Source organism: Anabas testudineus, unplaced genomic scaffold (assembly GCF_900324465.2).
Source record: "Anabas testudineus unplaced genomic scaffold, fAnaTes1.2 Contig99arrow_ctg1, whole genome shotgun sequence".
Lineage (NCBI taxonomy): Eukaryota > Metazoa > Chordata > Actinopteri > Anabantiformes > Anabantidae > Anabas > Anabas testudineus.
In genome coordinates this window covers 1-70,000 of record NW_022872819.1, presented here as the reverse complement: position 1 = coordinate 70,000, position 70,000 = coordinate 1, and the positions used below count along the sequence as shown (strand labels likewise).

Below are 70,000 nucleotides of genomic sequence, written 5' to 3'. Positions count from 1 at the left end.
TATTTATTGTAATTTAATAAATACAAATACATATATTGATAGTGATGTAATAGGGAATTAGGAATTAAAGGGTTAAAAAGTATTTACAGGGTTAAAATCTAATCGGGCTTAATTCATTTCATAGGGATAATTTAAACTCTAAGGTAAAAAGACAAAACAATTCATGTTAGAAGTTAAAGTTAAAAACAGACGATTTTAAGTTACATAATAAATAAGTGGGCATATAAAAAGGGAAACACAGGGAGAAGCTCATTTCTGGTTGGAGCATCGAAGTGAGAACATGTCCCTTTCGATAGCTGTTCTTAGCAAGCCATACTTAGTTTTTCAGTGTGCCTTGACCTGAAGAAGACCGCTTAAGGTCGAAACGTTGTCTTTTTTTTGTTGGCACATCTTCCTTTGTTGTTTATTAATTTCATTTCATTGAATTTCATTTTTTTTAAAAATACAGTATTTTATCCTTTCCTTTTCTTTGGAAAGTGTTTTTTGTTAAAAATAAATATTTTTACAAAGAAAAAAAGAAGACTTACCTTTTTTTTGGGGTCTACGCCATGGAGGACGGCTGGACCGTGGTGCGCTATGGCCGGAGGCGCCAGCGTGACCGTTTTTCTTGGGACGGGTACAGGGGGCCCATGGGAGGGATGGACCGTGCACGTCCCTTCCCCTTTGGGAGAAGGGTTCAGTTCCCTCCTCCTAACCGGCCAGTGCCTCCCCCCAGGGCTACCTGGTACTCTGGTCCCCCATTTCAAGACCCTTTTCGGTCTTATGCAGCAGCAGTTCGACAAGGGTATTCACGTCCGGCCCGGAGAGGGGGTTCTTCGTGGTCTAGGGATTCTGATGTGACACAGCAGGCGGCAAGCCCTGAATTTGGACGGCTCATTCGTCAGTTGCATGGTGTCATCAAGATTGTTCATCATCTTCACAACGTGGCTCTGAAACCTGGCAAGCCGGAGCCCAGGATGATAGTCAAGATGGTGGAGGTTCTTTCCGGCATGATCAAGCCGGCATATCCCCGACAGCATACCATGGAAATGCTTGTGGGGAATGCAAAGAACTGGGGGCAGATGACTCTTCAAATATTGATGGGACATTATGAAGAGAGTCTGGACAGATTTTTGGATGAGTTATGTGGTATGGACACCCGTGATTGGAGGAAGGCCTTTCAGGTAGCAGTCCGTTGGGCCAGACGGAACCTGCGGAGAATAACGCAGGGTGTTATTGATCATGCTGAAGCCCTTGTTATGGGCAGAATTGATGGGGAGCAGGTACAGTCCACGCGGGATTGTACTTCCTCCACTCTGGACCAAAGTACGAATACTGGGGACCGGGAACGTGACTCGGACCAGGCACGGCCCACGGTTGAGGCTCAATCCCAGTGCCAACGGCAGGTGGTTGGGACTTCAGTGGCCACTATGACCGACCAAGTGCTCCAGGAGGAAGATCTGAGATCAAGCCCTAATATGGCCGATTGGGCGGCACCTCCTCTGGCAAGACGGGAGGTCCAGAGAGGGAATAGGAGACCCAATAACGGGATCCATTCTGAGGACCTTAGAGAGGAGTTGTTGGAGGGTCCAGAGGACCTGCAAGTGTTGACAGTTTCGGCTCGGACAGCATCTGAACTGGAGTTGGAGGCCTTATTTGATGAATTACAGGCTGAAGAGGAAAGGGAATTGGCTGAAGCCAGGGCTATACAGGAAGCCAAGAGGGGGGCACAAGAACATCAACAAGTTGTGAGCCAGGAACAACCTTTCCAGGACGGCGCACAGGTGGTCCAGGCCAGCTAGTTGTGGCGGATGCCGATGACGAGGATGTCTTCGAGCAGGATTTGGACAAGTTGGAGACATCCAAGGAGCCCCAATTTCAGGTACATAGACATCAGAACACCTCCAGGAAGATGGTGGACTGGAACTGGGTAGCAAATCGGAAGTGGATCTTCTTGGGAGATTCCAATCTTACGAATTTCCCAGATTTCTGCAATAAGAATCTGCAGATTGAAAGTTTTCCGGGGGCGGACTTCCGCCATGCAGAAGCCCTATTGAAGAAGGCGGTGCTGCCACAGAATTTGGTGGTTGAAAGGTTGGTCTTGTCATTTGGAATCAACAGCAGGATGAACAAACCAAAGGAAACGACCATCAAGGCCCTGCAGGCGGCAGTTAGGGCAGCAAAGAATCGCTTCCCATATGCTGAAATTTGGATTCCCCTCATAAACTTTTCGGAAAATCTTTCAATGGAAGAGAAGGGAAATCTCCAGATCTTGAACGATTACATCATAAAGAACAGGATGCACATTCCTCTTTTGGCGGAGAGCTTGTTTCACACTGGGGTGGATAATATCCATTGGACAGGTGGAACAGGCAAGGCCATGTTCGACCATTGGATGTCCTATTTAAACTAGAACACCCCTTGAGCCTGGAACAGCATGGGGGTGAGGATTCCTTGACCCTTCAAGCTCAGGAAGTAGTGGTCTTGGCAAGAAATTTTACCCTCTCGAAAGCGCAAAGAGACCTCTTGAGTAAAGGCTTATATTTTATTCCAACTTTGGGTATAGGTAAGGGTCAAAAACATGCTCTTGAATTGGACATACAGAATTATCACAGGAAAATCAAATTGGCAACTTATTTTAGGAACCAAGAGAAAAAAGAGAAATTGCCATTTACAGAGCCTACGGGTTGGACGCCACCCTTGCACAACCTTCCACCAGAAGTGGCTCAGTTAATTCATAGGGATTTAGAAAAATTTCATAATTGTTATAAATTAATTAAAGAAAAGTCTAATATTTCATTGGCAGAAGTTAAAGCATTGCGTGAATTACAAAATGCAAAACATATAGTGATAAAACCAGCAGACAAGGGATCGGCGTTAGTTATCTTAAGTCGTGAACAATACGTTTTTGAAGTTCATAGACAATTAAGGGATACTACTTATTATAAGGAATTAGACAAACCAATTTATTTGGAAACAATACCAATGGTGACAGAGATAATTGATTCATTAAAGAAAAAGAGGTTTATCAATTCCAAACAACGACTGTATTTGCTAGGGGATTCCCAGCCTAGAGAGAGGAGGTTTTATATCTTGCCAAAGATACATAAAGATCCTGATAAATGGACTGTCCCGTATGAGGTCCCCCCGGGGAGGCCTATTGTATCAGACTGTTCAAGTGAAACTTATCGTACGGCTGAATTTTTGGATTTTTATTTGAATCCATTATCGGTGAGGCATCCATCATATGTGAAGGACACATATCATTTTATTGATCTTGTGAGGAATTTGAGAATTTCTGATGAATTTTATTTTTTCTCCATGGATGTGGATAGTTTGTACACTAACATTCCTATTGAGGCAGGAATTGCCACGGTCAAAAAGATTTTTCAAAAATTTCCTGATCCTAAAAGGCCCGATCAAGAGTTGTTAAAATTGTTGGAGATTAATCTTACGCGGAATGACTTTATGTTTGATGATAAATTTTATTTGCAAATCAAGGGAACTGCCATGGGCAAGAAATTTGCACCGGCCTACGCGAATATATTTATGGCAAATTGGGAGGAGGAGGTTCTCCCTAAGTGTAAAAAGTTACCAGCTCAATATTTTAGATATTTAGATGATGTTTGGGGCATTTGGACAGGTTCAGAATTGGAATTTGGTGAATTTGTTCAGATCTTGAATTCGCATGATCCGTCAATTCAATTGAAATTTGAACTCAATAAACAATCAATAGACTTTTTAGACACTACAGTATTCAAAGGCCCAGATTTTCATCAAGATCATAAATTGGAGATCAAGGTGTTTTTTAAATCCACGGATACACATGCGTTGTTACATAACCATAGTTTCCACCCAAGACATACATTTCGGGGGATTGTTAAGTCACAGCTTCTTAGGTTTAAGCGCATTTGCAGTCGAGTGGAGGATTTCAGAGAGGCAGTTAAGACCCTGTTCAAAGCATTGCGTAAGAGGGGATATTCTCGGACCTTTTTGAGGAATTGTTTTAAAACTTTCGAAGTAGAAAGAGGGAGAGTTCAGGGGGAGTTAATCCCACTCATTACGACATTTTCATCTAATAGTAGATTTCATAACAGATACCTTAAGAAGAATTTTGATGAGTTTTTGGGCCGGACGGATATTATCCCCAATTCAACTGTAATTTCAGCATATCGGAGGAATAAAAATTTATCTGACTACTTGATACGGGCCAAGCTTCCACGTTTAAATTTGGACAAACCTCAATTGTTGGAATCCCATTTTGTGAGACTCAAATTCATCAGAAATGCTCGCGATAGAACCATTGTTGAAATTAGACAAAGTTTTAGCCCACGTACAAAGAATTGTGTTTATGTTATCTTTTGTTTGAAATGTGGGATTAAGTACGTGGGTGAAACAAGGAATGATCTGTCCACTAGATTGTACCAACATAGGTACAATATTAGAAATATAAAAGAGTTGGATACGCTTTTGGTTTCACATTTTCAGACGCATGGCTTGGATTCACTAAGAGTAGCGGGGCTACAAAAAGGGTTGAATTGGACGGATTCGGAGCGGAAAAAGAGGGAGAGAGTTTGGATATATTTATTGGGGACTAGGGAACCATTTGGACTAAATTTGAAACGGAATTAGACTTTCTCTAAAGCTAACCTAACCCCAACCCCTAAACCAACCCAAGCCCAACCCTAACCCCAACCCCTAAACCCAACCTTAACCCCTAACCCTAATCTAAACCTAATCCAACCAAACCTACCCTACCCCAACCCTAAACCCAACCCTAAACCAACCCTAAACCCACCCCAACCCCTAAACTAACCCTAACCCCAACCCTAAACCTAACCCAACCCTCTAACCTAACCCTAACCTACCCTAACCCACCTACCCACCCTCTAACCCCAACCCTAACCCCAACCCCAAACCTAACCCTAAACCCTAACCCAACCCTAAACCAACCCCAACCCTAACCTAACCAACCCTAACCCCAACCCAACCCAACCCTACCCTAACCCCAACCTAAACCCAACCCTAACCCCAACCCTAACCCAACCCCTAACCCTAACCCCTAACCCTAAACCACCCTAACCCCAACCTAACCCAACCCCTAACCCCAACCCTAAACCTAACCCTAAACCCAACCCCTAACCCTAACCCCAACCCCTAAACCTAACCCTAACCCCAACCCCTAACCTAACCCCAACCCTAACCTAACCCTAAACCCAACCCTAACCTAACCCTAAACCCAACCCCTAACCCCAACCCTAAACCCAACCCTAATCCTAAAGAACATAAAAATATAAAAAATATGAAAAAATTGATAAAGATAATTAATTATAATAATAGTAATTTAATAAATACAAATACATATATTGATAGTGATGTAATAGGGAATTAGGAATTAAAGGGTTAAAAAGTATTTACAGGGTTAAAATCTAATCGGGCTTAATTCATTTCATAGGGATAATTTAAACTCTAAGGTAAAAAGACAAAACAATTCATGTTAGAAGTTAAAGTTAAAAACGGACGATTTTAAGTTACATAATAAATAAGTGGGCATATAAAAAGGGAAACACAGGGAGAAGCTCATTTCTGGTTGGAGCATCGAAGTGAGAACATGTCCCTTTCGATAGCTGTTCTTAGCAAGCCATACTTAGTTTTTCAGTGTGCCTTGACCTGAAGAAGACCGCTTAAGGTCGAAACGTTGTCTTTTTTTTTGTTGGCACATCTTCCTTTGTTGTTTATTAATTTCATTTCATTGAATTTCATTTTTTTAAAAATACAGTATTTTATCCTTTCCTTTTCTTTGGAAAGTGTTTTTTGTTAAAAATAAATATTTTTACAAAGAAAAAAAGAAGACTTACCTTTTTTTGGGGTCTACGCCATGGAGGACGGCTGGACCGTGGTGCGCTATGGCCGGAGGCGCCAGCGTGACCGTTTTTCTTGGGACGGGTACAGGGGGCCCATGGGAGGGATGGACCGTGCACGTCCCTTCCCCTTTGGGAGAAGGGTTCAGTTCCCTCCTCCTAACCGGCCAGTGCCTCCCCCCAGGGCTACCTGGTACTCTGGTCCCCCATTTCAAGACCCTTTTCGGTCTTATGCAGCAGCAGTTCGACAAGGGTATTCACGTCCGGCCCGGAGAGGGGGTTCTTCGTGGTCTAGGGATTCTGATGTGACACAGCAGGCGGCAAGCCCTGAATTTGGACGGCTCATTCGTCAGTTGCATGGTGTCATCAAGATTGTTCATCATCTTCACAACGTGGCTCTGAAACCTGGCAAGCCGGAGCCCAGGATGATAGTCAAGATGGTGGAGGTTCTTTCCGGCATGATCAAGCCGGCATATCCCCGACAGCATACCATGGAAATGCTTGTGGGGAATGCAAAGAACTGGGGGCAGATGACTCTTCAAATATTGATGGGACATTATGAAGAGAGTCTGGACAGATTTTTGGATGAGTTATGTGGTATGGACACCCGTGATTGGAGGAAGGCCTTTCAGGTAGCAGTCCGTTGGGCCAGACGGAACCTGCGGAGAATAACGCAGGGTGTTATTGATCATGCTGAAGCCCTTGTTATGGGCAGAATTGATGGGGAGCAGGTACAGTCCACGCGGGATTGTACTTCCTCCACTCTGGACCAAAGTACGAATACTGGGGACCGGGAACGTGACTCGGACCAGGCACGGCCCACGGTTGAGGCTCAATCCCAGTGCCAACGGCAGGTGGTTGGGACTTCAGTGGCCACTATGACCGACCAAGTGCTCCAGGAGGAAGATCTGAGATCAAGCCCTAATATGGCCGATTGGGCGGCACCTCCTCTGGCAAGACGGGAGGTCCAGAGAGGGAATAGGAGACCCAATAACGGGATCCATTCTGAGGACCTTAGAGAGGAGTTGTTGGAGGGTCCAGAGGACCTGCAAGTGTTGACAGTTTCAGCTCGGACAGCATCTGAACTGGAGTTGGAGGCCTTATTTGATGAATTACAGGCTGAAGAGGAAAGGGAATTGGCTGAAGCCAGGGCTATACAGGAAGCCAAGAGGGGGGCACAAGAACATCAACAAGTTGTGAGCCAGGAACAACCTTTCCAGGACGGCGCACAGGTGGTCCAGGCCCAGCTAGTTGTGGCGGATGCCGATGACGAGGATGTCTTCGAGCAGGATTTGGACAAGTTGGAGACATCCAAGGAGCCCCAATTTCAGGTACATAGACATCAGAACACCTCCAGGAAGATGGTGGACTGGAACTGGGTAGCAAATCGGAAGTGGATCTTCTTGGGAGATTCCAATCTTACGAATTTCCCAGATTTCTGCAATAAGAATCTGCAGATTGAAAGTTTTCCGGGGGCGGACTTCCGCCATGCAGAAGCCCTATTGAAGAAGGCGGTGCTGCCACAGAATTTGGTGGTTGAAAGGTTGGTCTTGTCATTTGGAATCAACAGCAGGATGAACAAACCAAAGGAAACGACCATCAAGGCCCTGCAGGCGGCAGTTAGGGCAGCAAAGAATCGCTTCCCATATGCTGAAATTTGGATTCCCCTCATAAACTTTTCGGAAAATCTTTCAATGGAAGAGAAGGGAAATCTCCAGATCTTGAACGATTACATCATAAAGAACAGGATGCACATTCCTCTTTTGGCGGAGAGCTTGTTTCACACTGGGGTGGATAATATCCATTGGACAGGTGGAACAGGCAAGGCCATGTTCGACCATTGGATGTCCTATTTAAACTAGAACACCCCTTGAGCCTGGAACAGCATGGGGGTGAGGATTCCTTGACCCTTCAAGCTCAGGAAGTAGTGGTCTTGGCAAGAAATTTTACCCTCTCGAAAGCGCAAAGAGACCTCTTGAGTAAAGGCTTATATTTTATTCCAACTTTGGGTATAGGTAAGGGTCAAAAACATGCTCTTGAATTGGACATACAGAATTATCACAGGAAAATCAAATTGGCAACTTATTTTAGGAACCAAGAGAAAAAAGAGAAATTGCCATTTACAGAGCCTACGGGTTGGACGCCACCCTTGCACAACCTTCCACCAGAAGTGGCTCAGTTAATTCATAGGGATTTAGAAAAATTTCATAATTGTTATAAATTAATTAAAGAAAAGTCTAATATTTCATTGGCAGAAGTTAAAGCATTGCGTGAATTACAAAATGCAAAACATATAGTGATAAAACCAGCAGACAAGGGATCGGCGTTAGTTATCTTAAGTCGTGAACAATACGTTTTTGAAGTTCATAGACAATTAAGGGATACTACTTATTATAAGGAATTAGACAAACCAATTTATTTGGAAACAATACCAATGGTGACAGAGATAATTGATTCATTAAAGAAAAAGAGGTTTATCAATTCCAAACAACGACTGTATTTGCTAGGGGATTCCCAGCCTAGAGAGAGGAGGTTTTATATCTTGCCAAAGATACATAAAGATCCTGATAAATGGACTGTCCCGTATGAGGTCCCCCCGGGGAGGCCTATTGTATCAGACTGTTCAAGTGAAACTTATCGTACGGCTGAATTTTTGGATTTTTATTTGAATCCATTATCGGTGAGGCATCCATCATATGTGAAGGACACATATCATTTTATTGATCTTGTGAGGAATTTGAGAATTTCTGATGAATTTTATTTTTTCTCCATGGATGTGGATAGTTTGTACACTAACATTCCTATTGAGGCAGGAATTGCCACGGTCAAAAAGATTTTTCAAAAATTTCCTGATCCTAAAAGGCCCGATCAAGAGTTGTTAAAATTGTTGGAGATTAATCTTACGCGGAATGACTTTATGTTTGATGATAAATTTTATTTGCAAATCAAGGGAACTGCCATGGGCAAGAAATTTGCACCGGCCTACGCGAATATATTTATGGCAAATTGGGAGGAGGAGGTTCTCCCTAAGTGTAAAAAGTTACCAGCTCAATATTTTAGATATTTAGATGATGTTTGGGGCATTTGGACAGGTTCAGAATTGGAATTTGGTGAATTTGTTCAGATCTTGAATTCGCATGATCCGTCAATTCAATTGAAATTTGAACTCAATAAACAATCAATAGACTTTTTAGACACTACAGTATTCAAAGGCCCAGATTTTCATCAAGATCATAAATTGGAGATCAAGGTGTTTTTTAAATCCACGGATACACATGCGTTGTTACATAACCATAGTTTCCACCCAAGACATACATTTCGGGGGATTGTTAAGTCACAGCTTCTTAGGTTTAAGCGCATTTGCAGTCGAGTGGAGGATTTCAGAGAGGCAGTTAAGACCCTGTTCAAAGCATTGCGTAAGAGGGGATATTCTCGGACCTTTTTGAGGAATTGTTTTAAAACTTTCGAAGTAGAAAGAGGGAGAGTTCAGGGGGAGTTAATCCCACTCATTACGACATTTTCATCTAATAGTAGATTTCATAACAGATACCTTAAGAAGAATTTTGATGAGTTTTTGGGCCGGACGGATATTATCCCCAATTCAACTGTAATTTCAGCATATCGGAGGAATAAAAATTTATCTGACTACTTGATACGGGCCAAGCTTCCACGTTTAAATTTGGACAAACCTCAATTGTTGGAATCCCATTTTGTGAGACTCAAATTCATCAGAAATGCTCGCGATAGAACCATTGTTGAAATTAGACAAAGTTTTAGCCCACGTACAAAGAATTGTGTTTATGTTATCTTTTGTTTGAAATGTGGGATTAAGTACGTGGGTGAAACAAGGAATGATCTGTCCACTAGATTGTACCAACATAGGTACAATATTAGAAATATAAAAGAGTTGGATACGCTTTTGGTTTCACATTTTCAGACGCATGGCTTGGATTCACTAAGAGTAGCGGGGCTACAAAAAGGGTTGAATTGGACGGATTCGGAGCGGAAAAAGAGGGAGAGAGTTTGGATATATTTATTGGGGACTAGGGAACCATTTGGACTAAATTTGAAACGGAATTAGACTTTCTCTAAAGCTAACCTTAACCCCAACCCCTAAACCCAACCCAAGCCCTAACCCTAACCCCAACCCCTAAACCCAACCTTTAACCCCTAACCCTAATCCCTAAACCTAATCCTAAACCCAACCCCTAACCCTAACCGAAACCGAACCCGAAACCCAACCCCAACCCCGAAACGAACCCGAACCCCAACCCCGAAACCGAACCCCAACCTCGAATCCGAACCCGAACGGACCCGAACCCCAACCCGAACCCGAACCCGCGAACCCCAACCCGAACCCCAACCGAAACCGAACCCGAAACCCGAACCGCAACCCGAACCCAACCCCAACGCCGAACCCAACCCAACCCCGAACCCCAACCCGAAACCCAACCCCGAACCCAACCCCGAACCCGAACCCAACCCCTAACCCACCCCAACCAACCCCAACCCTAACCCCTAACCCTAAACCCAACCCCTAACCCAACCCTAAACCCAACCCTAACCCCAACCCAACCTAACCCCAAACCCCAACCCCTAAACCTAACCCAAACCCAACCCCAACCCAACCCCTAACCTAACCCAACCCCAACCCCTAACCTAAACCCAACCCCTAACCCCAACCCCTAAACCTAACCCTAACCCAACCCCTAACCTAACCCCAACCCTAACCTAACCCTAAACCCAACCCTAACCTAACCCTAACCAACCCTAACCAACCCTAAACCTAACCTAACCCCTAAACCCAACCCTAATCCTAAAGAACATAAAAATATAAAAAATATGAAAAAATTGATAAAGATAATTAATTATAATAATAGTAATTTAATAAATACAAATACATATATTGATAGTGATGTAATAGGGAATTAGGAATTAAAGGGTTAAAAAGTATTTACAGGGTTAAAATCTAATCGGGCTTAATTCATTTCATAGGGATAATTTAAACTCTAAGGTAAAAAGACAAAACAATTCATGTTAGAAGTTAAAGTTAAAAACAGGACGATTTTAAGTTACATAATAAATAAGTGGGCATATAAAAAGGGAAACACAGGGAGAAGCTCATTTCTGGTTGGAGCATCGAAGTGAGAACATGTCCCTTTCGATAGCTGTTCTTAGCAAGCCATATTTAGTTTTTCAGTGTGCCTTGACCTGAAGAAGACCGCTTAAGGTCGAAACGTTGTCTTTTTTTTTTGTTGGCACATCTTCCTTTGTTGTTTATTAATTTCATTTCATTGAATTTCATTTTTTTAAAAATACAGTATTTTATCCTTTCCTTTTCTTTGGAAAGTGTTTTTTGTTAAAAATAAATATTTTTACAAAGAAAAAAAGAAGACTTACCTTTTTTTGGGGTCTACGCCATGGAGGACGGCTGGACCGTGGTGCGCTATGGCCGGAGGCGCCAGCGTGACCGTTTTTCTTGGGACGGGTACAGGGGGCCCATGGGAGGGATGGACCGTGCACGTCCCTTCCCCTTTGGGAGAAGGGTTCAGTTCCCTCCTCCTAACCGGCCAGTGCCTCCCCCCAGGGCTACCTGGTACTCTGGTCCCCCATTTCAAGACCCTTTTCGGTCTTATGCAGCAGCAGTTCGACAAGGGTATTCACGTCCGGCCCGGAGAGGGGGTTCTTCGTGGTCTAGGGATTCTGATGTGACACAGCAGGCGGCAAGCCCTGAATTTGGACGGCTCATTCGTCAGTTGCATGGTGTCATCAAGATTGTTCATCATCTTCACAACGTGGCTCTGAAACCTGGCAAGCCGGAGCCCAGGATGATAGTCAAGATGGTGGAGGTTCTTTCCGGCATGATCAAGCCGGCATATCCCCGACAGCATACCATGGAAATGCTTGTGGGGAATGCAAAGAACTGGGGGCAGATGACTCTTCAAATATTGATGGGACATTATGAAGAGAGTCTGGACAGATTTTTGGATGAGTTATGTGGTATGGACACCCGTGATTGGAGGAAGGCCTTTCAGGTAGCAGTCCGTTGGGCCAGACGGAACCTGCGGAGAATAACGCAGGGTGTTATTGATCATGCTGAAGCCCTTGTTATGGGCAGAATTGATGGGGAGCAGGTACAGTCCACGCGGGATTGTACTTCCTCCACTCTGGACCAAAGTACGAATACTGGGGACCGGGAACGTGACTCGGACCAGGCACGGCCCACGGTTGAGGCTCAATCCCAGTGCCAACGGCAGGTGGTTGGGACTTCAGTGGCCACTATGACCGACCAAGTGCTCCAGGAGGAAGATCTGAGATCAAGCCCTAATATGGCCGATTGGGCGGCACCTCCTCTGGCAAGACGGGAGGTCCAGAGAGGGAATAGGAGACCCAATAACGGGATCCATTCTGAGGACCTTAGAGAGGAGTTGTTGGAGGGTCCAGAGGACCTGCAAGTGTTGACAGTTTCAGGCTCGGACAGCATCTGAACTGGAGTTGGAGGCCTTATTTGATGAATTACAGGCTGAAGAGGAAAGGGAATTGGCTGAAGCCAGGGCTATACAGGAAGCCAAGAGGGGGGCACAAGAACATCAACAAGTTGTGAGCCAGGAACAACCTTTCCAGGACGGCGCACAGGTGGTCCAGGCCCAGCTAGTTGTGGCGGATGCCGATGACGAGGATGTCTTCGAGCAGGATTTGGACAAGTTGGAGACATCCAAGGAGCCCCAATTTCAGGTACATAGACATCAGAACACCTCCAGGAAGATGGTGGACTGGAACTGGGTAGCAAATCGGAAGTGGATCTTCTTGGGAGATTCCAATCTTACGAATTTCCCAGATTTCTGCAATAAGAATCTGCAGATTGAAAGTTTTCCGGGGGCGGACTTCCGCCATGCAGAAGCCCTATTGAAGAAGGCGGTGCTGCCACAGAATTTGGTGGTTGAAAGGTTGGTCTTGTCATTTGGAATCAACAGCAGGATGAACAAACCAAAGGAAACGACCATCAAGGCCCTGCAGGCGGCAGTTAGGGCAGCAAAGAATCGCTTCCCATATGCTGAAATTTGGATTCCCCTCATAAACTTTTCGGAAAATCTTTCAATGGAAGAGAAGGGAAATCTCCAGATCTTGAACGATTACATCATAAAGAACAGGATGCACATTCCTCTTTTGGCGGAGAGCTTGTTTCACACTGGGGTGGATAATATCCATTGGACAGGTGGAACAGGCAAGGCCATGTTCGACCATTGGATGTCCTATTTAAACTAGAACACCCCTTGAGCCTGGAACAGCATGGGGGTGAGGATTCCTTGACCCTTCAAGCTCAGGAAGTAGTGGTCTTGGCAAGAAATTTTACCCTCTCGAAAGCGCAAAGAGACCTCTTGAGTAAAGGCTTATATTTTATTCCAACTTTGGGAATAGGTAAGGGTCAAAAACATGCTCTTGAATTGGACATACAGAATTATCACAGGAAAATCAAATTGGCAACTTATTTTAGGAACCAAGAGAAAAAAGAGAAATTGCCATTTACAGAGCCTACGGGTTGGACGCCACCCTTGCACAACCTTCCACCAGAAGTGGCTCAGTTAATTCATAGGGATTTAGAAAAATTTCATAATTGTTATAAATTAATTAAAGAAAAGTCTAATATTTCATTGGCAGAAGTTAAAGCATTGCGTGAATTACAAAATGCAAAACATATAGTGATAAAACCAGCAGACAAGGGATCGGCGTTAGTTATCTTAAGTCGTGAACAATACGTTTTTGAAGTTCATAGACAATTAAGGGATACTACTTATTATAAGGAATTAGACAAACCAATTTATTTGGAAACAATACCAATGGTGACAGAGATAATTGATTCATTAAAGAAAAAGAGGTTTATCAATTCCAAACAACGACTGTATTTGCTAGGGGATTCCCAGCCTAGAGAGAGGAGGTTTTATATCTTGCCAAAGATACATAAAGATCCTGATAAATGGACTGTCCCGTATGAGGTCCCCCCGGGGAGGCCTATTGTATCAGACTGTTCAAGTGAAACTTATCGTACGGCTGAATTTTTGGATTTTTATTTGAATCCATTATCGGTGAGGCATCCATCATATGTGAAGGACACATATCATTTTATTGATCTTGTGAGGAATTTGAGAATTTCTGATGAATTTTATTTTTTCTCCATGGATGTGGATAGTTTGTACACTAACATTCCTATTGAGGCAGGAATTGCCACGGTCAAAAAGATTTTTCAAAAATTTCCTGATCCTAAAAGGCCCGATCAAGAGTTGTTAAAATTGTTGGAGATTAATCTTACGCGGAATGACTTTATGTTTGATGATAAATTTTATTTGCAAATCAAGGGAACTGCCATGGGCAAGAAATTTGCACCGGCCTACGCGAATATATTTATGGCAAATTGGGAGGAGGAGGTTCTCCCTAAGTGTAAAAAGTTACCAGCTCAATATTTTAGATATTTAGATGATGTTTGGGGCATTTGGACAGGTTCAGAATTGGAATTTGGTGAATTTGTTCAGATCTTGAATTCGCATGATCCGTCAATTCAATTGAAATTTGAACTCAATAAACAATCAATAGACTTTTTAGACACTACAGTATTCAAAGGCCCAGATTTTCATCAAGATCATAAATTGGAGATCAAGGTGTTTTTTAAATCCACGGATACACATGCGTTGTTACATAACCATAGTTTCCACCCAAGACATACATTTCGGGGGATTGTTAAGTCACAGCTTCTTAGGTTTAAGCGCATTTGCAGTCGAGTGGAGGATTTCAGAGAGGCAGTTAAGACCCTGTTCAAAGCATTGCGTAAGAGGGGATATTCTCGGACCTTTTTGAGGAATTGTTTTAAAACTTTCGAAGTAGAAAGAGGGAGAGTTCAGGGGGAGTTAATCCCACTCATTACGACATTTTCATCTAATAGTAGATTTCATAACAGATACCTTAAGAAGAATTTTGATGAGTTTTTGGGCCGGACGGATATTATCCCCAATTCAACTGTAATTTCAGCATATCGGAGGAATAAAAATTTATCTGACTACTTGATACGGGCCAAGCTTCCACGTTTAAATTTGGACAAACCTCAATTGTTGGAATCCCATTTTGTGAGACTCAAATTCATCAGAAATGCTCGCGATAGAACCATTGTTGAAATTAGACAAAGTTTTAGCCCACGTACAAAGAATTGTGTTTATGTTATCTTTTGTTTGAAATGTGGGATTAAGTACGTGGGTGAAACAAGGAATGATCTGTCCACTAGATTGTACCAACATAGGTACAATATTAGAAATATAAAAGAGTTGGATACGCTTTTGGTTTCACATTTTCAGACGCATGGCTTGGATTCACTAAGAGTAGCGGGGCTACAAAAAGGGTTGAATTGGACGGATTCGGAGCGGAAAAAGAGGGAGAGAGTTTGGATATATTTATTGGGGACTAGGGAACCATTTGGACTAAATTTGAAACGGAATTAGACTTTCTCTAAAGCTAACCTTAACCCCAACCCCTAAACCCAACCCAAGCCCTAACCCTAACCCCAACCCCTAAACCCAACCTTTAACCCCTAACCCTAATCCCTAAACCTAATCCTAAACCCAACCCCTAACCCTACCCCAACCCTAAACCCAACCCCTAAACCTAACCCTAAACCCAACCCCTAAACTTAACCCTAACCCCTAACCCCAACCCACCCCTAAACCTAACCCCAACCCTCTAATCCTAACCCTAACCTAACCCTAACCCCAACCTAACCCTAACCCTCTAACCCCAACCCCTAAACCTAACCCTAACCTAACCCCAACCCTAACCCTAACCTCAACCCTAAACCCAACCCCCAACTCCTAACCCTAAACCCAACCCCTAACCCCAACCCTAAACCCAACCCCTAACCCCAACCCCTAACCCCAACCCCTAAACCTAACCCTAAACCCAACCCCTAACCCTAACCCCAACCCCTAAACCTAACCCTAACCCCAACCCCTAACCTAACCCCAACCCTAACCTAACCCTAAACCCAACCCTAACCTAACCCTAAACCCAACCCCTAACCCCAACCCTAAACCCAACCCTAATCCTAAAGAACATAAAAATATAAAAAATATGAAAAAATTGATAAAGATAATTAATTATAATAATAGTAATTTAATAAATACAAATACATATATTGATAGTGATGTAATAGGGAATTAGGAATTAAAGGGTTAAAAAGTATTTACAGGGTTAAAATCTAATCGGGCTTAATTCATTTCATAGGGATAATTTAAACTCTAAGGTAAAAAGACAAAACAATTCATGTTAGAAGTTAAAGTTAAAAACGGACGATTTTAAGTTACATAATAAATAAGTGGGCATATAAAAAGGGAAACACAGGGAGAAGCTCATTTCTGGTTGGAGCATCGAAGTGAGAACATGTCCCTTTCGATAGCTGTTCTTAGCAAGCCATATTTAGTTTTTCAGTGTGCCTTGACCTGAAGAAGACCGCTTAAGGTCGAAACGTTGTCTTTTTTTTTGTTGGCACATCTTCCTTTGTTGTTTATTAATTTCATTTCATTGAATTTCATTTTTTTAAAAATACAGTATTTTATCCTTTCCTTTTCTTTGGAAAGTGTTTTTTGTTAAAAATAAATATTTTTACAAAGAAAAAAAGAAGACTTACCTTTTTTTGGGGTCTACGCCATGGAGGACGGCTGGACCGTGGTGCGCTATGGCCGGAGGCGCCAGCGTGACCGTTTTTCTTGGGACGGGTACAGGGGGCCCATGGGAGGGATGGACCGTGCACGTCCCTTCCCCTTTGGGAGAAGGGTTCAGTTCCCTCCTCCTAACCGGCCAGTGCCTCCCCCCAGGGCTACCTGGTACTCTGGTCCCCCATTTCAAGACCCTTTTCGGTCTTATGCAGCAGCAGTTCGACAAGGGTATTCACGTCCGGCCCGGAGAGGGGGTTCTTCGTGGTCTAGGGATTCTGATGTGACACAGCAGGCGGCAAGCCCTGAATTTGGACGGCTCATTCGTCAGTTGCATGGTGTCATCAAGATTGTTCATCATCTTCACAACGTGGCTCTGAAACCTGGCAAGCCGGAGCCCAGGATGATAGTCAAGATGGTGGAGGTTCTTTCCGGCATGATCAAGCCGGCATATCCCCGACAGCATACCATGGAAATGCTTGTGGGGAATGCAAAGAACTGGGGGCAGATGACTCTTCAAATATTGATGGGACATTATGAAGAGAGTCTGGACAGATTTTTGGATGAGTTATGTGGTATGGACACCCGTGATTGGAGGAAGGCCTTTCAGGTAGCAGTCCGTTGGGCCAGACGGAACCTGCGGAGAATAACGCAGGGTGTTATTGATCATGCTGAAGCCCTTGTTATGGGCAGAATTGATGGGGAGCAGGTACAGTCCACGCGGGATTGTACTTCCTCCACTCTGGACCAAAGTACGAATACTGGGGACCGGGAACGTGACTCGGACCAGGCACGGCCCACGGTTGAGGCTCAATCCCAGTGCCAACGGCAGGTGGTTGGGACTTCAGTGGCCACTATGACCGACCAAGTGCTCCAGGAGGAAGATCTGAGATCAAGCCCTAATATGGCCGATTGGGCGGCACCTCCTCTGGCAAGACGGGAGGTCCAGAGAGGGAATAGGAGACCCAATAACGGGATCCATTCTGAGGACCTTAGAGAGGAGTTGTTGGAGGGTCCAGAGGACCTGCAAGTGTTGACAGTTTCAGCTCGGACAGCATCTGAACTGGAGTTGGAGGCCTTATTTGATGAATTACAGGCTGAAGAGGAAAGGGAATTGGCTGAAGCCAGGGCTATACAGGAAGCCAAGAGGGGGGCACAAGAACATCAACAAGTTGTGAGCCAGGAACAACCTTTCCAGGACGGCGCACAGGTGGTCCAGGCCCAGCTAGTTGTGGCGGATGCCGATGACGAGGATGTCTTCGAGCAGGATTTGGACAAGTTGGAGACATCCAAGGAGCCCCAATTTCAGGTACATAGACATCAGAACACCTCCAGGAAGATGGTGGACTGGAACTGGGTAGCAAATCGGAAGTGGATCTTCTTGGGAGATTCCAATCTTACGAATTTCCCAGATTTCTGCAATAAGAATCTGCAGATTGAAAGTTTTCCGGGGGCGGACTTCCGCCATGCAGAAGCCCTATTGAAGAAGGCGGTGCTGCCACAGAATTTGGTGGTTGAAAGGTTGGTCTTGTCATTTGGAATCAACAGCAGGATGAACAAACCAAAGGAAACGACCATCAAGGCCCTGCAGGCGGCAGTTAGGGCAGCAAAGAATCGCTTCCCATATGCTGAAATTTGGATTCCCCTCATAAACTTTTCGGAAAATCTTTCAATGGAAGAGAAGGGAAATCTCCAGATCTTGAACGATTACATCATAAAGAACAGGATGCACATTCCTCTTTTGGCGGAGAGCTTGTTTCACACTGGGGTGGATAATATCCATTGGACAGGTGGAACAGGCAAGGCCATGTTCGACCATTGGATGTCCTATTTAAACTAGAACACCCCTTGAGCCTGGAACAGCATGGGGGTGAGGATTCCTTGACCCTTCAAGCTCAGGAAGTAGTGGTCTTGGCAAGAAATTTTACCCTCTCGAAAGCGCAAAGAGACCTCTTGAGTAAAGGCTTATATTTTATTCCAACTTTGGGTATAGGTAAGGGTCAAAAACATGCTCTTGAATTGGACATACAGAATTATCACAGGAAAATCAAATTGGCAACTTATTTTAGGAACCAAGAGAAAAAAGAGAAATTGCCATTTACAGAGCCTACGGGTTGGACGCCACCCTTGCACAACCTTCCACCAGAAGTGGCTCAGTTAATTCATAGGGATTTAGAAAAATTTCATAATTGTTATAAATTAATTAAAGAAAAGTCTAATATTTCATTGGCAGAAGTTAAAGCATTGCGTGAATTACAAAATGCAAAACATATAGTGATAAAACCAGCAGACAAGGGATCGGCGTTAGTTATCTTAAGTCGTGAACAATACGTTTTTGAAGTTCATAGACAATTAAGGGATACTACTTATTATAAGGAATTAGACAAACCAATTTATTTGGAAACAATACCAATGGTGACAGAGATAATTGATTCATTAAAGAAAAAGAGGTTTATCAATTCCAAACAACGACTGTATTTGCTAGGGGATTCCCAGCCTAGAGAGAGGAGGTTTTATATCTTGCCAAAGATACATAAAGATCCTGATAAATGGACTGTCCCGTATGAGGTCCCCCCGGGGAGGCCTATTGTATCAGACTGTTCAAGTGAAACTTATCGTACGGCTGAATTTTTGGATTTTTATTTGAATCCATTATCGGTGAGGCATCCATCATATGTGAAGGACACATATCATTTTATTGATCTTGTGAGGAATTTGAGAATTTCTGATGAATTTTATTTTTTCTCCATGGATGTGGATAGTTTGTACACTAACATTCCTATTGAGGCAGGAATTGCCACGGTCAAAAAGATTTTTCAAAAATTTCCTGATCCTAAAAGGCCCGATCAAGAGTTGTTAAAATTGTTGGAGATTAATCTTACGCGGAATGACTTTATGTTTGATGATAAATTTTATTTGCAAATCAAGGGAACTGCCATGGGCAAGAAATTTGCACCGGCCTACGCGAATATATTTATGGCAAATTGGGAGGAGGAGGTTCTCCCTAAGTGTAAAAAGTTACCAGCTCAATATTTTAGATATTTAGATGATGTTTGGGGCATTTGGACAGGTTCAGAATTGGAATTTGGTGAATTTGTTCAGATCTTGAATTCGCATGATCCGTCAATTCAATTGAAATTTGAACTCAATAAACAATCAATAGACTTTTTAGACACTACAGTATTCAAAGGCCCAGATTTTCATCAAGATCATAAATTGGAGATCAAGGTGTTTTTTAAATCCACGGATACACATGCGTTGTTACATAACCATAGTTTCCACCCAAGACATACATTTCGGGGGATTGTTAAGTCACAGCTTCTTAGGTTTAAGCGCATTTGCAGTCGAGTGGAGGATTTCAGAGAGGCAGTTAAGACCCTGTTCAAAGCATTGCGTAAGAGGGGATATTCTCGGACCTTTTTGAGGAATTGTTTTAAAACTTTCGAAGTAGAAAGAGGGAGAGTTCAGGGGGAGTTAATCCCACTCATTACGACATTTTCATCTAATAGTAGATTTCATAACAGATACCTTAAGAAGAATTTTGATGAGTTTTTGGGCCGGACGGATATTATCCCCAATTCAACTGTAATTTCAGCATATCGGAGGAATAAAAATTTATCTGACTACTTGATACGGGCCAAGCTTCCACGTTTAAATTTGGACAAACCTCAATTGTTGGAATCCCATTTTGTGAGACTCAAATTCATCAGAAATGCTCGCGATAGAACCATTGTTGAAATTAGACAAAGTTTTAGCCCACGTACAAAGAATTGTGTTTATGTTATCTTTTGTTTGAAATGTGGGATTAAGTACGTGGGTGAAACAAGGAATGATCTGTCCACTAGATTGTACCAACATAGGTACAATATTAGAAATATAAAAGAGTTGGATACGCTTTTGGTTTCACATTTTCAGACGCATGGCTTGGATTCACTAAGAGTAGCGGGGCTACAAAAAGGGTTGAATTGGACGGATTCGGAGCGGAAAAAGAGGGAGAGAGTTTGGATATATTTATTGGGGACTAGGGAACCATTTGGACTAAATTTGAAACGGAATTAGACTTTCTCTAAAGCTAACCTTAACCCCAACCCCTAAACCCAACCCAAGCCCTAACCCTAACCCCAACCCCTAAACCCAACCTTTAACCCCTAACCCTAATCCCTAAACCTAATCCTAAACCCAACCCCTAACCCTACCCCAACCCTAAACCCAACCCCTAAACCTAACCCTAAACCCAACCCCTAAACTTAACCCTAACCCCTAACCCCAACCCCAACCCCTAAACCTAACCCCAACCCTCTAATCCTAACCCTAACCTAACCCTAACCCCAACCTAACCCTAACCCTCTAACCCCAACCCCTAAACCTAACCCTAACCTAACCCAACCCCTAACCCTAACCTCAACCCTAAACCCAACCCCCAACTCCTAACCCTAAACCCAACCCCTAACCCCAACCCTAAACCCAACCCCTAACCCCAACCCCTAACCCCAACCCCTAAACCTAACCCTAAACCCAACCCCTAACCCTAACCCCAACCCCTAAACCTAACCCTAACCCCAACCCCTAACCTAACCCCAACCCTAACCTAACCCTAAACCCAACCCTAACCTAACCCTAAACCCAACCCCTAACCCCAACCCTAAACCCAACCCTAATCCTAAAGAACATAAAAATATAAAAAATATGAAAAAATTGATAAAGATAATTAATTATAATAATAGTAATTTAATAAATACAAATACATATATTGATAGTGATGTAATAGGGAATTAGGAATTAAAGGGTTAAAAAGTATTTACAGGGTTAAAATCTAATCGGGCTTAATTCATTTCATAGGGATAATTTAAACTCTAAGGTAAAAAGACAAAACAATTCATGTTAGAAGTTAAAGTTAAAAACGGACGATTTTAAGTTACATAATAAATAAGTGGGCATATAAAAAGGGAAACACAGGGAGAAGCTCATTTCTGGTTGGAGCATCGAAGTGAGAACATGTCCCTTTCGATAGCTGTTCTTAGCAAGCCATATTTAGTTTTTCAGTGTGCCTTGACCTGAAGAAGACCGCTTAAGGTCGAAACGTTGTCTTTTTTTTTTGTTGGCACATCTTCCTTTGTTGTTTATTAATTTCATTTCATTGAATTTCATTTTTTTAAAAATACAGTATTTTATCCTTTCCTTTTCTTTGGAAAGTGTTTTTTGTTAAAAATAAATATTTTTACAAAGAAAAAAAGAAGACTTACCTTTTTTTGGGGTCTACGCCATGGAGGACGGCTGGACCGTGGTGCGCTATGGCCGGAGGCGCCAGCGTGACCGTTTTTCTTGGGACGGGTACAGGGGGCCCATGGGAGGGATGGACCGTGCACGTCCCTTCCCCTTTGGGAGAAGGGTTCAGTTCCCTCCTCCTAACCCTAACCCCTAACCCTAACCCTAACCCTAACCCTAACCCTAACCCTAACCCTAACCCTAACCCTAACCCTAACCCTAACCCTAACCTAACCCTAACCCTAACCCTAACCCTAACCCTAACCCTAACCCTAACCCTAACCCTAACCCCCCTAACCCTAACCCTAACCCTAACCCTAACCCTAACCCCCTAACCCTAACCCTAACCCTAACCCTAACCCTAACCCTCTCACAATCAACTTTATTGGAACTAAAAATCCAACATAAACAAACGACCACGTACCCTTGATAGGTCAAATGATCATAACATCCACTCATAGCCCTAAACCTAACCTAATCATAACCCTAGCCCCAAACATAACCCTAATCATAACCCTAGCCCTAAACATAACCATAAAATCTAACACTTAGCATAACTGAGGGTTATAGAAACATAACCCTAATCATAACCCTAGCCCTAAACATAACCCTAATCATAACCCTAGCCCTAAACATAACCATAAAATCTAACACTTAGCATAACTGAGGGTTATAGAAACATAACCCTAAACATAACCCTAATCATAACCCTAGCCCTAAACATAACCATAAAATCTAACGCTTAACATAACTGAGGGTTATAGAAACATAACCCTAATCATAACCCTAGCCCTAAACATAACCCTAATCATAACCCTAGCCCTAAACATAACCCTAATCATAACCCTAGCCCTAAACATAACCCTAATCATAACCCTAGCCCTAAACATAACCCTAGTCATAACCCTAGGCCTAAACATAACCCTAATCATAACCCTAATCATAACCCTAGGCCTAAACATAACCCTAATCATAACCCTAATCATAACCCTAGGCCTAAACATAACCCTAATCATAACCCTAATCATAACCCTAGGCCTAAACATAACCCTAATCATAACCCTAGGCCTAAACATAACCCTAGAATCTAACGCTTAACATAAACTGAGGTTACTGCGCCTAACAGATAAACCCTTTATATTATATGAACAATCTACTTTAACCAACGTAAACATAACCTTAAGGTTATATAAGACTATAATGCTAAACACTAGACGATCTCCAGGCCTGAATCTATAACCAACCTAAATGGATCCTACAAAAACACAAGATCACAGGATGACCGACGGTACCTTGGAACCAGAGTGACAAGCGCCGGCCCGTGCACTGCCGTTGGCTCTCTATACCAAACCGCACTCGGCGAAAGCTGAGGCGGGGAGAGTCATTTGAGACAATTCATTTCACCTAACCCGCCAGAGCCTTCGGACAACCGGTTCCTCGGACAAGCCTAATCAAGGTCATCCATGCAAATAAAACATCTCCCACCTCCCTCTCCCCCCTCGGGACGGAAGAGGGAGGAGGGAGACAGAGTACGCCTATTCCGGTGGGGTTGCGGTTGATACCCTATTCCGGGTCCTGCTTCCTATCTCTGTTGAACTCCTTTCCTAATCCTGCTCCCATCCGACCAGCCTAAGGTGTCAAAACCGCTCCATGCAGCTGTCTCACGGTCTCCTGGGGGCTGCAATGGAAAAGATTTGATAACCACCGCTGACCCTCACCTTAAAAATCCCATCATAACCAATATTAAACTGAAGAATAATTCAGCTCCCTAATCTCACATCCATTCTAGAAACATATTTTCTCCCTCACTCCTCATTTTCTCTCTCTCTCTCTCTCTCTCTCTCTCCCTCTCTTCGGGACTGACAAGAGAGGAGGAACGCAGAGTACGCCTATCCCGGCGGATAGCAGCTTACTCTAATCCGAGTCCTGCCTCCTATCTCTGTGGAACTCCTTTCAAACTCTGATCCCTGCACATCTCCCTCATTCTCTCCGGGACTGACAAGAGAGGAGGAACGCAGAGCACGCCTATCCCGGCGGGAAGCAACCTACTCTAATCCGAGTCCTGCTTCCTATCTCTGGGGAACTCCTTTCAAACTCTGATCCCTACACACATTTCTCATTCTCTTCGGGACTGACAAGAGAGGAGGAACGCAGAGTACGCCTATCCCGGCGGGTAACAGCTTACTCTAATCCGAGTCCTGCTTCCTATCTCTGGGGAACTCCTTTCAAACTCTGATCCCTGCACATCTCCCTCATTCTCTCCGGGACTGACAAGAGAGGAGGAACGCAGAGCACGCCTATCCCGGCGGGAAGCAACCTACTCTAATCCGAGTCCTGCTTCCTATCTCTGTTGAACTCCTTTCAAACTCTGTTCCCTACATATCTTCCTCATTTTCTTCGGGACGGAAGAGGGAGGAGGAATGCAGAGTACGCCTATTCTGGCGAATAGCAGCCTACTCTAATCCGAGTCCTGCTTCCTATCTCTGTTGAACTCCTCCTAATTCTATTCCCATCCTGAATAAACCCCTTTCCCAACCCGATTCACAAATAACTATATAATTTAAACATACAACAGGGGACTTGTTTGGCGCAGTGTACTCAATATGTAAGCGTACTAATATTGGATTTACCTAACAGCCACCAACCTATTACAGTGTGAAAGAAACAAACATAATCATTGCAATTTTATAAATACAGCACCAGAATAGTCCAATGGAGGACCTGAGGCAACTCTATCAGGTCCTCCTGAGAATTAATTGAAACAAATAATGTTATAAGTAAAATCACCAGAATAACCCAGTTGAGGACCTGAGGCAACTGTATCAGGACCTCCTGGGAATAAAATAAAATTAATTATAAAAACACATAATTCTATAAGTAAAAACACCAGAATAACCCGGTTGAGGACCTGAGGCAACTGTATCAGATCCTCCTGGGTATTAATTTAAACACATAATAATATAAGTAAAATAACCAGAATAGCCCAGTTGAGGACCTGAGGCAACTGTATCAGGACCTTCTGGGAATAAAGTAAATAAAACACATAATAATATAAGTAAAATAACCAGAATAGCCCAGTTGAGGACCTGAGGCAACTGTATCAGGACCTCCTGGGAATAAAGTAATTACAACACATAATTTCATAAGTAAAATAACCAGAATAGCCCAGTTGAGGACCTGAGGCAACTGTATCAGGACCTCCTGGGAATTGATATGAACAGGAATTAATTTAAACATAAACTAAATTTAGATCTATCTATAACCAAGATTTTCTTTCACAGTGAAACCCCAGTCAATGAACTGGGGCTCATGGGACCAAAGGCCCCTTGAACAGAGCAGCAGACTGAGTGTATTACCAGTCACCACCAAAAGGGAAAAACAAGTATCACCCACACAGAAATCTCACCGACCAGCTGATTTCAACCACTACTTGTAACCATGGTTCAACTTGAGAGTAAGAATAATTTACATAACCACACCCACATCTAGAAACGTCATAATATCCCACACCTAAAACTACAACAATATAAGACAAAATACTGAAGGAACTGCCTTACACAGCCATCTCATGGTTCCCCTGTATATTGCCTTAGAGTAAACTTATCTAATTAGCTACCAAGGAGTGGATGTATAGTAAGTTAACCTAAATAAACACCAACACACCACAACATATGATTTCTAAATCCTACACCACCTACTACCCTAAAGACAAATCACAGACCCCTGGAAACAAACAACTCATCCTCCACAATAAATAAACCCTCCTAGAACTTAAAACAAAACACCACTATAAAAAGAATCGCCACCCTACATGTAACCACGCCCATCCTCCCACAATGCACTGGACCGAACACTAGGAACTCCCACAGAACCAACACACAAGGGAAGGCTGCTAAAACCCACCCACCAGCAATGTTGACACTCCAGCATAACTTCAGACCTCCAAGACCTAACACAGACTAGTTTCCAGACTAGCTGGAAGTATGCTCCACCACCAGGAATACTCCCTCGGGTGGTTACTCTAGACAACTTTATTACAATGGGTGATAAAGGAGACATCTGTTTGGACTACAACAGAATGGTGTAATAACCGGCCTGAAGTGTCCATCAATGATCCTATCTCTAGAGTCTAGAACCGGGTTTTACCACCGGCTCAACACCTAGAGAACACCCATAAATAGGATTCACTGCAGAGTGGGGAAGATGAGACCAACAATCTCAGCCTTGTCTGGGCAGATCGTGGTAACCTAACGGTGTCAACGACCGATCTAACCTGAACAAGGGGTAAGTATACGGCCCTCCCGGGTCCACTTGGACAGCACGCGGGATGTGGTGATCTACGGCATCAAGGATCTTAAACGTGGCCAAGTCTTCTATGGAGATTAGCTCCACACACACCACAGCATATGATACACCACACACGTTCTAATCTGATCTTATGAATCCCCTAAAACTGGAATTGAACTTCTTCAAATTCACCCACAACCCCCAAATTCTACATCCTCTAACCCAGCTTAGGTGGTTAGACCGTGGATGCACCGGGACCTAGACTCACTAATCTCCAGCTTCCTATCATCACCCCCCTCGTCTCCATAGCAACCAGACCTACCACAAAGAATCTATCTAAGAAACAAAATCTTACAAAGGCTTCTTTAAAAATTGAACCAGTTTAAACCTTAAAATTGGAAATTTCCACAAAAGAACTCAAACTTTTTTTAAAATGGGAGCGCTCCAAACTTAAAACCAACAAAGAACTTTCAACCCTAAAATGACATTCATGAAAAGACCTGAATCTGACTAGACAAACAATACAAACCTCTACTATAAAATAGGTTAAATAAACATAGGGATTAGTATTAGAAATTTAGCTAGAGGACACACCCTGGGATTTGATCAACCCAGCGGGGCCGCCCTTGGGAGAAGGTGTCTAGTGATAATGGCCGAAACACCTGATGACCTCAAGGTCCACTACTGATGACTGTGTCCTATAAACCCTAGACAGACAATAAAATCAATTCGCCAAAATAAGAGATTAGCTTATTCTCCAATACCACACAATAATACATGGATAAACTCACAATCAACTTTATTGGAACTAAAAATCCAACATAAACAAACGACCACGTACCCTTGATAGGTCAAATGATCATAACATCCACTCATAGCCCTAAACCTAACCTAATCATAACCCTAGCCCCAAACATAACCCTAATCATAACCCTAGCCCTAAACATAACCATAAAATCTAACACTTAGCATAACTGAGGGTTATAGAAACATAACCCTAATCATAACCCTAGCCCTAAACATAACCCTAATCATAACCCTAGCCCTAAACATAACCATAAAATCTAACACTTAGCATAACTGAGGGTTATAGAAACATAACCCTAAACATAACCCTAATCATAACCCTAGCCCTAAACATAACCATAAAATCTAACGCTTAACATAACTGAGGGTTATAGAAACATAACCCTAATCATAACCCTAGCCCTAAACATAACCCTAATCATAACCCTAGCCCTAAACATAACCCTAATCATAACCCTAGCCCTAAACATAACCCTAATCATAACCCTAGCCCTAAACATAACCCTAGTCATAACCCTAGGCCTAAACATAACCCTAATCATAACCCTAATCATAACCCTAGGCCTAAACATAACCCTAATCATAACCCTAATCATAACCCTAGGCCTAAACATAACCCTAATCATAACCCTAATCATAACCCTAGGCCTAAACATAACCCTAATCATAACCCTAGGCCTAAACATAACCCTAGAATCTAACGCTTAACATAAACTGAGGTTACTGCGCCTAACAGATAAACCCTTTATATTATATGAACAATCTACTTTAACCAACGTAAACATAACCTTAAGGTTATATAAGACTATAATGCTAAACACTAGACGATCTCCAGGCCTGAATCTATAACCAACCTAAATGGATCCTACAAAAACACAAGATCACAGGATGACCGACGGTACCTTGGAACCAGAGTGACAAGCGCCGGCCCGTGCACTGCCGTTGGCTCTCTATACCAAACCGCACTCGGCGAAAGCTGAGGCGGGGAGAGTCATTTGAGACAATTCATTTCACCTAACCCGCCAGAGCCTTCGGACAACCGGTTCCTCGGACAAGCCTAATCAAGGTCATCCATGCAAATAAAACATCTCCCACCTCCCTCTCCCCCCTCGGGACGGAAGAGGGAGGAGGGAGACAGAGTACGCCTATTCCGGTGGGGTTGCGGTTGATACCCTATTCCGGGTCCTGCTTCCTATCTCTGTTGAACTCCTTTCCTAATCCTGCTCCCATCCGACCAGCCTAAGGTGTCAAAACCGCTCCATGCAGCTGTCTCACGGTCTCCTGGGGGCTGCAATGGAAAAGATTTGATAACCACCGCTGACCCTCACCTTAAAAATCCCATCATAACCAATATTAAACTGAAGAATAATTCAGCTCCCTAATCTCACATCCATTCTAGAAACATATTTTCTCCCTCACTCCTCATTTTCTCTCTCTCTCTCTCTCTCTCTCTCTCCCTCTCTTCGGGACTGACAAGAGAGGAGGAACGCAGAGTACGCCTATCCCGGCGGATAGCAGCTTACTCTAATCCGAGTCCTGCCTCCTATCTCTGTGGAACTCCTTTCAAACTCTGATCCCTGCACATCTCCCTCATTCTCTCCGGGACTGACAAGAGAGGAGGAACGCAGAGCACGCCTATCCCGGCGGGAAGCAACCTACTCTAATCCGAGTCCTGCTTCCTATCTCTGGGGAACTCCTTTCAAACTCTGATCCCTACACACATTTCTCATTCTCTTCGGGACTGACAAGAGAGGAGGAACGCAGAGTACGCCTATCCCGGCGGGTAACAGCTTACTCTAATCCGAGTCCTGCTTCCTATCTCTGGGGAACTCCTTTCAAACTCTGATCCCTGCACATCTCCCTCATTCTCTCCGGGACTGACAAGAGAGGAGGAACGCAGAGCACGCCTATCCCGGCGGGAAGCAACCTACTCTAATCCGAGTCCTGCTTCCTATCTCTGTTGAACTCCTTTCAAACTCTGTTCCCTACATATCTTCCTCATTTTCTTCGGGACGGAAGAGGGAGGAGGAATGCAGAGTACGCCTATTCTGGCGAATAGCAGCCTACTCTAATCCGAGTCCTGCTTCCTATCTCTGTTGAACTCCTCCTAATTCTATTCCCATCCTGAATAAACCCCTTTCCCAACCCGATTCACAAATAACTATATAATTTAAACATACAACAGGGGACTTGTTTGGCGCAGTGTACTCAATATGTAAGCGTACTAATATTGGATTTACCTAACAGCCACCAACCTATTACAGTGTGAAAGAAACAAACATAATCATTGCAATTTTATAAATACAGCACCAGAATAGTCCAATGGAGGACCTGAGGCAACTCTATCAGGTCCTCCTGAGAATTAATTGAAACAAATAATGTTATAAGTAAAATCACCAGAATAACCCAGTTGAGGACCTGAGGCAACTGTATCAGGACCTCCTGGGAATAAAATAAAATTAATTATAAAAACACATAATTCTATAAGTAAAAACACCAGAATAACCCGGTTGAGGACCTGAGGCAACTGTATCAGATCCTCCTGGGTATTAATTTAAACACATAATAATATAAGTAAAATAACCAGAATAGCCCAGTTGAGGACCTGAGGCAACTGTATCAGGACCTTCTGGGAATAAAGTAAATAAAACACATAATAATATAAGTAAAATAACCAGAATAGCCCAGTTGAGGACCTGAGGCAACTGTATCAGGACCTCCTGGGAATAAAGTAATTACAACACATAATTTCATAAGTAAAATAACCAGAATAGCCCAGTTGAGGACCTGAGGCAACTGTATCAGGACCTCCTGGGAATTGATATGAACAGGAATTAATTTAAACATAAACTAAATTTAGATCTATATATAACCAAGATTTTCTTTCACAGTGAAACCCCAGTCAATGAACTGGGGCTCATGGGACCAAAGGCCCCTTGAACAGAGCAGCAGACTGAGTGTATTACCAGTCACCACCAAAAGGGAAAAACAAGTATCACCCACACAGAAATCTCACCGACCAGCTGATTTCAACCACTACTTGTAACCATGGTTCAACTTGAGAGTAAGAATAATTTACATAACCACACCCACATCTAGAAACGTCATAATATCCCACACCTAAAACTACAACAATATAAGACAAAATACTGAAGGAACTGCCTTACACAGCCATCTCATGGTTCCCCTGTATATTGCCTTAGAGTAAACTTATCTAATTAGCTACCAAGGAGTGGATGTATAGTAAGTTAACCTAAATAAACACCAACACACCACAACATATGATTTCTAAATCCTACACCACCTACTACCCTAAAGACAAATCACAGACCCCTGGAAACAAACAACTCATCCTCCACAATAAATAAACCCTCCTAGAACTTAAAACAAAACACCACTATAAAAAGAATCGCCACCCTACATGTAACCACGCCCATCCTCCCACAATGCACTGGACCGAACACTAGGAACTCCCACAGAACCAACACACAAGGGAAGGCTGCTAAAACCCACCCACCAGCAATGTTGACACTCCAGCATAACTTCAGACCTCCAAGACCTAACACAGACTAGTTTCCAGACTAGCTGGAAGTATGCTCCACCACCAGGAATACTCCCTCGGGTGGTTACTCTAGACAACTTTATTACAATGGGTGATAAAGGAGACATCTGTTTGGACTACAACAGAATGGTGTAATAACCGGCCTGAAGTGTCCATCAATGATCCTATCTCTAGAGTCTAGAACCGGGTTTTACCACCGGCTCAACACCTAGAGAACACCCATAAATAGGATTCACTGCAGAGTGGGGAAGATGAGACCAACAATCTCAGCCTTGTCTGGGCAGATCGTGGTAACCTAACGGTGTCAACGACCGATCTAACCTGAACAAGGGGTAAGTATACGGCCCTCCCGGGTCCACTTGGACAGCACGCGGGATGTGGTGATCTACGGCATCAAGGATCTTAAACGTGGCCAAGTCTTCTATGGAGATTAGCTCCACACACACCACAGCATATGATACACCACACACGTTCTAATCTGATCTTATGAATCCCCTAAAACTGGAATTGAACTTCTTCAAATTCACCCACAACCCCCAAATTCTACATCCTCTAACCCAGCTTAGGTGGTTAGACCGTGGATGCACCGGGACCTAGACTCACTAATCTCCAGCTTCCTATCATCACCCCCCTCGTCTCCATAGCAACCAGACCTACCACAAAGAATCTATCTAAGAAACAAAATCTTACAAAGGCTTCTTTAAAAATTGAACCAGTTTAAACCTTAAAATTGGAAATTTCCACAAAAGAACTCAAACTTTTTTTAAAATGGGAGCGCTCCAAACTTAAAACCAACAAAGAACTTTCAACCCTAAAATGACATTCATGAAAAGACCTGAATCTGACTAGACAAACAATACAAACCTCTACTATAAAATAGGTTAAATAAACATAGGGATTAGTATTAGAAATTTAGCTAGAGGACACACCCTGGGATTTGATCAACCCAGCGGGGCCGCCCTTGGGAGAAGGTGTCTAGTGATAATGGCCGAAACACCTGATGACCTCAAGGTCCACTACTGATGACTGTGTCCTATAAACCCTAGACAGACAATAAAATCAATTCGCCAAAATAAGAGATTAGCTTATTCTCCAATACCACACAATAATACATGGATAAACTCACAATCAACTTTATTGGAACTAAAAATCCAACATAAACAAACGACCACGTACCCTTGATAGGTCAAATGATCATAACATCCACTCATAGCCCTAAACCTAACCTAATCATAACCCTAGCCCCAAACATAACCCTAATCATAACCCTAGCCCTAAACATAACCATAAAATCTAACACTTAGCATAACTGAGGGTTATAGAAACATAACCCTAATCATAACCCTAGCCCTAAACATAACCCTAATCATAACCCTAGCCCTAAACATAACCATAAAATCTAACACTTAGCATAACTGAGGGTTATAGAAACATAACCCTAAACATAACCCTAATCATAACCCTAGCCCTAAACATAACCATAAAATCTAACGCTTAACATAACTGAGGGTTATAGAAACATAACCCTAATCATAACCCTAGCCCTAAACATAACCCTAATCATAACCCTAGCCCTAAACATAACCCTAATCATAACCCTAGCCCTAAACATAACCCTAATCATAACCCTAGCCCTAAACATAACCCTAGTCATAACCCTAGGCCTAAACATAACCCTAATCATAACCCTAATCATAACCCTAGGCCTAAACATAACCCTAATCATAACCCTAATCATAACCCTAGGCCTAAACATAACCCTAATCATAACCCTAATCATAACCCTAGGCCTAAACATAACCCTAATCATAACCCTAGGCCTAAACATAACCCTAGAATCTAACGCTTAACATAAACTGAGGTTACTGCGCCTAACAGATAAACCCTTTATATTATATGAACAATCTACTTTAACCAACGTAAACATAACCTTAAGGTTATATAAGACTATAATGCTAAACACTAGACGATCTCCAGGCCTGAATCTATAACCAACCTAAATGGATCCTACAAAAACACAAGATCACAGGATGACCGACGGTACCTTGGAACCAGAGTGACAAGCGCCGGCCCGTGCACTGCCGTTGGCTCTCTATACCAACCGCACTCGGCGAAAGCTGAGGCGGGGAGAGCATTGAGACAGCAGCACTAACCACAACAACAACCTCACCCGAACCCGAACCTAACCCTAACCCGAACCCGAACCGAACCTAACCCTAACCTAACCCGTAATCCCGGACCCCGGCAACCTTACCGAACCTGAAACCCGAACGCCTCATAACCCTAACCCTAACACCTCGAACCCTAACCCTAACGAACCCGAACCCTAACCCCACTAACCCTAACCACCCTAACCCACCCTAACTAACCCAACCTACCCAAACCCAACCCCTAACCCTACCCGAACCTACCCCGAACCCAACAACCACCCCCAACCCTAACCCTAACCCCAACCCTAACCCCAAACCCCTAACCCGACACACCCTAACCCGCGAACCCTAACCCCTAAACCCTAACCCGAACCCGAACCGAACCCCCTAACCCGAACCCTAACTCCCAACCCGAACCCCGAACCCGAACCCGAACCCGAACCCCCCGAACCCTAACCCTAACCTAACCCTAACCGAACCCGAACCCTAACCCCTAACCCAACCCTAACCCTAACCCTAACCCCCCTAACCCCCCTAACCCTAAACCCTAACCCTAACCCTAACCCTAACCCTAACCCTAACCCTAACCCTAACCCTAACCCTCTAACCCTAACCCTAACCCTAACCCTAACCCTAACCCTAACCCTAACCCTAACCCCTAACCCTAACCCTAACCCTAACCCCTAACCCTAACCCTAACCCTAACCCTAACCCTAACCCCCTAACCCTAACCCTAACCCTAACCCCTAACCCTAACCCTAACCCCTAACCCTAACCCCTAACCCTAACCCTAACCCTAACCCTAATTACGGTTAGGTTAGGGTTAGTTCAGATTTTTAAGCCTCTAAGTGGAAGTCGGAAAATAGGCTGAAAAATTTGAAGGAAAGAAGCAGCCCTTAAAGAAATTAAAAAATTTGACTACTATTTATTTGTGTATTCACATACACTGATTACGTTAACTCTCCTGTCGTGTTTGGGCCAAGTCACACTGATTTACAATTTAAAACACATAAATATTGTGCTTTACTTGTGATTGCCTTAACACCTTATGATATCCTCCACACTATGCACTTGAACATATAAAAGTGATGATCACCTCTTTCGCTGAATTTTGAGTGTTTTAATTTACCTTTTTCTCTGACACCCTGGGTCTAGAAAAAGACTCAGGGTGCTGAGGTCATGGACCAACAGACTCAGAGACAGTTTTTACAGATCTGGTTTAGTTTTTCTAGAAGAATGTAGAATGTATATTCTGTATATACAGCTGGTGTGCATTTATATATTTGTATATATAATTGTGTGTATATCTATCTATCTATCTATCTATCTATCTATCTATCTATCTATCTATATATATACAGTGAGGGAAAAAATTATTTGAACCCCAGCTGATTTTGTACGTTTGCCCACTAACAAAGAAATGATCAGTCTATAATTTCAATGGTAGGTGTATTTGAACAGTGAGACACAACAATGACAAAATAAATCCAGAAAAATGCGTTTCAAAAAGAGTTATAAATTAATTTGCATTTCCACGAAGGAAAGAAGTATTTGATCCCTTCGAAAAACGTGCTTTAGTACTTGGTGGCAAAACCTTTGTTGGCAATCACAGAGGTCAGCCGTTTCTTCTAGTTGGCCACAAGGTTTGCACACATCTCAGGGGGGATTTTGGCCCACTCCTCTTTGCAGATCCTCTCCAATGTTTGGCAACTCGAACCTTCAGCTCCCTCCACAGATTTTCTATGGGATTAAGGTCTGGAGACTGACTAGGCCACTCCATGACCTTAATATGCTTCTTCTTGAGCCAGTGATTTGTTGCCTTAGCCGTGTGTTTTGGATCATTGTCATGCTGGAGTACCCAACCACGACCCTTTTCAATGCCCTGACTGAGGGAAGGAGGTTCTCACCCAACATTTGACGGTACATGGCCCCATCCATCCTCCCTTTGATGCGGTGCAATTGTCCTGTCCCCTTGGCAGAAAAACACCCCCAAAGCATAATGTTTCCACCTCCATATTTGACAGTGGGGATGGTGTTTTTGGAGTCATAGGCAGCCTTCCTCCTCCTCCAAACATAGCGAGTTGAGTTGATGCCAAAGAGCTCGATTTTGGTCTTATCTGACCACAACACTTTCACCCAGTCTTCCTCTGAATCAGTCAGATGTTCAGTGGCAAACTTCAAACGGGCCTGTAGATGGGCTTTCTTGAGCAGGGGGACCTTGCGGGCACAGCAGGATTTCAGTCCTTCACGGCGTAGTGTGTTACCAACTGTTTTTTTGGTGACTATGGTCCCAGCTGCCTTGAGATCATTGACAAGTTCCTCCCGAGTGGTTCTTGGCTGATTCCTCACCGTTCTCATTATCATTGAAACTCCACGAGGTGAGATCTTGCATGGAGCTCCAGACCAAGGGAGATTGGCAGTTAATTTATGTTTCTTCCATTTGCGAATAATTGCACCAACTGTTGTCACCTTCTCACCCAGCTGCTTGGCGATGGTCTTGTAGCCCATTCCAGCCTTGTGTAGGTCCACAATCTTGTCCCTGACATCCTTGGAAAGCTCTTTGGTCTTGGCCATGGTGAAGAGTTTGGAATCTGGATTGATTGATTGCTTCTGTGGACAGGTCTCTTTTATACAGGTAACGAGCTGAGAGGGCTGCCAATGTCAGCTCGTTACCTGTATAAGATCTACCTGGGAGCTAGAGATCTTGCTGACGGATAGGGGATCAAATACTTATTTCCTTCATGGAAATGCAAATTAATTTATAACTCTTTTTGAAACGCATTTTTCTGGATTTTTTTTGTCATTGTTGTGTCTCACTGTTCAAATAAACCTACCATTGAAATTATAGCCTGATCATTTCTTTGTTAGTGGGCAAACTTACAAAATCAGCTGGGGTTCAAATAATTTTTTCCCTCACTGTATATATAGATATATCTATAGATAGATAGATAGATATATTTAAATATATAACAATATTGTGACTACAGTGAGCCCCATTACAGGAGCAAGCAGTGCTGTCACAGGCAGCATGGATTGCCGAATTAAAGTGTGGGATCTCAGTGAGGAGACAGTCGTCACTACCTACAGTGTGCACACACAGCCAGTCAGTTGTGTTGCCTGCAGTCCCTCTTCATCTCCTGTGGTCAAGATGGACTGATTCTGCTGTGGGACAGGAGGAAGCCAACAAACCAGCTTCAAGAATCGATGTTGAGTCTTCCAGCTGCTCACCTACTACTCAAGCTTGGCATCCCCAACACAGAAGCACAATTGCTTTCAGTGATGAGCTGGGTAGAGTCACTGTGAAGGACTTCCTAGGAACAGAGCCGGTTCAGGTGGACACTGTTCACAGCCGCATAGTTAATGGGCTCGCCTTCTCCACACAGAGTGCCTGCTTGCTAGCCTCCATTAATTCAATTCAATTCAATTTTATTTGTAGAGCGCTTTTTACAATTGACATTGTCACAAAGCAGCTTTACACAACCAAAGAACAGTACATGAACAGTGTATGTGTATGAGTCATAATAATGTGATTGTCCCTGATGAGCAAGCCGAGGGCGACAGTGGCAAGGAAAAACTCCCTGAGAAGGCAACAGGAAGAAACCTTGAGAGGAACCAGACTCAACAGGGAACCCATCCTCATATGGGCGATTACATGCTGTGTAGGCAGCAGTCCAGTATAACAGTTAAAGTCTTTTAAGTTAATATGGAGTCCAGTTAGTTATTGCAGGCAGACTAGTTCCATTCCTTGACTATCGAGCGTTGAGTCGAGACCTCCAAGAAACAGCTTCCGACGTCCGCCGAGGCCGGGACCGACATCATAGTAGCTTGTGACCAATCCAGTCTCCAAACGCATCCCAAAGGGCAAACGGTGGATCCAGGCGACGAGATCTCCAGCCAGAAGTTGGGCATCAGGACGAGTCAGACAGGTCCAGAGGGCAAAGGGTGGAATGACGTGTAGCTCGACAGAGAGACAGGAAGAGGGAAAAGAGAGAGGGAGAGGGAAAGAGAGAGAAGAGGAGAGATTGCAGTTAGTTGTATTCACAGTCAGATAAAGTTTGAGGTGAATGTATATTTAGTGTAGTGCAGCAGGGACTCCGGCAGGACTAATTATGACAGCCTAACTAAAAGGGTGGGTTCAGAAGAAAACACAGACATGAGGGCGCACTGGGATGTAGAGCAACCAAACACTTCACCATCAACAAACCCGAGTGATCAGTGAGAGTTGGGAAGACAGCATCTAAACATACCAGTTCACCATAATGCTCTACGTCCATGAGTCCTTCCCAGATCTATTTACTCAAATGCTTGACTAAATAGGTAGGTTTTCAGCCTAGACTTAAACACTGAGACTGTGTCTGAGTCCCGAACGCTATTTGGAAGGCTATTCCATAACTTTGGGGCTTTGTAAGAAAAAGCTCTGCCCCCAGCTGTAGTTTTTAGGATACGAGGTACTGACAGGCAGCCAGCATCCTTTGAGCGAAGTAGGCGTGGTGGATCATAAGACACTAGCAGTTCACTTAGATAATGCGGCGCAAGACCATTTAATGCTTTAAATGTCAAAAGTAGTATTTTAAAATCAATGCGAAATTTCACGGGGAGCCAATGAAGTGTAGATAAGATAGGCGAGATGTGATCGTATCTTCTGGTTCGAGTGAGGACTCTCGCTGCTGCATTCTGTTTAGTGATAAGTCCATTAGTGATAACTGTTTCGTTGTTGTTATGAACTACACATTCACTGTTCATGTAATGTTGCTGCTTTGGGACAATGTCAATTGTAAAAAGCACTCTACAAATAAAATTGAATTGAATTTTATTTGTACAGAGCTTTTTAAAATAAACACTGTCCCAAAGCAGCTTTACACAACCAAAGAACAGTACAAGATCTGTTTTGCAAGTATTCCTATAAGTCCAGCAAGCTTTCACAATATTATAGTGTCAAACTGTAGTTGTACATTTTCAGACAGCAAATTCTACTTGCCTGTCCTGTAATACAGCTCCATTTTTGACATTATTCATCCCAGGAAACTATTTCTGCAGAAGAAATGATCCTGTGTCCGTAACAGGCACTCAGTACACTCATTGCCGCAGGGAAAAAGCAACGGCCCTCCTTACAGTCCTGCACTATCTCGAGGCCTCTGTATTCAGGTGAAAAGAACTCTGGCATGGAGACTCCGACCTGAGACAACAAGCCAAAAATAAAACATAGAAGAAAAGACAACAAGATTCAGTATTAGAATAATTATTTCTGCACTTCAATACATATTGAAAAAGCAGACAATAACTTGGAAGATCATTCTCCATGTCTTTGCAATATCGATCTCTTTTATTCTTTGGTACAGTTCTACAGTGTCTCAGTCTGGTCAAGTGATATTCTTTCATCTGTATGTTCAAAACATGTATAACTTTATAAATATATTGGACGCATACACATTGTCGAAACCTGTTTTATCTTTGTTATTGTGGACAATCTCGTCTTTTATATTTGATTTTAAACAACAAACAGGAAATCTAACCAACTATGTACAAAATCACATCTGCCCTCCACTTTTCAACTTCCAAAGTTCGAGCTATCTTTTACCTTCCAACTTCCAATCCAAGATTTACCTTTAACATCCAACTTCCAATCCAAGATTTAGTCTTATGTACTCCAAATTCCAACAGGATGTCTAACAAATGACTTCCAGTTTCCAAAATGTAAATTATATATTCACGTTCAATGTCCAGCTTTATAAATGTTCCTAAAACAACTGCAAGTATTTGTTGCGGTGTGTATTAGACAGTGGTTATATGCAGCTCAATGACCAGAAATCGTGGTCAATCATAAGTAATGATCATGATAAATGTCAAAGTTGCATTTGAGAATGTGTTGATAATGAAATTACTATATTAAAAGTGAAATTAGTCACATTGGAGCACAGTTATGTGTTACACACAGATTACAAGGATTTGATTAGTAATGTATTCCAGATGGACCTTAACACTCGAGTTCCGTAGCAGAAAACAAAAAAAGCTATGATTGTACAGTTTCAGTACAGTATCAGTCCTGTTGCCCTCATCTGTTTTGCAAGTATTCCTATAAGTCCAGCAAGCTTTCACAATATTATAGTGTCAAACTGTAGTTGTACATTTTCAGACAGCAAATTCTACTTGCCTGTCCTGTAATACAGCTCCATTTTTGACATTATTCATCCCAGGAAACTATTTCTGCAGAAGAAATGATCCTGTGTCATACAGATGAAAGAATATAACTTGACCAGACTGAGACACTGTAGAACTGTACCAAAGAATAAAAGAGATCGATATTGCAAAGACATGGAGAATGATCTTCCAAGTTATTGTCTGCTTTTTCAATATGTATTGAAGTGCAGAAATAATTATTCTAATACTGAATCTTGTTGTCTTTTCTTCTATGTTTTATTTTTGGCTTGTTGTCTCAGGTCGGAGTCTCCATGCCAGAGTTCTTTTCACCTGAATACAGAGGCCTCGAGATAGTGCAGGACTGTAAGGAGGGCCGTTGCTTTTTCCCTGCAGCAATGAGTGTACTGAGTGCCTGTTACGGACACAGGATCATTTCTTCTGCAGAAATAGTTTCCTGGGATGAATAATGTCAAAAATGGAGCTGTATTACAGGACAGGCAAGTAGAATTTGCTGTCTGAAAATGTACAACTACAGTTTGACACTATAATATTGTGAAAGCTTGCTGGACTTATAGGAATACTTGCAAAACAGATGAGGGCAACAGGACTGATACTGTACTGAAACTGTACAATCATAGCTTTTTTTGTTTTCTGCTACGGAACTCGAGTGTTAAGGTCCATCTGGAATACATTACTAATCAAATCCTTGTAATGTGTATGTAACACATAACTGTGCTCCAATGTGACTAATTTCACATTTAATATAGTAATTTCATTATCAACACATTCCCATTGATGTGTGCAAAGAACCTGCTGCTGATGCGCTTCTTCACCACCACCACCACACTCAGTTTGGGCACATAGTCATGCCCCATAGACTTGATTGAGTCTATGATCTGTGAAACCTCATAGTTGACCACGCCTTGCAGCTGGCCATCTCCCACTCCATCTCGGTACACAATGATTCGTGATGGCAGGGAGTTGTTGAATTTCAGATAGTCTTTCAGTGCACCAGTTAAGGCAATCTTCAGTCCGTCCATGATTTCCTGCCCCTTGTGCTGTAGCACACACTTAGAGAACTTTCTGCTCATGCTCTGGTTGAGGCTGGCCACTAGAGCTCCAATGGACCTTTTCCCACCTATTGTGTCATGGTAGCAGTCAATGCCCACAATCATCAGTTGTTTGAGAGGGATTTCTACGCTCCAGAGCTCTCCTCCCATCTTACAAGCCATCTGTAGTGCAATCTTTGTAGCCACAGTCATAAGTGCCTGAGGTCGGCTGAGGGTACGGGACACCACACACTGGCTGGGAGTGGGACAGTCCACAAAAAGATACTTCTTGACGCTGTCGTACTTGTCTTTCCTGTTGCTGGGAAGAACCACCAGCTCTGAGGAGGGACTCCTGATGGTCTTCATACATAATCATGACAGCTCTCTGGATGCGGATACCAAGAGGACCTGAGACTTTGTTGAGGGTCTGCAGGAGGGACTGGGTTTCATTGCCGTTTCGACGAGTGTGAAACACAAGCCAATTATTCAGAGGTGGAGAGCTGATCAGAGGCACCCCACACATCTCTTTGGACAAATCAGCTGCCCTAGGGTTGTACTCATACGATCTTGGTCCCTGGAAGATCCTCTCCCCTGGCAGGACCCTGCTAGTCAGATTTAAGAGTTGCTTATCAAAGTTGAGTCCCCACTTATCCAATTCTGCCTGTGCATCAGCATTCCTTTGAATATTAGAGACAAATCTGTTAAGGCGGCCCTCCCTCTGCTCTGGGGTGAGTCTAGTGTGGGTGCTCAAGTCCTTCATGATATTGAAGTCAGCTCGCATCTTGATGTCTTGAAGGAAATGTCTGTGTCCCCTCTCTTGAAAGTGTTGTTGGGAGTATGATCCCATGCAATATCATCAATTCTGTAGGTTTTGTTGTTTTACTTGGTGAGCACTATAAGTCCAATCAACTCCTTGGCACAAATCTCAGGGAAGCGTTGATTTCCACACTGCTGCCTCAGGTTGCCCATAAAGTCAAGGACCGTCTCACTACGAAGCACTTTGTGGCTCACATCAGTACAGAGCATGATGGATGACTCATACTGCAAAATGGTGGTTGTGTAGCCTGGCCAGATTGTCAGCCTGTGCTGCGGGATGTTGAGTGGATCACTGGGGTTATAGTAGTTGCGTCCAGTCTGCTGCATGTTGAGAATTCTCAAGATCCTTCTGAATATGATGGAGACTCCGACCTGAGACAACAAGCCAAAAATAAAACATAGAAGAAAAGACAACAAGATTCAGTATTAGAATAATTATTTCTGCACTTCAATACATATTGAAAAAGCAGACAATAACTTGGAAGATCATTCTCCATGTCTTTGCAATATCGATCTCTTTTATTCTTTGGTACAGTTCTACAGTGTCTCAGTCTGGTCAAGTGATATTCTTTCATCTGTATGTTCAAAACATGTATAACTTTATAAATATATTGGACGCATACACATTGTCGAAACCTGTTTTATCTTTGTTATTGTGGACAATCTCGTCTTTTATATTTGATTTTAAACAACAAACAGGAAATCTAACCAACTATGTACAAAATCACATCTGCCCTCCACTTTTCAACTTCCAAAGTTCGAGCTATCTTTTACCTTCCAACTTCCAATCCAAGATTTACCTTTAACATCCAACTTCCAATCCAAGATTTAGTCTTATGTACTCCAAATTCCAACAGGATGTCTAACAAATGACTTCCAGTTTCCAAAATGTAAATTATATATTCACGTTCAATGTCCAGCTTTATAAATGTTCCTAAAACAACTGCAAGTATTTGTTGCGGTGTGTATTAGACAGTGGTTATATGCAGCTCAATGACCAGAAATCGTGGTCAATCATAAGTAATGATCATGATAAATGTCAAAGTTGCCTTTGAGAATGTGTTGATAATGAAATTACTATATTAAAAGTGAAATTAGTCACATTGGAGCACAGTTATGTGTTACACACAGATTACAAGGATTTGATTAGTAATGTATTCCAGATGGACCTTAACACTCGAGTTCCGTAGCAGAAAACAAAAAAAGCTATGATTGTACAGTTTCAGTACAGTATCAGTCCTGTTGCCCTCATCTGTTTTGCAAGTATTCCTATAAGTCCAGCAAGCTTTCACAATATTATAGTGTCAAACTGTAGTTGTACATTTTCAGACAGCAAATTCTACTTGCCTGTCCTGTAATACAGCTCCATTTTTGACATTATTCATCCCAGGAAACTATTTCTGCAGAAGAAATGATCCTGTGTCATACAGATGAAAGAATATAACTTGACCAGACTGAGACACTGTAGAACTGTACCAAAGAATAAAAGAGATCGATATTGCAAAGACATGGAGAATGATCTTCCAAGTTATTGTCTGCTTTTTCAATATGTATTGAAGTGCAGAAATAATTATTCTAATACTGAATCTTGTTGTCTTTTCTTTTATGTTTTATTTTTGGCTTGTTGTCTCAGGTCGGAGTCTCCATGCCAGAGTTCTTTTCACCTGAATACAGAGGCCTCGAGATAGTGCAGGACTGTAAGGAGGGCCGTTGCTTTTTCCCTGCAGCAATGAGTGTACTGAGTGCCTGTTACGGACACAGGATCATTTCTTCTGCAGAAATAGTTTCCTGGGATGAATAATGTCAAAAATGGAGCTGTATTACAGGACAGGCAAGTAGAATTTGCTGTCTGAAAATGTACAACTACAGTTTGACACTATAATATTGTGAAAGCTTGCTGGACTTATAGGAATACTTGCAAAACAGATGAGGGCAACAGGACTGATACTGTACTGAAACTGTACAATCATAGCTTTTTTTGTTTTCTGCTACGGAACTCGAGTGTTAAGGTCCATCTGGAATACATTACTAATCAAATCCTTGTAATGTGTATGTAACACATAACTGTGCTCCAATGTGACTAATTTCACATTTAATATAGTAATTTCATTATCAACACATTCCCATTGATGTGTGCAAAGAACCTGCTGCTGATGCGCTTCTTCACCACCACCACCACACTCAGTTTGGGCACATAGTCATGCCCCATAGACTTGATTGAGTCTATGATCTGTGAAACCTCATAGTTGACCACGCCTTGCAGCTGGCCATCTCCCACTCCATCTCGGTACACAATGATTCGTGATGGCAGGGAGTTGTTGAATTTCAGATAGTCTTTCAGTGCACCAGTTAAGGCAATCTTCAGTCCGTCCATGATTTCCTGCCCCTTGTGCTGTAGCACACACTTAGAGAACTTTCTGCTCATGCTCTGGTTGAGGCTGGCCACTAGAGCTCCAATGGACCTTTTCCCACCTATTGTGTCATGGTAGCAGTCAATGCCCACAATCATCAGTTGTTTGAGAGGGATTTCTACGCTCCAGAGCTCTCCTCCCATCTTACAAGCCATCTGTAGTGCAATCTTTGTAGCCACAGTCATAAGTGCCTGAGGTCGGCTGAGGGTACGGGACACCACACACTGGCTGGGAGTGGGACAGTCCACAAAAAGATACTTCTTGACGCTGTCGTACTTGTCTTTCCTGTTGCTGGGAAGAACCACCAGCTCTGAGGAGGGACTCCTGATGGTCTTCATACATAATCATGACAGCTCTCTGGATGCGGATACCAAGAGGACCTGAGACTTTGTTGAGGGTCTGCAGGAGGGACTGGGTTTCATTGCCGTTTCGACGAGTGTGAAACACAAGCCAATTATTCAGAGGTGGAGAGCTGATCAGAGGCACCCCACACATCTCTTTGGACAAATCAGCTGCCCTAGGGTTGTACTCATACGATCTTGGTCCCTGGAAGATCCTCTCCCCTGGCAGGACCCTGCTAGTCAGATTTAAGAGTTGCTTATCAAAGTTGAGTCCCCACTTATCCAATTCTGCCTGTGCATCAGCATTCCTTTGAATATTAGAGACAAATCTGTTAAGGCGGCCCTCCCTCTGCTCTGGGGTGAGTCTAGTGTGGGTGCTCAAGTCCTTCATGATATTGAAGTCAGCTCGCATCTTGATGTCTTGAAGGAAATGTCTGTGTCCCCTCTCTTGAAAGTGTTGTTGGGAGTATGATCCCATGCAATATCATCAATTCTGTAGGTTTTGTTGTTTTACTTGGTGAGCACTATAAGTCCAATCAACTCCTTGGCACAAATCTCAGGGAAGCGTTGATTTCCACACTGCTGCCTCAGGTTGCCCATAAAGTCAAGGACCGTCTCACTACGAAGCACTTTGTGGCTCACATCAGTACAGAGCATGATGGATGACTCATACTGCAAAATGGTGGTTGTGTAGCCTGGCCAGATTGTCAGCCTGTGCTGCGGGATGTTGAGTGGATCACTGGGGTTATAGTAGTTGCGTCCAATCTGCTGCATGTTGAGAATTCTCAAGATCCTTCTGAATATGATGGAGACTCCGACCTGAGACAACAAGCCAAAAATAAAACATAGAAGAAAAGACAACAAGATTCAGTATTAGAATAATTATTTCTGCACTTCAATACATATTGAAAAAGCAGACAATAACTTGGAAGATCATTCTCCATGTCTTTGCAATATCGATCTCTTTTATTCTTTGGTACAGTTCTACAGTGTCTCAGTCTGGTCAAGTGATATTCTTTCATCTGTATGTTCAAAACATGTATAACTTTATAAATATATTGGACGCATACACATTGTCGAAACCTGTTTTATCTTTGTTATTGTGGACAATCTCGTCTTTTATATTTGATTTTAAACAACAAACAGGAAATCTAACCAACTATGTACAAAATCACATCTGCCCTCCACTTTTCAACTTCCAAAGTTCGAGCTATCTTTTACCTTCCAACTTCCAATCCAAGATTTACCTTTAACATCCAACTTCCAATCCAAGATTTAGTCTTATGTACTCCAAATTCCAACAGGATGTCTAACAAATGACTTCCAGTTTCCAAAATGTAAATTATATATTCACGTTCAATGTCCAGCTTTATAAATGTTCCTAAAACAACTGCAAGTATTTGTTGCGGTGTGTATTAGACAGTGGTTATATGCAGCTCAATGACCAGAAATCGTGGTCAATCATAAGTAATGATCATGATAAATGTCAAAGTTGCCTTTGAGAATGTGTTGATAATGAAATTACTATATTAAAAGTGAAATTAGTCACATTGGAGCACAGTTATGTGTTACACACAGATTACAAGGATTTGATTAGTAATGTATTCCAGATGGACCTTAACACTCGAGTTCCGTAGCAGAAAACAAAAAAAGCTATGATTGTACAGTTTCAGTACAGTATCAGTCCTGTTGCCCTCATCTGTTTTGCAAGTATTCCTATAAGTCCAGCAAGCTTTCACAATATTATAGTGTCAAACTGTAGTTGTACATTTTCAGACAGCAAATTCTACTTGCCTGTCCTGTAATACAGCTCCATTTTTGACATTATTCATCCCAGGAAACTATTTCTGCAGAAGAAATGATCCTGTGTCCGTAACAGGCACTCAGTACACTCATTGCCGCAGGGAAAAAGCAACGGCCCTCCTTACAGTCCTGCACTATCTCGAGGCCTCTGTATTCAGGTGAAAAGAACTCTGGCATGGAGACTCCGACCTGAGACAACAAGCCAAAAATAAAACATAGAAGAAAAGACAACAAGATTCAGTATTAGAATAATTATTTCTGCACTTCAATACATATTGAAAAAGCAGACAATAACTTGGAAGATCATTCTCCATGTCTTTGCAATATCGATCTCTTTTATTCTTTGGTACAGTTCTACAGTGTCTCAGTCTGGTCAAGTGATATTCTTTCATCTGTATGTTCAAAACATGTATAACTTTATAAATATATTGGACGCATACACATTGTCGAAACCTGTTTTATCTTTGTTATTGTGGACAATCTCGTCTTTTATATTTGATTTTAAACAACAAACAGGAAATCTAACCAACTATGTACAAAATCACATCTGCCCTCCACTTTTCAACTTCCAAAGTTCGAGCTATCTTTTACCTTCCAACTTCCAATCCAAGATTTACCTTTAACATCCAACTTCCAATCCAAGATTTAGTCTTATGTACTCCAAATTCCAACAGGATGTCTAACAAATGACTTCCAGTTTCCAAAATGTAAATTATATATTCACGTTCAATGTCCAGCTTTATAAATGTTCCTAAAACAACTGCAAGTATTTGTTGCGGTGTGTATTAGACAGTGGTTATATGCAGCTCAATGACCAGAAATCGTGGTCAATCATAAGTAATGATCATGATAAATGTCAAAGTTGCCTTTGAGAATGTGTTGATAATGAAATTACTATATTAAAAGTGAAATTAGTCACATTGGAGCACAGTTATGTGTTACACACAGATTACAAGGATTTGATTAGTAATGTATTCCAGATGGACCTTAACACTCGAGTTCCGTAGCAGAAAACAAAAAAAGCTATGATTGTACAGTTTCAGTACAGTATCAGTCCTGTTGCCCTCATCTGTTTTGCAAGTATTCCTATAAGTCCAGCAAGCTTTCACAATATTATAGTGTCAAACTGTAGTTGTACATTTTCAGACAGCAAATTCTACTTGCCTGTCCTGTAATACAGCTCCATTTTTGACATTATTCATCCCAGGAAACTATTTCTGCAGAAGAAATGATCCTGTGTCATACAGATGAAAGAATATAACTTGACCAGACTGAGACACTGTAGAACTGTACCAAAGAATAAAAGAGATCGATATTGCAAAGACATGGAGAATGATCTTCCAAGTTATTGTCTGCTTTTTCAATATGTATTGAAGTGCAGAAATAATTATTCTAATACTGAATCTTGTTGTCTTTTCTTCTATGTTTTATTTTTGGCTTGTTGTCTCAGGTCGGAGTCTCCATGCCAGAGTTCTTTTCACCTGAATACAGAGGCCTCGAGATAGTGCAGGACTGTAAGGAGGGCCGTTGCTTTTTCCCTGCAGCAATGAGTGTACTGAGTGCCTGTTACGGACACAGGATCATTTCTTCTGCAGAAATAGTTTCCTGGGATGAATAATGTCAAAAATGGAGCTGTATTACAGGACAGGCAAGTAGAATTTGCTGTCTGAAAATGTACAACTACAGTTTGACACTATAATATTGTGAAAGCTTGCTGGACTTATAGGAATACTTGCAAAACAGATGAGGGCAACAGGACTGATACTGTACTGAAACTGTACAATCATAGCTTTTTTTGTTTTCTGCTACGGAACTCGAGTGTTAAGGTCCATCTGGAATACATTACTAATCAAATCCTTGTAATGTGTATGTAACACATAACTGTGCTCCAATGTGACTAATTTCACATTTAATATAGTAATTTCATTATCAACACATTCCCATTGATGTGTGCAAAGAACCTGCTGCTGATGCGCTTCTTCACCACCACCACCACACTCAGTTTGGGCACATAGTCATGCCCCATAGACTTGACTGAGTCTATGATCTGTGAAACCTCATAGTTGACCACGCCTTGCAGCTGGCCATCTCCCACTCCATCTCGGTACACAATGATTCGTGATGGCAGGGAGTTGTTGAATTTCAGATAGTCTTTCAGTGCACCAGTTAAGGCAATCTTCAGTCCGTCCATGATTTCCTGCCCCTTGTGCTGTAGCACACACTTAGAGAACTTTCTGCTCATGCTCTGGTTGAGGCTGGCCACTAGAGCTCCAATGGACCTTTTCCCACCTATTGTGTCATGGTAGCAGTCAATGCCCACAATCATCAGTTGTTTGAGAGGGATTTCTACGCTCCAGAGCTCTCCTCCCATCTTACAAGCCATCTGTAGTGCAATCTTTGTAGCCACAGTCATAAGTGCCTGAGGTCGGCTGAGGGTACGGGACACCACACACTGGCTGGGAGTGGGACAGTCCACAAAAAGATACTTCTTGACGCTGTCGTACTTGTCTTTCCTGTTGCTGGGAAGAACCACCAGCTCTGAGGAGGGACTCCTGATGGTCTTCATACATAATCATGACAGCTCTCTGGATGCGGATACCAAGAGGACCTGAGACTTTGTTGAGGGTCTGCAGGAGGGACTGGGTTTCATTGCCGTTTCGACGAGTGTGAAACACAAGCCAATTATTCAGAGGTGGAGAGCTGATCAGAGGCACCCCACACATCTCTTTGGACAAATCAGCTGCCCTAGGGTTGTACTCATACGATCTTGGTCCCTGGAAGATCCTCTCCCCTGGCAGGACCCTGCTAGTCAGATTTAAGAGTTGCTTATCAAAGTTGAGTCCCCACTTATCCAATTCTGCCTGTGCATCAGCATTCCTTTGAATATTAGAGACAAATCTGTTAAGGCGGCCCTCCCTCTGCTCTGGGGTGAGTCTAGTGTGGGTGCTCAAGTCCTTCATGATATTGAAGTCAGCTCGCATCTTGATGTCTTGAAGGAAATGTCTGTGTCCCCTCTCTTGAAAGTGTTGTTGGGAGTATGATCCCATGCAATATCATCAATTCTGTAGGTTTTGTTGTTTTACTTGGTGAGCACTATAAGTCCAATCAACTCCTTGGCACAAATCTCAGGGAAGCGTTGATTTCCACACTGCTGCCTCAGGTTGCCCATAAAGTCAAGGACCGTCTCACTACGAAGCACTTTGTGGCTCACATCAGTACAGAGCATGATGGATGACTCATACTGCAAAATGGTGGTTGTGTAGCCTGGCCAGATTGTCAGCCTGTGCTGCGGGATGTTGAGTGGATCACTGGGGTTATAGTAGTTGCGTCCAATCTGCTGCATGTTGAGAATTCTCAAGATCCTTCTGAATATGATGGAGACTCCGACCTGAGACAACAAGCCAAAAATAAAACATAGAAGAAAAGACAACAAGATTCAGTATTAGAATAATTATTTCTGCACTTCAATACATATTGAAAAAGCAGACAATAACTTGGAAGATCATTCTCCATGTCTTTGCAATATCGATCTCTTTTATTCTTTGGTACAGTTCTACAGTGTCTCAGTCTGGTCAAGTGATATTCTTTCATCTGTATGTTCAAAACATGTATAACTTTATAAATATATTGGACGCATACACATTGTCGAAACCTGTTTTATCTTTGTTATTGTGGACAATCTCGTCTTTTATATTTGATTTTAAACAACAAACAGGAAATCTAACCAACTGTGTACAAAATCACATCTGCCCTCCACTTTTCAACTTCCAAAGTTCGAGCTATCTTTTACCTTCCAACTTCCAATCCAAGATTTACCTTTAACATCCAACTTCCAATCCAAGATTTAGTCTTATGTACTCCAAATTCCAACAGGATGTCTAACAAATGACTTCCAGTTTCCAAAATGTAAATTATATATTCACGTTCAATGTCCAGCTTTATAAATGTTCCTAAAACAACTGCAAGTATTTGTTGCGGTGTGTATTAGACAGTGGTTATATGCAGCTCAATGACCAGAAATCGTGGTCAATCATAAGTAATGATCATGATAAATGTCAAAGTTGCCTTTGAGAATGTGTTGATAATGAAATTACTATATTAAAAGTGAAATTAGTCACATTGGAGCACAGTTATGTGTTACACACAGATTACAAGGATTTGATTAGTAATGTATTCCAGATGGACCTTAACACTCGAGTTCCGTAGCAGAAAACAAAAAAAGCTATGATTGTACAGTTTCAGTACAGTATCAGTCCTGTTGCCCTCATCTGTTTTGCAAGTATTCCTATAAGTCCAGCAAGCTTTCACAATATTATAGTGTCAAACTGTAGTTGTACATTTTCAGACAGCAAATTCTACTTGCCTGTCCTGTAATACAGCTCCATTTTTGACATTATTCATCCCAGGAAACTATTTCTGCAGAAGAAATGATCCTGTGTCCGTAACAGGCACTCAGTACACTCATTGCCGCAGCGAAAAAGCAACGGCCCTCCTTACAGTCCTGCACTATCTCGAGGCCTCTGTATTCAGGTGAAAAGAACTCTGGCATGGAGACTCCGACCTGAGACAACAAGCCAAAAATAAAACATAGAAGAAAAGACAACAAGATTCAGTATTAGAATAATTATTTCTGCACTTCAATACATATTGAAAAAGCAGACAATAACTTGGAAGATCATTCTCCATGTCTTTGCAATATTGATCTCTTTTATTCTTTGGTACAGTTCTACAGTGTCTCAGTCTGGTCAAGTGATATTCTTTCATCTGTATGTTCAAAACATGTATAACTTTATAAATATATTGGACGCATACACATTGTCGAAACCTGTTTTATCTTTGTTATTGTGGACAATCTCGTCTTTTATATTTGATTTTAAACAACAAACAGGAAATCTAACCAACTATGTACAAAATCACATCTGCCCTCCACTTTTCAACTTCCAAAGTTCGAGCTATCTTTTACCTTCCAACTTCCAATCCAAGATTTACCTTTAACATCCAACTTACAATCCAAGATTTAGTCTTATGTACTCCAAATTCCAACAGGATGTCTAACAAATGACTTCCAGTTTCCAAAATGTAAATTATATATTCACGTTCAATGTCCAGCTTTATAAATGTTCCTAAAACAACTGCAAGTATTTGTTGCGGTGTGTATTAGACAGTGGTTATATGCAGCTCAATGACCAGAAATCGTGGTCAATCATAAGTAATGATCATGATAAATGTCAAAGTTGCCTTTGAGAATGTGTTGATAATGAAATTACTATATTAAAAGTGAAATTAGTCACATTGGAGCACAGTTATGTGTTACACACAGATTACAAGGATTTGATTAGTAATGTATTCCAGATGGACCTTAACACTCGAGTTCCGTAGCAGAAAACAAAAAAAGCTATGATTGTACAGTTTCAGTACAGTATCAGTCCTGTTGCCCTCATCTGTTTTGCAAGTATTCCTATAAGTCCAGCAAGCTTTCACAATATTATAGTGTCAAACTGTAGTTGTACATTTTCAGACAGCAAATTCTACTTGCCTGTCCTGTAATACAGCTCCATTTTTGACATTATTCATCCCAGGAAACTATTTCTGCAGAAGAAATGATCCTGTGTCATACAGATGAAAGAATCTAACTTAACTTGACCAGACTGAGACACTGTAGAACTGTACCAAAGAATAAAAGAGATCGATATTGCAAAGACATGGAGAATGATCTTCCAAGTTATTGTCTGCTTTTTCAATATGTATTGAAGTGCAGAAATAATTATTCTAATACTGAATCTTGTTGTCTTTTCTTCTATGTTTTATTTTTGGCTTGTTGTCTCAGGTCGGAGTCTCCATGCCAGAGTTCTTTTCACCTGAATACAGAGGCCTCGAGATAGTGCAGGACTGTAAGGAGGGCCGTTGCTTTTTCCCTGCAGCAATGGGTGTACTGAGTGCCTGTTACGGACACAGGATCATTTCTTCTGCAGAAATAGTTTCCTGGGATGAATAATGTCAAAAATGGAGCTGTATTACAGGACAGGCAAGTAGAATTTGCTGTCTGAAAATGTACAACTACAGTTTGACACTATAATATTGTGAAAGCTTGCTGGACTTATAGGAATACTTGCAAAACAGATGAGGGCAACAGGACTGATACTGTACTGAAACTGTACAATCATAGCTTTTTTTGTTTTCTGCTACGGAACTCGAGTGTTAAGGTCCATCTGGAATACATTACTAATCAAATCCTTGTAATGTGTATGTAACACATAACTGTGCTCCAATGTGACTAATTTCACTTTTAATATAGTAATTTCATTATCAACACATTCCCATTGATGTGTGCAAAGAACCTGCTGCTGATGCGCTTCTTCACCACCACCACCACACTCAGTTTGGGCACATAGTCATGCCCCATAGACTTGACTGAGTCTATGATCTGTGAAACCTCATAGTTGACCACGCCTTGCAGCTGGCCATCTCCCACTCCATCTCGGTACACAATGATTCGTGATGGCAGGGAGTTGTTGAATTTCAGATAGTCTTTCAGTGCACCAGTTAAGGCAATCTTCAGTCCGTCCATGATTTCCTGCCCCTTGTGCTGTAGCACACACTTAGAGAACTTTCTGCTCATGCTCTGGTTGAGGCTGGCCACTAGAGCTCCAATGGACCTTTTCCCACCTATTGTGTCATGGTAGCAGTCAATGCCCACAATCATCAGTTGTTTGAGAGGGATTTCTACGCTCCAGAGCTCTCCTCCCATCTTACAAGCCATCTGTAGTGCAATCTTTGTAGCCACAGTCATAAGTGCCTGAGGTCGGCTGAGGGTACGGGACACCACACACTGGCTGGGAGTGGGACAGTCCACAAAAAGATACTTCTTGACGCTGTCGTACTTGTCTTTCCTGTTGCTGGGAAGAACCACCAGCTCTGAGGAGGGACTCCTGATGGTCTTCATACATAATCATGACAGCTCTCTGGATGCGGATACCAAGAGGACCTGAGACTTTGTTGAGGGTCTGCAGGAGGGACTGGGTTTCATTGCCGTTTCGACGAGTGTGAAACACAAGCCAATTATTCAGAGGTGGAGAGCTGATCAGAGGCACCCCACACATCTCTTTGGACAAATCAGCTGCCCTAGGGTTGTACTCATACGATCTTGGTCCCTGGAAGATCCTCTCCCCTGGCAGGACCCTGCTAGTCAGATTTAAGAGTTGCTTATCAAAGTTGAGTCCCCACTTATCCAATTCTGCCTGTGCATCAGCATTCCTTTGAATATTAGAGACAAATCTGTTAAGGCGGCCCTCCCTCTGCTCTGGGGTGAGTCTAGTGTGGGTGCTCAAGTCCTTCATGATATTGAAGTCAGCTCGCATCTTGATGTCTTGAAGGAAATGTCTGTGTCCCCTCTCTTGAAAGTGTTGTTGGGAGTATGATCCCATGCAATATCATCAATTCTGTAGGTTTTGTTGTTTTACTTGGTGAGCACTATAAGTCCAATCAACTCCTTGGCACAAATCTCAGGGAAGCGTTGATTTCCACACTGCTGCCTCAGGTTGCCCATAAAGTCAAGGACCGTCTCACTACGAAGCACTTTGTGGCTCACATCAGTACAGAGCATGATGGATGACTCATACTGCAAAATGGTGGTTGTGTAGCCTGGCCAGATTGTCAGCCTGTGCTGCGGGATGTTGAGTGGATCACTGGGGTTATAGTAGTTGCGTCCAATCTGCTGCATGTTGAGAATTCTCAAGATCCTTCTGAATATGATGGAGACTCCGACCTGAGACAACAAGCCAAAAATAAAACATAGAAGAAAAGACAACAAGATTCAGTATTAGAATAATTATTTCTGCACTTCAATACATATTGAAAAAGCAGACAATAACTTGGAAGATCATTCTCCATGTCTTTGCAATATCGATCTCTTTTATTCTTTGGTACAGTTCTACAGTGTCTCAGTCTGGTCAAGTGATATTCTTTCATCTGTATGTTCAAAACATGTATAACTTTATAAATATATTGGACGCATACACATTGATAAATGTCAAAGTTGCATTTGAGAATGTGTTGATAATGAAATTACTATATTAAAAGTGAAATTAGTCACATTGGAGCACAGTTATGTGTTACACACAGATTACAAGGATTTGATTAGTAATGTATTCCAGATGGACCTTAACACTCGAGTTCCGTAGCAGAAAACAAAAAAAGCTATGATTGTACAGTTTCAGTACAGTATCAGTCCTGTTGCCCTCATCTGTTTTGCAAGTATTCCTATAAGTCCAGCAAGCTTTCACAATATTATAGTGTCAAACTGTAGTTGTACATTTTCAGACAGCAAATTCTACTTGCCTGTCCTGTAATACAGCTCCATTTTTGACATTATTCATCCCAGGAAACTATTTCTGCAGAAGAAATGATCCTGTGTCCGTAACAGGCACTCAGTACACTCATTGCCGCAGGGAAAAAGCAACGGCCCTCCTTACAGTCCTGCACTATCTCGAGGCCTCTGTATTCAGGTGAAAAGAACTCTGGCATGGAGACTCCGACCTGAGACAACAAGCCAAAAATAAAACATAGAAGAAAAGACAACAAGATTCAGTATTAGAATAATTATTTCTGCACTTCAATACATATTGAAAAAGCAGACAATAACTTGGAAGATCATTCTCCATGTCTTTGCAATATCGATCTCTTTTATTCTTTGGTACAGTTCTACAGTGTCTCAGTCTGGTCAAGTGATATTCTTTCATCTGTATGTTCAAAACATGTATAACTTTATAAATATATTGGACGCATACACATTGTCAGAGACGGCCCTTGTTAAAGTAGTAAATGACCTCCTATTGGCCGCTGATCAGGGTAGTGTCTCTATGCTTGTGCTACTCGATCTCAGTGCAGCTTTCGACACCATTGACCATAGTATTCTCCTTCACAGACTAGAAAATGTTGTTGGAATTAGGGGAACGGCCCTCTCCTGGCTTAGGTCCTATTTGACTGATCGTTATCAGTATGTAGATCTAAATGGCGATTACTCCACATGCTCTCCAGTGGAGTTTGGTGTTCCACAGGGTTCAGTTTTAGGCCCCCTGCTTTTTTCCCTCTACATGCTTCCTCTGGGCAACATTATCCGTAAACATGGTATTAACTTTCATTGTTATGCTGACGACACACAGTTATATGTTTCATCAAAACCAGATGAGATCAAACTGCTTAATAAAGTTGAGCAATGTGTAAAGGATATACGAGACTGGATGCTAATTAACTTCCTTCTGCTAAATCCTGATAAGACAGAAGTACTAGTTATAGGATCATCTGCAGCTAGAAGCAAGATGTTAGACCACACCGTAACTCTAGATGGCCTTTCCGTTACATCTAGTGCAACAGTCAAAGACCTTGGTGTGATTCTAGATTCCAGTCTTTCATTTGAAGCTCATGTAGATAATGTCACCAGGACAGCTTTCTTTCACCTCAGAAATATTGCCAAGATAAGGAATATTTTGTCACTAAATGATGCAGAAAAATTAGTCCATGCTTTCATCACCTCTAGGTTGGACTACTGTAATGCCTTACTGTCTGGCTGTTCAACCAGGTGCATAAACAAGCTTCAGTTAGTTCAGAATGCAGCAGCGAGAGTCCTCACTCGAACCAGAAGATACGATCACATCTCGCCTATCTTATCTACACTTCATTGGCTCCCCGTGAAATTTCGCATTGATTTTAAAATACTACTTTTGACATTTAAAGCATTAAATGGTCTTGCGCCGCATTATCTAAGTGAACTGCTAGTGTCTTATGATCCACCACGCCTACTTCGCTCAAAGGATGCTGGCTGCCTGTCAGTACCTCGTATCCTAAAAACTACAGCTGGGGGCAGAGCTTTTTCTTACAAAGCCCCAAAGTTATGGAATAGCCTTCCAAATAGCGTTCGGGACTCAGACACAGTCTCAGTGTTTAAGTCTAGGCTGAAAACCTACCTATTTAGTCAAGCATTTGAGTAAATAGATCTGGGAAGGACTCATGGACGTAGAGCATTATGGTGAACTGGTATGTTTAGATGCTGTCTTCCCAACTCTCACTGAGCACTCGGGTTTGTTGATGGTGAAGTGTTTGGTTGCTCTACATCCCAGTGCGCCCTCATGTCTGTGTTTTCTTCTGAACCCACCCTTTTAGTTAGGCTGTCATAATTAGTCCTGCCGGAGTCCCTGCTGCACTACACTAAATATACATTCACCTCAAACTTTATCTGACTGTGAATACAACTAACTGCAATCTCTCCTCTTCTCTCTCTTTCCCTCTCCCTCTCTCTTTTCCCTCTTCCTGTCTCTCTGTCGAGCTACACGTCATTCCACCCTTTGCCCTCTGGACCTGTCTGACTCGTCCTGATGCCCAACTTCTGGCTGGAGATCTCGTCGCCTGGATCCACCGTTTGCCCTTTGGGATGCGTTTGGAGACTGGATTGGTCACAAGCTACTATGATGTCGGTCCCGGCCTCGGCGGACGTCGGAAGCTGTTTCTTGGAGGTCTCGACTCAACGCTCGATAGTCAAGGAATGGAACTAGTCTGCCTGCAATAACTAACTGGACTCCATATTAACTTAAAAGACTTTAACTGTTATACTGGACTGCTGCCTACACAGCATGTAATCACCCATATGAGGATGGGTTCCCTGTTGAGTCTGGTTCCTCTCAAGGTTTCTTCCTGTTGCCTTCTCAGGGAGTTGTTCCTTGCCACTGTCGCCCTCGGCTTGCTCATCAGGGACAATCACATTATTATGACTCATACACATACACTGTTCATGTACTGTTCTTTGGTTGTGTAAAGCTGCTTTGTGACAATGTCAATTGTAAAAAGCGCTCTACAAATAAAATTGAATTGAATTGAATTGAATTGTCGAAACCTGTTTTATCTTTGTTATTGTGGACAATCTCGTCTTTTATATTTGATTTTAAACAACAAACAGGAAATCTAACCAACTATGTACAAAATCACATCTGCCCTCCACTTTTCAACTTCCAAAGTTCGAGCTATCTTTTACCTTCCAACTTCCAATCCAAGATTTACCTTTAACATCCAACTTCCAATCCAAGATTTAGTCTTATGTACTCCAAATTCCAACAGGATGTCTAACAAATGACTTCCAGTTTCCAAAATGTAAATTATATATTCACGTTCAATGTCCAGCTTTATAAATGTTCCTAAAACAACTGCAAGTATTTGTTGCGGTGTGTATTAGACAGTGGTTATATGCAGCTCAATGACCAGAAATCGTGGTCAATCATAAGTAATGATCATGATAAATGTCAAAGTTGCATTTGAGAATGTGTTGATAATGAAATTACTATATTAAAAGTGAAATTAGTCACATTGGAGCACAGTTATGTGTTACACACAGATTACAAGGATTTGATTAGTAATGTATTCCAGATGGACCTTAACACTCGAGTTCCGTAGCAGAAAACAAAAAAAGCTATGATTGTACAGTTTCAGTACAGTATCAGTCCTGTTGCCCTCATCTGTTTTGCAAGTATTCCTATAAGTCCAGCAAGCTTTCACAATATTATAGTGTCAAACTGTAGTTGTACATTTTCAGACAGCAAATTCTACTTGCCTGTCCTGTAATACAGCTCCATTTTTGACATTATTCATCCCAGGAAACTATTTCTGCAGAAGAAATGATCCTGTGTCATACAGATGAAAGAATATAACTTGACCAGACTGAGACACTGTAGAACTGTACCAAAGAATAAAAGAGATCGATATTGCAAAGACATGGAGAATGATCTTCCAAGTTATTGTCTGCTTTTTCAATATGTATTGAAGTGCAGAAATAATTATTCTAATACTGAATCTTGTTGTCTTTTCTTCTATGTTTTATTTTTGGCTTGTTGTCTCAGGTCGGAGTCTCCATGCCAGAGTTCTTTTCACCTGAATACAGAGGCCTCGAGACAGTGCAGGACTGTAAGGAGGGCCGTTGCTTTTTCCCTGCAGCAATGCGTGTACTGAGTGCCTGTTACGGACACAGGATCATTTCTTCTGCAGAAATAGTTTCCTGGGATGAATAATGTCAAAAATGGAGCTGTATTACAGGACAGGCAAGTAGAATTTGCTGTCTGAAAATGTACAACTACAGTTTGACACTATAATATTGTGAAAGCTTGCTGGACTTATAGGAATACTTGCAAAACAGATGAGGGCAACAGGACTGATACTGTACTGAAACTGTACAATCATAGCTTTTTTTGTTTTCTGCTACGGAACTCGAGTGTTAAGGTCCATCTGGAATACATTACTAATCAAATCCTTGTAATGTGTATGTAACACATAACTGTGCTCCAATGTGACTAATTTCACATTTAATATAGTAATTTCATTATCAACACATTCCCATTGATGTGTGCAAAGAACCTGCTGCTGATGCGCTTCTTCACCACCACCACCACACTCAGTTTGGGCACATAGTCATGCCCCATAGACTTGATTGAGTCTATGATCTGTGAAACCTCATAGTTGACCACGCCTTGCAGCTGGCCATCTCCCACTCCATCTCGGTACACAATGATTCGTGATGGCAGGGAGTTGTTGAATTTCAGATAGTCTTTCAGTGCACCAGTTAAGGCAATCTTCAGTCCGTCCATGATTTCCTGCCCCTTGTGCTGTAGCACACACTTAGAGAACTTTCTGCTCATGCTCTGGTTGAGGCTGGCCACTAGAGCTCCAATGGACCTTTTCCCACCTATTGTGTCATGGTAGCAGTCAATGCCCACAATCATCAGTTGTTTGAGAGGGATTTCTACGCTCCAGAGCTCTCCTCCCATCTTACAAGCCATCTGTAGTGCAATCTTTGTAGCCACAGTCATAAGTGCCTGAGGTCGGCTGAGGGTACGGGACACCACACACTGGCTGGGAGTGGGACAGTCCACAAAAAGATACTTCTTGACGCTGTCGTACTTGTCTTTCCTGTTGCTGGGAAGAACCACCAGCTCTGAGGAGGGACTCCTGATGGTCTTCATACATAATCATGACAGCTCTCTGGATGCGGATACCAAGAGGACCTGAGACTTTGTTGAGGGTCTGCAGGAGGGACTGGGTTTCATTGCCGTTTCGACGAGTGTGAAACACAAGCCAATTATTCAGAGGTGGAGAGCTGATCAGAGGCACCCCACACATCTCTTTGGACAAATCAGCTGCCCTAGGGTTGTACTCATACGATCTTGGTCCCTGGAAGATCCTCTCCCCTGGCAGGACCCTGCTAGTCAGATTTAAGAGTTGCTTATCAAAGTTGAGTCCCCACTTATCCAATTCTGCCTGTGCATCAGCATTCCTTTGAATATTAGAGACAAATCTGTTAAGGCGGCCCTCCCTCTGCTCTGGGGTGAGTCTAGTGTGGGTGCTCAAGTCCTTCATGATATTGAAGTCAGCTCGCATCTTGATGTCTTGAAGGAAATGTCTGTGTCCCCTCTCTTGAAAGTGTTGTTGGGAGTATGATCCCATGCAATATCATCAATTCTGTAGGTTTTGTTGTTTTACTTGGTGAGCACTATAAGTCCAATCAACTCCTTGGCACAAATCTCAGGGAAGCGTTGATTTCCACACTGCTGCCTCAGGTTGCCCATAAAGTCAAGGACCGTCTCACTACGAAGCACTTTGTGGCTCACATCAGTACAGAGCATGATGGATGACTCATACTGCAAAATGGTGGTTGTGTAGCCTGGCCAGATTGTCAGCCTGTGCTGCGGGATGTTGAGTGGATCACTGGGGTTATAGTAGTTGCGTCCAGTCTGCTGCATGTTGAGAATTCTCAAGATCCTTCTGAATATGATGGAGACTCCGACCTGAGACAACAAGCCAAAAATAAAACATAGAAGAAAAGACAACAAGATTCAGTATTAGAATAATTATTTCTGCACTTCAATACATATTGAAAAAGCAGACAATAACTTGGAAGATCATTCTCCATGTCTTTGCAATATCGATCTCTTTTATTCTTTGGTACAGTTCTACAGTGTCTCAGTCTGGTCAAGTGATATTCTTTCATCTGTATGTTCAAAACATGTATAACTTTATAAATATATTGGACGCATACACATTGTCGAAACCTGTTTTATCTTTGTTATTGTGGACAATCTCGTCTTTTATATTTGATTTTAAACAACAAACAGGAAATCTAACCAACTATGTACAAAATCACATCTGCCCTCCACTTTTCAACTTCCAAAGTTCGAGCTATCTTTTACCTTCCAACTTCCAATCCAAGATTTACCTTTAACATCCAACTTCCAATCCAAGATTTAGTCTTATGTACTCCAAATTCCAACAGGATGTCTAACAAATGACTTCCAGTTTCCAAAATGTAAATTATATATTCACGTTCAATGTCCAGCTTTATAAATGTTCCTAAAACAACTGCAAGTATTTGTTGCGGTGTGTATTAGACAGTGGTTATATGCAGCTCAATGACCAGAAATCGTGGTCAATCATAAGTAATGATCATGATAAATGTCAAAGTTGCATTTGAGAATGTGTTGATAATGAAATTACTATATTAAAAGTGAAATTAGTCACATTGGAGCACAGTTATGTGTTACACACAGATTACAAGGATTTGATTAGTAATGTATTCCAGATGGACCTTAACACTCGAGTTCCGTAGCAGAAAACAAAAAAAGCTATGATTGTACAGTTTCAGTACAGTATCAGTCCTGTTGCCCTCATCTGTTTTGCAAGTATTCCTATAAGTCCAGCAAGCTTTCACAATATTATAGTGTCAAACTGTAGTTGTACATTTTCAGACAGCAAATTCTACTTGCCTGTCCTGTAATACAGCTCCATTTTTGACATTATTCATCCCAGGAAACTATTTCTGCAGAAGAAATGATCCTGTGTCATACAGATGAAAGAATATAACTTGACCAGACTGAGACACTGTAGAACTGTACCAAAGAATAAAAGAGATCGATATTGCAAAGACATGGAGAATGATCTTCCAAGTTATTGTCTGCTTTTTCAATATGTATTGAAGTGCAGAAATAATTATTCTAATACTGAATCTTGTTGTCTTTTCTTTTATGTTTTATTTTTGGCTTGTTGTCTCAGGTCGGAGTCTCCATGCCAGAGTTCTTTTCACCTGAATACAGAGGCCTCGAGATAGTGCAGGACTGTAAGGTGGGCCGTTGCTTTTTCCCTGCAGCAATGAGTGTACTGAGTGCCTGTTACGGACACAGGATCATTTCTTCTGCAGAAATAGTTTCCTGGGATGAATAATGTCAAAAATGGAGCTGTATTACAGGACAGGCAAGTAGAATTTGCTGTCTGAAAATGTACAACTACAGTTTGACACTATAATATTGTGAAAGCTTGCTGGACTTATAGGAATACTTGCAAAACAGATGAGGGCAACAGGACTGATACTGTACTGAAACTGTACAATCATAGCTTTTTTTGTTTTCTGCTACGGAACTCGAGTGTTAAGGTCCATCTGGAATACATTACTAATCAAATCCTTGTAATGTGTATGTAACACATAACTGTGCTCCAATGTGACTAATTTCACATTTAATATAGTAATTTCATTATCAACACATTCCCATTGATGTGTGCAAAGAACCTGCTGCTGATGCGCTTCTTCACCACCACCACCACACTCAGTTTGGGCACATAGTCATGCCCCATAGACTTGATTGAGTCTATGATCTGTGAAACCTCATAGTTGACCACGCCTTGCAGCTGGCCATCTCCCACTCCATCTCGGTACACAATGATTCGTGATGGCAGGGAGTTGTTGAATTTCAGATAGTCTTTCAGTGCACCAGTTAAGGCAATCTTCAGTCCGTCCATGATTTCCTGCCCCTTGTGCTGTAGCACACACTTAGAGAACTTTCTGCTCATGCTCTGGTTGAGGCTGGCCACTAGAGCTCCAATGGACCTTTTCCCACCTATTGTGTCATGGTAGCAGTCAATGCCCACAATCATCAGTTGTTTGAGAGGGATTTCTACGCTCCAGAGCTCTCCTCCCATCTTACAAGCCATCTGTAGTGCAATCTTTGTAGCCACAGTCATAAGTGCCTGAGGTCGGCTGAGGGTACGGGACACCACACACTGGCTGGGAGTGGGACAGTCCACAAAAAGATACTTCTTGACGCTGTCGTACTTGTCTTTCCTGTTGCTGGGAAGAACCACCAGCTCTGAGGAGGGACTCCTGATGGTCTTCATACATAATCATGACAGCTCTCTGGATGCGGATACCAAGAGGACCTGAGACTTTGTTGAGGGTCTGCAGGAGGGACTGGGTTTCATTGCCGTTTCGACGAGTGTGAAACACAAGCCAATTATTCAGAGGTGGAGAGCTGATCAGAGGCACCCCACACATCTCTTTGGACAAATCAGCTGCCCTAGGGTTGTACTCATACGATCTTGGTCCCTGGAAGATCCTCTCCCCTGGCAGGACCCTGCTAGTCAGATTTAAGAGTTGCTTATCAAAGTTGAGTCCCCACTTATCCAATTCTGCCTGTGCATCAGCATTCCTTTGAATATTAGAGACAAATCTGTTAAGGCGGCCCTCCCTCTGCTCTGGGGTGAGTCTAGTGTGGGTGCTCAAGTCCTTCATGATATTGAAGTCAGCTCGCATCTTGATGTCTTGAAGGAAATGTCTGTGTCCCCTCTCTTGAAAGTGTTGTTGGGAGTATGATCCCATGCAATATCATCAATTCTGTAGGTTTTGTTGTTTTACTTGGTGAGCACTATAAGTCCAATCAACTCCTTGGCACAAATCTCAGGGAAGCGTTGATTTCCACACTGCTGCCTCAGGTTGCCCATAAAGTCAAGGACCGTCTCACTACGAAGCACTTTGTGGCTCACATCAGTACAGAGCATGATGGATGACTCATACTGCAAAATGGTGGTTGTGTAGCCTGGCCAGATTGTCAGCCTGTGCTGCGGGATGTTGAGTGGATCACTGGGGTTATAGTAGTTGCGTCCAGTCTGCTGCATGTTGAGAATTCTCAAGATCCTTCTGAATATGATGGAGACTCCGACCTGAGACAACAAGCCAAAAATAAAACATAGAAGAAAAGACAACAAGATTCAGTATTAGAATAATTATTTCTGCACTTCAATACATATTGAAAAAGCAGACAATAACTTGGAAGATCATTCTCCATGTCTTTGCAATATCGATCTCTTTTATTCTTTGGTACAGTTCTACAGTGTCTCAGTCTGGTCAAGTGATATTCTTTCATCTGTATGTTCAAAACATGTATAACTTTATAAATATATTGGACGCATACACATTGTCGAAACCTGTTTTATCTTTGTTATTGTGGACAATCTCGTCTTTTATATTTGATTTTAAACAACAAACAGGAAATCTAACCAACTATGTACAAAATCACATCTGCCCTCCACTTTTCAACTTCCAAAGTTCGAGCTATCTTTTACCTTCCAACTTCCAATCCAAGATTTACCTTTAACATCCAACTTCCAATCCAAGATTTAGTCTTATGTACTCCAAATTCCAACAGGATGTCTAACAAATGACTTCCAGTTTCCAAAATGTAAATTATATATTCACGTTCAATGTCCAGCTTTATAAATGTTCCTAAAACAACTGCAAGTATTTGTTGCGGTGTGTATTAGACAGTGGTTATATGCAGCTCAATGACCAGAAATCGTGGTCAATCATAAGTAATGATCATGATAAATGTCAAAGTTGCCTTTGAGAATGTGTTGATAATGAAATTACTATATTAAAAGTGAAATTAGTCACATTGGAGCACAGTTATGTGTTACACACAGATTACAAGGATTTGATTAGTAATGTATTCCAGATGGACCTTAACACTCGAGTTCCGTAGCAGAAAACAAAAAAAGCTATGATTGTACAGTTTCAGTACAGTATCAGTCCTGTTGCCCTCATCTGTTTTGCAAGTATTCCTATAAGTCCAGCAAGCTTTCACAATATTATAGTGTCAAACTGTAGTTGTACATTTTCAGACAGCAAATTCTACTTGCCTGTCCTGTAATACAGCTCCATTTTTGACATTATTCATCCCAGGAAACTATTTCTGCAGAAGAAATGATCCTGTGTCATACAGATGAAAGAATATAACTTGACCAGACTGAGACACTGTAGAACTGTACCAAAGAATAAAAGAGATCGATATTGCAAAGACATGGAGAATGATCTTCCAAGTTATTGTCTGCTTTTTCAATATGTATTGAAGTGCAGAAATAATTATTCTAATACTGAATCTTGTTGTCTTTTCTTTTATGTTTTATTTTTGGCTTGTTGTCTCAGGTCGGAGTCTCCATGCCAGAGTTCTTTTCACCTGAATACAGAGGCCTCGAGATAGTGCAGGACTGTAAGGAGGGCCGTTGCTTTTTCCCTGCAGCAATGAGTGTACTGAGTGCCTGTTACGGACACAGGATCATTTCTTCTGCAGAAATAGTTTCCTGGGATGAATAATGTCAAAAATGGAGCTGTCTGAAAATGTACAACTACAGTTTGACACTATAATATTGTGAAAGCTTGCTGGACTTATAGGAATACTTGCAAAACAGATGAGGGCAACAGGACTGATACTGTACTGAAACTGTACAATCATAGCTTTTTTTGTTTTCTGCTACGGAACTCGAGTGTTAAGGTCCATCTGGAATACATTACTAATCAAATCCTTGTAATCTGTGTGTAACACATAACTGTGCTCCAATGTGACTAATTTCACTTTAATATAGTAATTTCATTATCAACACATTCCCATTGATGTGTGCAAAGAACCTGCTGCTGATGCGCTTCTTCACCACCACCACCACACTCAGTTTGGGCACATAGTCATGCCCCATAGACTTGATTGAGTCTATGATCTGTGAAACCTCATAGTTGACCACGCCTTGCAGCTGGCCATCTCCCACTCCATCTCGGTACACAATGATTCGTGATGGCAGGGAGTTGTTGAATTTCAGATAGTCTTTCAGTGCACCAGTTAAGGCAATCTTCAGTCCGTCCATGATTTCCTGCCCCTTGTGCTGTAGCACACACTTAGAGAACTTTCTGCTCATGCTCTGGTTGAGGCTGGCCACTAGAGCTCCAATGGACCTTTTCCCACCTATTGTGTCATGGTAGCAGTCAATGCCCACAATCATCAGTTGTTTGAGAGGGATTTCTACGCTCCAGAGCTCTCCTCCCATCTTACAAGCCATCTGTAGTGCAATCTTTGTAGCCACAGTCATAAGTGCCTGAGGTCGGCTGAGGGTACGGGACACCACACACTGGCTGGGAGTGGGACAGTCCACAAAAAGATACTTCTTGACGCTGTCGTACTTGTCTTTCCTGTTGCTGGGAAGAACCACCAGCTCTGAGGAGGGACTCCTGATGGTCTTCATACATAATCATGACAGCTCTCTGGATGCGGATACCAAGAGGACCTGAGACTTTGTTGAGGGTCTGCAGGAGGGACTGGGTTTCATTGCCGTTTCGACGAGTGTGAAACACAAGCCAATTATTCAGAGGTGGAGAGCTGATCAGAGGCACCCCACACATCTCTTTGGACAAATCAGCTGCCCTAGGGTTGTACTCATACGATCTTGGTCCCTGGAAGATCCTCTCCCCTGGCAGGACCCTGCTAGTCAGATTTAAGAGTTGCTTATCAAAGTTGAGTCCCCACTTATCCAATTCTGCCTGTGCATCAGCATTCCTTTGAATATTAGAGACAAATCTGTTAAGGCGGCCCTCCCTCTGCTCTGGGGTGAGTCTAGTGTGGGTGCTCAAGTCCTTCATGATATTGAAGTCAGCTCGCATCTTGATGTCTTGAAGGAAATGTCTGTGTCCCCTCTCTTGAAAGTGTTGTTGGGAGTATGATCCCATGCAATATCATCAATTCTGTAGGTTTTGTTGTTTTACTTGGTGAGCACTATAAGTCCAATCAACTCCTTGGCACAAATCTCAGGGAAGCGTTGATTTCCACACTGCTGCCTCAGGTTGCCCATAAAGTCAAGGACCGTCTCACTACGAAGCACTTTGTGGCTCACATCAGTACAGAGCATGATGGATGACTCATACTGCAAAATGGTGGTTGTGTAGCCTGGCCAGATTGTCAGCCTGTGCTGCGGGATGTTGAGTGGATCACTGGGGTTATAGTAGTTGCGTCCAATCTGCTGCATGTTGAGAATTCTCAAGATCCTTCTGAATATGATGGAGACTCCGACCTGAGACAACAAGCCAAAAATAAAACATAGAAGAAAAGACAACAAGATTCAGTATTAGAATAATTATTTCTGCACTTCAATACATATTGAAAAAGCAGACAATAACTTGGAAGATCATTCTCCATGTCTTTGCAATATCGATCTCTTTTATTCTTTGGTACAGTTCTACAGTGTCTCAGTCTGGTCAAGTGATATTCTTTCATCTGTATGTTCAAAACATGTATAACTTTATAAATATATTGGACGCATACACATTGTCGAAACCTGTTTTATCTTTGTTATTGTGGACAATCTCGTCTTTTATATTTGATTTTAAACAACAAACAGGAAATCTAACCAACTATGTACAAAATCACATCTGCCCTCCACTTTTCAACTTCCAAAGTTCGAGCTATCTTTTACCTTCCAACTTCCAATCCAAGATTTACCTTTAACATCCAACTTCCAATCCAAGATTTAGTCTTATGTACTCCAAATTCCAACAGGATGTCTAACAAATGACTTCCAGTTTCCAAAATGTAAATTATATATTCACGTTCAATGTCCAGCTTTATAAATGTTCCTAAAACAACTGCAAGTATTTGTTGCGGTGTGTATTAGACAGTGGTTATATGCAGCTCAATGACCAGAAATCGTGGTCAATCATAAGTAATGATCATGATAAATGTCAAAGTTGCCTTTGAGAATGTGTTGATAATGAAATTACTATATTAAAAGTGAAATTAGTCACATTGGAGCACAGTTATGTGTTACACACAGATTACAAGGATTTGATTAGTAATGTATTCCAGATGGACCTTAACACTCGAGTTCCGTAGCAGAAAACAAAAAAAGCTATGATTGTACAGTTTCAGTACAGTATCAGTCCTGTTGCCCTCATCTGTTTTGCAAGTATTCCTATAAGTCCAGCAAGCTTTCACAATATTATAGTGTCAAACTGTAGTTGTACATTTTCAGACAGCAAATTCTACTTGCCTGTCCTGTAATACAGCTCCATTTTTGACATTATTCATCCCAGGAAACTATTTCTGCAGAAGAAATGATCCTGTGTCATACAGATGAAAGAATTAACTTGACCAGACTAAGACAACTGTAGAACTGCTACCAAAGAATAAAAGGAGATCGATATTGCAAAGACATGGAATGATCTTCCAATTATGTCTGCTTTTCAATATGTATTGAAGTGCAGAAATAATTATTCTAATACTGAATCTGTTGTCTTTTCTTTTTTATGTTTTATTTTTGGCTGTTTGTCTCAGGTCGGAGTCTCCCATGCCAGAGTTCTTTTCACCTGAATACGAGCCTCGAGATAGTGCAGGACTGTAAGGGGGCCGTGCTTTTTCCCTGCAGCAATGAGTGTACTGAGTGCCTGTTACGGACACCGGATCATTCTTCTGCAAATAGTTTCCTGGGATTGAATATGTCAAAGAATAGGATGCTGTCTGAAAATGTACCACTACAGTTTGACACTATATATTGTGAAAGCTTGCTGGACTTATAGGAATACTTGCAAACAGATGGGGCAACAGGACTGATACTGTACGAAACTGTACAATCATAGCTTTTTTTGTTTTCTGCTACGGAACTCGAGTGTTAAGGTCCATCTGGAATACATACTAATCAAATCCTTGTAATGTGTATGTAACACATAACTGTGCTCCAATGTGACTAATTTCACATTTAATATAGTAATTTCATTATCAACACATTCCCATTGATGTGTGCAAAGAACCTGCTGCTGATGCGCTTCTTCACCACCACCACCACACTCAGTTTGGGCACATAGTCATGCCCCATAGACTTGATTGAGTCTATGATCTGTGAAACCTCATAGTTGACCACGCCTTGCAGCTGGCCATCTCCCACTCCATCTCGGTACACAATGATTCGTGATGGCAGGGAGTTGTTGAATTTCAGATAGTCTTTCAGTGCACCAGTTAAGGCAATCTTCAGGTCCGTCCATGATTTCCTGCCCTTGTGCTGTAGCACACACTTAGAGAACTTTCTGCTCATGCTCTGGTTGAGGCTGGCCACTAGAGCTCCAATGGACCTTTTCCCACCTATTGTGTCATGGTAGCAGTCAATGCCCACAATCATCAGTTGTTTGAGAGGGATTTCTACGCTCCAGAGCTCTCCTCCCATCTTACAAGCCATCTGTAGTGCAATCTTTGTAGCCACAGTCATAAGTGCCTGAGGTCGGCTGAGGGTACGGGACACCACACACTGGCCTGGGAGTGGGACAGTCCACAAAAAGATACTTCTTGACGCTGTCGTACTTGTCTTTCCTGTTGCTGGGAAGAACCACAGCTCTGAGGAGGGACTCCTGATGGTCTTCCTACATATCATGACAGCTCTCTGGATGCGGATACCAAGAGGACCTGAGACTTTGTTGAGGGTCTGCAGGAGGGACTGGGTTTCATTGCCGTTTCGACGAGTGGTGAAACACAAGCCAATTATTCAGAGGTGGAGAGCTGATCAGAGGCACCCCACACATCTCTTGGAACAAATCAGCTGCCCTAGGGTTGTACTCATACGATCTTGGTCCCTGGAAAGATCCTCTCCCCTGGCAGGACCCTGCTAGTCAGATTTAAGAGTTGCTTATCAAGTTGAGTCCCCACTTATCCAATCCTGCCTGTGCATCAGCATTCCTTTGAATATTAGAGACAAATCTGTTAAAGGCGGCCCTCCCTCTGCTCTGGGGTGAGTCTAGTGTGGGTGCTCAAGTCCTTCATGATATTGAAGTCAGCTCGCATCTTGATGTCTTGAAGGAAATGTCTGTGTCCCCTCTCTTGAAAGGTTGTTGGGAGTTGATCCATGCAATATCATCAATTCTGTGGTTTGTTGTTTTTACTTGGTGAGCCCTTAAGTCCAATCAACTCCTTGGCACAAATCTCAGGAAGTTGATTTCCACACTGCTGCCTCAGGTTGCCCATAAAGTCAAGGACCGTCTCACTACGAAGCACTTGTGGCTCACATCAGTACAGAGCATGATGGATGACTCATACTGCAAAATGGTGGTTGTGTAGCCTGGCCAGATTGTCAGCTGTGCTGCGGGATGTTGAGTGGATCACTGGGGTTATAGTAGTTGCGTCCAGTCTGCTGCATGTTGAGAATTCTCAAGATCCTTCTGAATAGATGGAGACTCCGACCTGAGACAACACAAGCCAAAAATAAAACATAGAAGAAAAGACAACAAGATTCAGTATTAGAATAATATTTCTGCACTTCATACTATTGAAAAAGCAGACAATAACTGGAAGATTCATTCTCCATGTCTTGCAAATGATTAGATTCTTTGATTGCAGTTCTACAGGTGTAGTCTCGGTAAAGTATCTTTTATCTGTATGTTTCAAAACATGTATAACTTTATAAATATTGGACGTACAACATTGGAAACGTTTTATCTTTGTTATTGTGGAAATTCGTCTTTTATTATTGATTTTAAAAAAAACAGGAAATCTAACCAACTATGTAAAAATCACATATGTCACAATAAAATTTAAAATTCCAACCAGTTGAGTACACTTCCAATGACAGATCCAATAAGAGTTACTTAACATCCACCTTCCAATCAAGATTTAGTATTAGTACTCCACAAAAAAAGGATGGTAAAAAACAAGTAATAAAATGTAATTAGGAAAAGTTAAATGTCAGCTTTATAAATGTTCCTAAAAAACAAACTGAAGTATTTGTTGGGGTGTGTATTAGACAGTGGTAGATGTCAGCTCTAAATGACCAGAAAGAGGTGGAGACATAAGTAAGATCATGATTTATCATAATGTCAAGTTGCCTTTCGAGAATGTGTTGATAATGAAAATAACTATATTCAAAGTGAAATTAGTCACATTGGAGCACAGTTATGTGTTTACACACAGATACAGGCATTGTGATTAGTAATGGATGGCCAGATGGACCTTAACACGAGATTCCGTAGCAGAAAACAAAAAAAGTAGATGTACAGTTTCAGTACAGTATAGTCCTGTGTGCCTCATTGTTTTGCAAGTATTCCTAAGCAGCAAGTCTTAACAACTATTTATAGTTGTCAAACTGTAGTTGTACTTTTCAGACAGCATAATTTACTTGCCTCTGTCCGTATTACACGCTCCATTTTTGACATTTTCATGCCAGGAAACTATGTCTGCAGAAGAAATGATCTGTGTCCGTAACAGGCACTCAGTACACATTGCCTCGGGAGAAAAGGCAAGGCCCTTCCTTACGTCCGCACTCTCTCGAGGCCTCTGTATTAGGTGAAAAGCACGGCCTGGAGCCGCCGACCCTTAGAAACAAGCCAAAAATAAAACATACTAAGAATAGACAACAAGCTTCAGTCTTAGAATCATTATTCTGCCTTCAATACATATTGACCAACGCATCAACCAACTTGGAATCTCATTTCCTGTCTTTGTCTATCGCTCCCTTTCTTCTTGGTACAGTTCTACGGTCTCAGTTGGTCCGTATATTCTTTCCTTGTATGCACGGATCATTCCTGAAGAATAGTTTCCGGGGGAATATGTCCAAAAAGGAGCGTATTACAGGACAGGCAAGTGATTGCTGTCTGAAATTGTACAATACAGTGACACTAAATCTGTGAGCTTGTGTACTTATAGGAATACTGCAAAAAGAGAGTGCAACAGGACTGATACCGTACTGAAA

General features: G+C 42.1%; 8 pseudogenes; all 8 read right to left on the bottom strand.

Moving 5' to 3' along the window:
* Positions 1-37,687: 37,687 nt before the first annotated feature.
* LOC113151619 lies at positions 37,688-41,414 on the bottom strand (annotated as a pseudogene).
* Positions 41,415-42,697: 1,283 nt separating this feature from the next.
* Positions 42,698-45,337, bottom strand: LOC113151618 (annotated as a pseudogene).
* Positions 45,338-47,069: 1,732 nt separating this feature from the next.
* Positions 47,070-49,709, bottom strand: LOC113151617 (annotated as a pseudogene).
* Positions 49,710-51,446: 1,737 nt separating this feature from the next.
* Positions 51,447-53,599, bottom strand: LOC113151616 (annotated as a pseudogene).
* On the bottom strand, positions 53,546-59,417 carry LOC113151615 (annotated as a pseudogene).
* Positions 59,418-60,700: 1,283 nt separating this feature from the next.
* LOC113151614 lies at positions 60,701-62,616 on the bottom strand (annotated as a pseudogene).
* A 1,252-nt stretch (positions 62,617-63,868) lies between these two features.
* Positions 63,869-65,784, bottom strand: LOC113151613 (annotated as a pseudogene).
* Positions 65,785-67,027: 1,243 nt separating this feature from the next.
* Positions 67,028-68,496, bottom strand: LOC113151620 (annotated as a pseudogene).
* Between the last annotated feature and the right edge of the window lie 1,504 nt (positions 68,497-70,000).